The sequence below is a fragment of the Crinia signifera genome, chromosome 5 (genome assembly GCF_055691185.1).
Source record: "Crinia signifera chromosome 5, ASM5569118v1, whole genome shotgun sequence".
Classification (NCBI taxonomy): Eukaryota; Metazoa; Chordata; class Amphibia; order Anura; family Myobatrachidae; genus Crinia; species Crinia signifera.
Window position 1 is genome coordinate 307,721,415 of NC_139221.1, and position 72,089 is coordinate 307,793,503.

General features: G+C 47.3%; 1 protein-coding gene across 4 annotated transcripts; it reads left to right on the plus strand.

The window, feature by feature from the left end:
- Nucleotides 1-9,538: 9,538 nt before the first annotated feature.
- SDHAF3 (succinate dehydrogenase complex assembly factor 3) lies at nt 9,539-50,747 on the plus strand. 4 transcript variants are annotated; one of them, XM_083189474.1, is made up of 3 exons: nt 9,539-9,645; nt 21,762-21,945; nt 49,004-50,747. In XM_083189474.1, the coding sequence occupies exons 2-3, from the start codon at nt 21,766-21,768 to the stop codon at nt 49,202-49,204; spliced, it is 381 nt and encodes a 126-aa protein (XP_083045600.1). In that variant the 5' UTR covers nt 9,539-9,645; nt 21,762-21,765; the 3' UTR covers nt 49,205-50,747. The 4 variants fall into 4 exon arrangements, with proteins under 4 accessions (XP_083045600.1, XP_083045601.1, XP_083045599.1 ...); XM_083189475.1 differs by having other exon boundaries at nt 9,545-9,585; XM_083189473.1 differs by having other exon boundaries at nt 9,643-9,711.
- The last annotated feature ends 21,342 nt before the right edge of the window (nt 50,748-72,089 follow it).

Here is a 72,089-nt window from a genome sequence, read left to right on the forward strand (position 1 = left end):
CTGGTCAGCATGGGCAGGGGTCCTGGGGAAGTGGGGACTCCCCCAAAGAAGGGGTCCCCCCCCCCAGGACTTTCCAGCCCATGCTGAAAGTCCGGGGCTGTCCCCGATGCCCCTGGGCGGTGGGGATCGGGCTGATTAAAAGTGTAAAAAAAGAATAAAACTTGTTTTATACTGTAGAACTATGAGTCCCAGCAAGCCTACCCGCATGCTGGGACTTGGAGAACCACAAGTCCCAGCATGCGGGGCATTAAAGGGCCCGCTGGCACTTGTAGTTCCACAGTACAAGAAATAGTTAAATAAAACACACACTGACACCCAGAAAAAAAAAACGTTTAATACATCCACAGCCCACGCATACTGATACTTACCTACAGTGGCGTAGCTTTGTTTGGGGCGCCCCCCCCGCCATTAATGGGGGGGCGCCCCCCCTCTCCCCCTCCCCCCGGCTGCCCGTGCCCCCCATGCCCCCTCCCCCATTGCCGCAGGCTTTCCTGTCCGCCGCGCGTCCCGGCTCCCCTCCTGGCTTCAATTAATTCTATGCAGACGGACCACGATAAAATGGCCGCCCCCATACCGCAGACAGTTTCAGAGAACAGTCTGCTTTATGGGGCGGCCATTTTATCACGGTCCGTCTCTATAGCATTGATTGAAGCCAGGAGGGGAGCTGGGACGCGCGGACACTGGACAGGTAAGCCTGCGGGGGATGGGGGGCGGGGGGATTACTATAGCACCGCAGCCCCCCCGGCGCCACCATATGCACAGCGCCCCCCCCCCGCGACCGCGGGGGCTGCGGTGCTATAGCTACGCCACTGCTTACCTACCTTGAGCCCGTGGGTCGGTTCCTGGATCCGGGGTCCTGGCTCCAGGGCTGGAGAGTCCGGTTCCGCGCACAGCGTCTATTCGTGGCCGAAAACGAAGGCGCGGCCTAATTTGCATAAGTCACACCTCATTTGCATATGCCACGCCCCTTTCCGGTCGCTCGTGCGGCTACGCCACGGAAGTGTCCCTATTCTAAGCGTCAGAAAGTTGGGAGGTATGGATAAGGCACTACTACTACGTGCATTCTACACCCTTTTTTCAGAGTGTGTTTTTGGCAAGCGCTGTCTCTTAGTAAAGTATGGGAGGGCGCAAATTTTTAGTTTGCAGGGGGCGCCAAACACCCTAGCACCGGCCCTGATTAGAACTCCCGTCTTAGTAACTTTCCATCTAAGGGGTCTATATAATAAAGTAGTGATCTGTACCCCAAAACTTAGCGAGATAGGAAGAGGACTATGGGCCTGATTCAGGTTAAATGGGACGAGGCCTAATTAGTCCCTGTTTCTGACTGTACGGGTCTGCACATGCCCTTGGGAATGTGTGTGTGCAGACCCACTGTGGGAACAGAGTATTACACTAGCCGAGGCGTTCGCAGGGGCAGTGCTTTATGGTCGTCATAAAAAATGCTGGGTGTTCCCCTGGCAACGCAGGTGGGTCGACATCAAGAAGGGGTGTCATGGTTACTGCATACCCTCCAACATGGGCCATTCCATTAGGTACAAAATGCTCTGTTCCTAGACTTCCTTGCCAGTGGCAGTTACAGATGTGAGCCTGCAGCACAGTCCAATATTAAAAAAGGGGAGCCACATATACTGCCACTCCAAACATCACTATCCTGGACTCACTGGCAGTTGATGTGACCCCTCTTTGAATTTTGGAATGTGCTGGAGTTCAACCTCTGTAACTGCCACTGGCAGGGAAGTCCAGGAACAGAGCATTTTGTACCTAATGGAATGGGTAATGTTGGAGGGTATGCTACTGTCCTCACAGCATCCTTTCCCAGCATGCACCCCACTACATAGGAAGGCGCATGGCTTGTCCTGCACCCATCTTACTGATTGTTCTGTGGCATGATAATGTTGGGTGCCCTGGGTTCTCGGCCCGGGGAGTATACATGGCCTTCTTCTCCAGACATTTTTATGGTATGCTGAGTGGCGGGGTGTAGTACAGTGGTCCGACAGTTGGGATCCCGACAGTCATTAGCCCGGCGTCGGGATCCCGACTGGCCGGACCCAGACAGCATGGTGAACGCAACTAAGTACCTTATCCCGACGTCGGGAAATGCCTGTTGGGATCCCAACTGTCAGGACCCCGTCCGGCACCCGAGTGGCGGCTCCAGAGGGGAGAGGCTGCAGCACAGATCAAAGGAGATCCACGCCAACTGCCACCAACTGCCGTTCCTAACTGACTCAATGGCAGTGGGTGTGGCTCCTCTATTTGAATAATGGACTATTCTGCATCCCCACCTCTGGAGCCACCACTGGTAGTAAGGGTTATTGGGATCCCAATGGCTCTCAGATAATGTCAGGGTAAATAGTCAATAGGTTGACAGCAAAAGGTCAGCACTAGGTCAAAAGCAAAGGTCAACATTGACAAAAGGTGGATACATGAAAAAAATAACTACATGGCAATGGCCGACATATGAAAAGGTCCTAGTTTCTCATAGGATTTTGGGGGCTTCGCTATCACTGGCACCTGGCCTGAAGCATGGCCAGAGAATTGAGCCCAGGCGACACTATTTGGGGTTCACGTGCTCAGGTGTCAACTTTGACACAAATAAACCATTAAAAATTCACGTCGACTTTTTTTGGTTGTCTCAACCTTTTGTCACTGTCAACCTAGTGCCAGCCCAAAGCTTAAGCTTTGCGGTCGCTGGTCTAGGTTGACAGTCACTAGGTCGATCACCAATAGTCTACAGTGAGCTTGGTCGACACCTAAGAATGGTCAACTTAACCTAGGTCGACATTGACAGAAAAGGTCGACACGAGCTTAATAAGGTGGTTTTTCATACTTTTCTATGCCAGTGGGCAGGAAAACGCCACCCGCCGCTCCACCAAAGATCCACCCCCCCCCCCCACCCGCCACAGTCATTCACTATGGAATTATTTTTTTGTCCTTTGCTAATAAAAGCCAGTCTAGACTAAGATGGCGGCATTCAGGGCGGGCGCTGACGCAGGGGTACGCACAGTGTTTCTATGGGTGCGCACACCATTTTTGAGGGGACGCCCATGAAACGCTGGGCTGTCCCCTGAGCCCGCCCATCCTGGAGCGCATTCGTTCTGCCTACTTTTTATCACTCCTCTCCGGGAGAAGCCCGAAGTGAAAGGGGGGCAGGATGAGACTATGTGTCGGGGGCGGGATGAGGCTGATGTCACCAAGCCCCACCCCCATGGCAGTCATCAGCGTTAATTCACAGGTCTGATTGGGGAGGGGCTAAACTTACGCGGAATTATGTGACTCGCATCATTTAAGCACCGCCCCCTCCCCGCGGACCCGCAAAATTAGGGATTTTATACAGCGGGGAAAGGGGAGCGGGGGCTTTGGTGGTGATGCGGGAGACTTGCTCTTCATCTCGGGTGGCGGGGAGGGGGACCCGATTTGCAAGGTAGGCAAGTATGCCACAAACATCCTATGGGGGAGATAATTCGGCCAGAATCTCCTCCCAGACAGGATCCCATGATCCCCACATAGTTAATAAAAAAACCAAACATATGATGAAGGTTTACACTTTTTCTTGGCGAACAAGCAAAACGGAGCATGTAAATATACACAATGGAGCATGTATATATACACAATGTCATGTTTGTGTAAGCGGCATGTTCCCGGGACGCCACGAGGGAGACTATGGCAGTCGTACAACAGTGTAAATATAGCACCCGCTCTCCTATTTCCCGTTGCCAGCTTTAGATCACATTTCAATATCGTTTTTTTAGAAAGGTTTGTGTTTGTTTTGTGACGGTGAGATCCGGCAGGCCCAGGTACTTAGCTGTAATTATACCTTAGGCCAGATCAGACAGGTTTAATAAAAACTATAATTAGCATGGACAAACATTAAAGGTGTTGTTGCCTGATTATGTTGACTTACTTTCAGTATGTTAATATAAAATAGTTATCATTATTATGTAAACCATGTTCAGGGAGGCCGGATACCTCTGGTGTACAGACAGGGGAGGAGGACCTGCCTTGGGGGGGTAGTCCAAAACTTCCTTGGGCACAGATTTTATTATGCAAGTGGGTAAGCACACAGCACTGACCCATGAGCCCATTATACAATCCTTTACAGGTGGTATATAAACCCAGAACACAGGGGCTGCTTCATCACAGGGCAAAAGGGGCGTGGCCTCTTAGTAAGGAGGTCGGCTTTGTGACATGCCATGGTTATCATCACCCTCGGGGCCAGCTAGGGTTGCCACCTCAGGCATTTTCGATTCCTGGAGATTCCCCTCACACACACCTTCATGTGCGCGTGTGCTCCTGGAAAAGTGGGCGTGGCTTTGTAAACGGGCATGACCTCTTCAAAAAAGTGGGCGTGGCCTCTAATACAGACATGTATTGAAGTCCCTATTGTTACATTTAATAACACATTTCCCCTACTGACAACTCCTACACAGAGATACCTCATACATCCTCCCCTCACCCTGACACCAGGGACAACAACTTCACAGCAACCTCCCTCACTTCTCTAACATGCATATCTGCCCCAAACACTGACCGTCCACACACACAGAAATCCCCCCTCCACACTGGCCTCACCATTTCCTCAGCTGACAGCACAGAAAGCAGAGGTCCCCTGGGACTGATACACAGTAGCAGCCGGCTTATCTCTCCTTTGCGGATCAGTTTGGGAGGAAGCGCTGCTGCAGCATCCTAAGCTGTTATCTGCACAGTGTTCCTCCGTCCTCTCCTCTCCCATGGCCCAGTTTAAATATTTCTGGAGGTAGAGGGAGCTGTGGGGCGGGCAGCAACTCGCAAGTGCTGGAGACGGACGCACTGTGCATGCCATGTGGCCTTTCTGGCACCCGGAGCTCGCTATCTGCCAGGAACCACCCTCTCTACGCCCCTGACAGTGTGCACACTCAGTTGGGAGGCTGTGGAGGCTTTCAAAGTCACCCAGATTCCGGGAGACTGCAAAAATGTCCTGGAGGGTTGCCACCAATTCAGGGAGAATCCAGGAATCTCAGAGATGCCCATCCATGATTAATTAATTGAAAATTGCATAATTTACCGCCTGTGCCACCCACCTTACTCTTTTGGGCGGCAGGGAGCTCAAACCAATTTATGGGAGCCTCTTGGCAGTGCCGGGACAGAAGGCAAATATGGGTAAAGCTGAACATAATTTACATAATGTGTTCATGAGTGTCAGCAAGTATTAATCTACCCAACATTTCTTTAAACCTTACACAGCCAAGAACATCCACACTTCATTCAATTTAAACTTCTCTAAAATAAGGACTCAGAAATTGGTGTGAAAGGGGGTCAGCATGTTAGGAGGGAGGACTATTTAAAACTAAACTGGATCAAAATGTCCCTCCTCTAACTATGGTGGCAGGGAGACAGGTGGCTTAATAAAAAAAACACATGATGTTACTTTATTAAATAAAATAAGAAAGTACCGAAAAGGGGGCCTTCTACCCTGATGGTCAAAGATGGACCTGCTGCCTCTGTCCTTGACCAATTCACAAGGGTGGAATTCATAACCCCACCCTTACGGGAAAGTGTAAAACGGAGGGCCACCTTCCTGACTCAGGTCAACCTGGACCAGTGATGACCCCAAAGGAAAAAATCATACCATGCCAAGCCACTCTCTCCAAAGGAACTGCACCCCAGGGAAAAATACTACTATCATACAATCAACCACCAAGATGTTCTAAAATCAGCCACCGTAAAGCCGACACAACATGACCAGGAAAAATTCTGAGGGTTGGGTATAACGGTCCGATAGGATTCCGACAGTCAGTATACTGACATTGGAATCCTGACCGACGGTACTCCGACAGCTACGTGGACCCCCATGAGGGAGAATAGCCCCTGTAAGTCGGGATCCCATCTGTTGGGCTGTCATCCGGCACCTCTTCTGGAAAACAGACATGACCCACATGCCTTTTCTCAAGCACTAACACCCCCTAGTGGTCACTTGCTGTCAGTCACTCTTTCCTGAAAGCCACATAATGAGCGAGATTGCAACATCCTCTTTATGCCGCAGATGCGCAGTCTTCCATTAATCACTCTGTTACATGATCATCTGCCATAGCGTACAGTCATGAATTAGGCCCTTTATTATTAGTATTAGTTGCAGAGATAGCTCCAGAGGCGGGGCTGCAGCATAGTTTAAAATTCAAATAGGGGAGCCACACTCCAGTGTGTCAGTTTGGAATGGCAGTTGGTGGTAGTGGGTGTGTCTCCTCATATGAATTTTGACATGTGCTGCAGCCCTACCCCTGGAGCCGCCACTGCAAAGTGGTCTTCTCCTGGCTGAATTTAATGACCAATAAGTCATTTGAGGCAAAAAAAAAAAATTGTACGCATGCGATTTGGAAGCGACCAACCCGATTTTTTGATTGAATCAAATGTGAATAGGGTCCCTGGGACCCGATTTTACATTGGACTCAATGTAAAATATTCCCTAGACCCCCAAATTTAACACTGTAAACCCCAACCCATGATTGACGCCAACCCGAAGCGTGGCGAACGCAGCGAGCCCGCGAGGGGCGGCGGTGCGCGTCCTCCGACCTTTTCATTCCCCTACTATCCACGTCGGCGTGGAGTTGAGAACATAAAGTGTGGTGAGCGTAGCGAGCCCGAAGCGTGGCGAGCATACGCGTATAACTTCACAGGTATACGCGTCCGCTCGCCACGCTTCGGGCTCGGTGGCTCGCTGCGCTCGCCACACTTTATATTCTCAACTCCACGCCGACGTGGATAGTAGGGGAATGAAAAGATCGGAGGACGCGCACCGCCGCCCTCGCGGGCTCGCTGCGCTCGCCACGCTTCGGGTTCACGTCAATTGTGGGGTGACGACGGGGCCATATATAATGTGAAATGGGTCATATTGGCCCATTTCACATTTTTTACTATGTGAGATGGACTTAATCATGTCCATCTCATCTTGTGCCATTATAATGGCACAAGACCGACGCGATGCTCCCGATTTCAATGTAAAAAATTATTTTAACATTGAAGCCTATGGCAAAATCGGGGGCATCGCGTCGGTCGCGTCGGGGCCAATGTTAATGGTCCCGACCGACGCGATGCCCACGATTTTTCCTTTGCCGGCAAAATGGACCTGATTTCAAAGGAAATCGGGTCCATCTCGGGCATCGTGTACCTTAACTTAAAGGTACACGATGCCCAAGATTGTGGCCGTGCTAGGAAACAAGTACCAAAAATTTGTGGAAGGGTGTCCAACGTTGCTTCATTTCCTGCTTTACCTTTTTTTGTGTTAAATTCATGCAATTTATTGACAGTTGTGTTTAAACTCTGTTCTCTGTCCAGGTTGTGTTGAAATGCAGGGAAATATGCAAATTAACCAACTTCCACAGACTGCAAGTAGCTAGTAAGGTCTGGCACTGGTAAATTCTATGTATCTGCAGGGGTGCTAACAGCTGTGCCCTGGTAAAATGATGGGGTGCTACCAATGGGAGGGGGTGTGACCACAACCCTGTAAATAAAAAATAAAAACATAGCTAGGGTGGATGGCGTGCAGGGTGAGGGTGGCACCGTGCAACCACTCAGCGAGAGAGAAGACAGGCTGATGCTGGAGCTGACTCAGACTCTCCCCCCAGCTCAGCACACAGCACTGAGCTGGGCTGGGAAGAGATGGGAGCCCCAAGCCCCTCCATCAGACTCAGGTAAAAATGACCCCCCTACCTCTCTCGGTGCCACTGTGTATCAGCATACCTCCCAACCATCCCTTATTCAGCAGCGAAGTCCCTATTGGAAATCTTTGTCCCTTTGTCTCGATGGGGACTAAACTAACTTAATGATGGGCACATAACAGTTAATTCTGTTCACTGCTGCCCTGCATACCAGAGCAGTGGTGTATGGGTGTCACACATTCGGAATGGTGGAAGGAGGCCACTGGAGAGTGATAAGGGTTGGCCTCAGTCCTCTGCATACCCTCCAACATGACCCATTTCATTAGGTACAAAATGCTCTTTTCCTGGACTTCCCTGCCAGTGGCAGTTACAGAGGTTGGACTCCAGCACAGTCAAAAAAATCAAAGAGGGGTTCACATCAACTGCCAGTGAGTCCAGGACAGTGATGTTTGAGGTGGCAGTAGGTGTGGCTCCCCTTTTTGAATATTGGACAGTGGCGCAGCCCCACCTTTGTAACTGTCACTGGTAAGGAAGTCCAGGAACAGAGCAGGGCCACAGCTGCTGCACACAGAATTTGTGTATCATCACTTGGTGCTGCCTTCACTGTAGGAGCCGCTGCTAGAGCTGGTCAACTGTGACCACACCCCCTTTACCCATGAGCACGCCCCTCTACTAGGGATGGCCATCGACCATCGATGATTCAAAAGGCATTGATGGTTTATGGCCGATGTCGAATACCTTTGCCATTGATGTGGGAGATCCAGATGGTTTCCCTCCATCGATGGCACAGAAAAACAATGTTTTGCTTTTTTTTTTTCAAAGTGACGGGACACGGAGCATAGGTCTGCCACCCGACACCCATGAAGTCACGCCCCGTGTTCTGATTGGCCCACATGCCAATCAGTCAAGCACAATGGATGACCATCGATTTGCATAGTTTAGCACTATCGATGGTCAGTTGTATTATTGCCATTGATGGTAACCATTGATGGCAATGGCAACAATGGCCATCCCTACCCTCTACATGTTGCCATGCCCATTTGTACCATTTTTTATGCATGAGATGTTGGAGGGTAGGAAAAGTAAGATATGCTTTGCATTATGACAGCCCTGCGCCTGCCCTGCAATTGGGAACCCTGTGCATTGAGCTGTACTTTCATAGGACTGACAGTTATAAAGTGTCTAAGTTGACCCCAAACGATCAACATACACAAGGTTGACATAAAAATTGTTGACATATGAAAGATGCACACAAGTTTTTTTTTTATGTTTTTGGGGTGTCAATTTCATCTTATAACACATGGACCCCAATTAATGTCACCATGGCATACCTCCCAACTGTCACGATTTTAGAGGGACAGTCCCGATTTTCGGGTCCTGTCCCTCTGTCCCACCCGCGGCAGGCATTGTCCCGCTGCGGGGGGGTGGCAGTTGGGAGACCCCCCAATCTAGTAGAATAGACGCTGTGCGCATGCGCACAGCGTCTATTCTCGTAAGAAAATGAGGTCGCGGCTAATTAGCATAAGCCGCGCCCTCATTTGCATACACCCCGCCCCCTTTTCGCGAGTGTCCCTATTTCTTCAAGCCAAATGTTGGGAGGTATGCCATGGCACATGTCCCACAAAACAGGGAATGATGGGACATGTAGTTCACAAAATGTTGAACCAAAAATGACCTAAACATCTGTACAGTAAAACCAGCGCTTATGCCCAGTTATGGTGCAAATGGATTGAAAGTAACCGTACAAACTACAACTTTAAAGACCATACATTGCTGACCCTGTCAACACTGAAGCACACTAAAAACGAGAGCGCCACCTGCAGCTGGCCGGCGGAATTACACATCTTAATGCTACCCGATATACCCTCAACAAATATGGAGGCGGCTGCACTTCCGGCGCGCATGGACCTATTCCGTACAGTGGTCAGGTGATTCGGGGCGCTAAGGATCCTGGGTACGGTCACGGTGTGCATAAAGGTCCAAACCTAAAATTAGAAAATCGCTTGTTTGGGGGGTAAGAGGCTGCTGCCAGCATTCGGTTATCATGTGATGATGTACACAATGTAATGTTCGGTGATAGGTGTGTGATGTGCCCCTTGCTGTGTATGCTGCTATTGTGCTGGATGTTATCATGTGTGGTTGTTTAGTTGGTGTGGGTTCTGTAAGTTGACCCTGACTGTGACATTTAGAGTTGCTCTGTTAGTCCTTCCTTATTATGCTGATCACAATGGGCTGCTAACACTGCTGCACTAGACGTTATTCATTGCATATAATTAATAAAGTGAATATAATACATAGCCATACTTGCCTAACCCTCTCATTCAGGGAGAAAGTGCTCAGTTCCTGGTCTTCCCTGGTAATGTATGATTGCCAGCACCTGTGATAAAATGCCTTTCTTATCAATTACCTAGCTCCCCACAGGTGATGGCAATCATACATTACCAGGGAAGTCCAGGAACAGAGCGTGTTCTCCCTGAAGGAGAGGGTCAGGTAGGCAAAACCTATAGATCAGGGGTTCTCTATTTGCTCTGGGGCAGACAATAAAAATTATTACAGGACCCCAGCAAGTTAGCACAGAATGGCCCCCACATGTTTGGTCAGTGAAGTGAAGTACCCGCTATTGTGACAGGGAGGCAGTGGGTAATGAGGGGATGGAAAGAGGGAAGCAGAGGATATTTACTTAATGAGTTATCCCCTGTCCCCCCCCCTTCACAGACACATTAATCTGATGGTCTGCAACATGGAGTCCTGACCCCATTCTGAGGTGGTCGGGACCTACTTTGGGGTCCAGTGGCGTAACTTGTAGTCCGGCAACCCCCACGGTGGCAGGGAGGCGCTGAGAGGGTGTGGGCGCCGGGGGGGCGGCTGGCTGTGGGACTATAGTTACGCCCCTGCCGCCGGCGCTCCTGTCTGCGTGGGTTCTGGCTCCTGCTGCTTATGAGAAGTGACACTCTGAAAATGGCTGCCCCCATAAAGCAGACCATTTTTAAGGTTGCTAGAGAAGGCTGCAGCCTCCTCTAGCAACCTTAAAAACGGTCTGCTGTATGGGTGCAGCCATTTTCCGAGCATCGCTTCTCAATAACAGCTATAGCCGGGAACCGCCCAACATGAGCCATTCTGGGAGGGACACAATGCTCTGTTTCTGGACTTCTCTCTCAATTAATGATTGCCATCACCTGTTTTCAACAGGCTAATTGATAAGAAAGGTGGTTCACCACAGGTGGTGGTAATTATAAATGTAGAGGTAAGTCCGGGAGCAGAGCATTTTGTCCCTCCTGGAGAGGGTCATGTTGGGAGGTATGTTTATATATATATAGATCAGTGCTTGAAGTGGTGGTGTGCCATATATATATATATATATATATATATATATATATATATATATATATATATATATGGAAACAGGCGTGAGCCCCTGCGCCAAGTGTGTATCAAACAAATCACCAGTAGCTAGAGATTGCCCAATCAATCAACTGGGGGAAAATTAGCACCAAAGTCAGTTTTTCAACCTGCAGCTGCTTCTCTCTATGAGGTGTAGTCTCTGGAATCCACAGAGAAGGTAGAGATCTAGGAAGAGGCAGAGAGAAGGCGCTTCATGGTGCAGTATTAAAAGTATTTAATAGGATAATGAAAGATCCTGGTACAGGCAAATATAAACTCGTACCATAGGTAAAATCGCTGTGGACTGGGTACCACAAGGTTTTTAAAAGTAGCCAAAGGCTAAGCTGCTCACGCTTTGATGCTGGAACCAGGAACCGCCCTCTGACGAAGTCTATACGACGAAACGCGTCAGGGCGTGGCCTACGACGCTCCTACCCTTCTTACAGCTGATGTCTGGATTCCTGTGACTCCTGTACGCCTCCCTGCAAGCCAGCATAGCGGTGTTTCCAGCGGTTCCTGGTTCCAGCATCAAAGCGTGAGCAGCTTAGCCTTTGGCTACTTTTAAAAACCTTGTGGTACCCAGTCCACAGCGATTTTACCTATGGTACGAGTTTATATTTGCCTGTACCAGGATCTTTCATTATCCTATTAAATACTTTTAATACTGCACCATGAAGCGCCTTCTCTCTGCCTCTTCCTAGATATATATATATATATATATATATATATATATATATCTCTATATCCATTAACCGGCACTCCTTGCAGACTAGTCGCAGCTTTCACCCGGTGCATGCCTTCCTAGCAACCGCTGGATACATAATCAACCCCTCCGGCTGCACACTTGGGTATTGCGCAATACCCAAGTGTGCAGCCAGAGGGGTTGATATATATATAATCGCAAGATTCCCAGACATCCAGCATACATTGCCTCTTGATAAAGGGGTATATTCCCCGAAACGAGCTGTTGAGGCTATGCATTAAAAAAAATTCTTCAAGTTAGAGATGCTGCAGTGACGTGTTATTCCTGGGGAACCTTCTGGATGTCTGGGAATCTTGCTGTATATGTATACTACAAAGGCACGCAGCGCTACATGTGATTTTTATGGAAAGTGCCGGTCCATTGCCTGGATATATATATCTATATATCTATATCTATCTATCTATCTATCTATCTATCTATCTATCTATCTATCTATCTATCTATCTATCTATATATATATATATATATATATATATATATATAATCTCCACTGCTGCGACCAGCGATCACTACAGGGGTAAAAACAGGAGCGCGCACCCGGCGATATATCGCCGGTGCACACTCCCATCGCGGGCAATGGACCATATTTCCCGCTATATTACACAAAATCGCCCACGTGTGTATGCACCTTAAATGCTCAACTGCCAAGTACCTAATGGCTTTTAAAGGTGAGACCATCCCAAACACAGCACCTGAATTAGTATTAAAGGGGCAGCTGTCACAGGTTTCAGGTAAATATCCCCTTCACGACATTTGACGTATATATACGTCATGGCCGGGAAGTACTTCCCGACACATGACGTATATATACGTCATGACTTTAAACTGTCACTGCGTCTCGAGACGCAGTGACAGAGGGACGATGTCTGCTGTCCCTGACAGCAGACATGTCCCTGCATGCCCAGGGGGGGCTGCGATGTCGCCCCCCCGTCGGCGATCGCTGTGATTGGCTGTTCAGTGTGAACAGCCATTCACAGCGTTTTCCTGTGTTACCAGCGAATCAGACGCTTGGTAACACAGGTGTCAATCACCGCCGGGCGTCAGGGGGCATGAGGGGGTCATCGGTGACGATGACACCTCACCCCACCCTCACCCCACCTGCCCCCAAGGCTGTGATTGGTCCGTGGGACCCACGGACCAATCACAGCCAAGGCGCGACATTTAAACTAACGGTGACTGCGCTGCAGACGCCATTCCGGTCTGGAGTAGCGTGCAGAGCGGTCACCGTGCCTATCTGCCGTGATACTGACCTGATCCTTGCTAATACTTACCTGATCCTTGCAAATACCTTACCTGATCACTTGATCACTGCTTGTAGCGTGCTGGACGCTTCCTGGATCTGACTTCCTGAGACTTCCTGCTGCTGCTGCAGTGTGATAGAGAGATAGAGAGAGAGAGAGATAGAGAGAGATAGTGACAGAGAGAGCTATATTTTGTGTCTGCTACCCCCCCTTTTTGGGGGTGCAGGGTTTTTTTATATATAAATAACTGTCGCTGCTGCTGCAGTGTCATAGTGATAGATAGTGATAGATAGTGAGAGATAGTGATAGATAGTAATAGATAGTGAGAGATAGAGAGATTTGTGTCTGCTACCCCCCCTTTTTTGGGGGTGCAGGTTTTTTTTTTATATATATAACTGTCAGTGCTGCTGCTGCAGTGTCATAGAGTGATAGATAGTGATAGATAGTGAGAGATAGTGATAGATAGTAATAGATAGTGAGAGATAGAGAGATTTGTGTCTGCTACCCCCCCTTTTTTGGGGGTGCAGGTTTTTTTTTTATATATATAACTGTCAGTGCTGCTGCTGCAGTGTCATAGTGATAGATAGTGATAGATAGTGAGAGATAGAGAGATAGTGACAGAGAGTGATAGAGAGTGTATATTTTGTGTCTGCTACCCCCCCTTTTTGGGGGTGCAGGTTTTTTTTTATACATATAACTGTCAGTGCTGCTGCTGCAGTGTGATAGATAGTGATAGATAGTGATAGATAGTGATAGATAGAGACAGAGAGTGACAGAGAGTGATAGAGAGTGTATATTTTGTGTCTGCTACCCCCGCCTTTTGTGCTGATCACTATATCTGAGGTGATCAGCAACTTTTTGGGGGTGCAGAGGTTTTTTTTTTTTATATATACCTGTCAGTTGCTGCCAGTTGCACCAAAGGTTGTGCACCTGCTGCCCCTCACTGGTAATCAGTGTCGCATCACTGATCACCTTTTTTTTTTTTTTTGTGGGTGCTGTGTGGTCTTTTTTTAATTTTTTTTTTACACACACTGTGATTTTGTGGGTGTCCTGTGGCCACTGTGCGCTGATCAGTGACGTACATCACTGATCAGCTTTTTCGGCACAGGGTTGATCTATTTTTTTTTTTTTGATCAAATTCCTGTTGCCTTTGAGCGCTGTTCAGTGACAGACGTTACTGACCAACATCTGTGCTCAATTTTTGGCGCAGGACCTTTTTTTTTGTTTTTTTAACCCCTTCAATTTTTTTTTTTTTTAACCCCTTCAATTTTTTTTTTTTTTAACCCCTTCATTTTTTTTTTTTTGTATAAAGTATTTTTTTTGTTCTGCACTACATACACACAACACACTACATGCCCCCCGGGTTGAAATAAAGTTTGTACCCCCCCCTACACTATACACGTGTTGAAACATTTCACTACCAGTAACACAAAAATAAAAATGTCATCCCAAATGTCATCCCAAATGTCATCCCAGTCATCCAGAAGAATGTATTCAGTGGAGGAGGCATATGCCATGCTTGCCTCTGATTCTGACACAGCCAGTGAGGCAAGCGGGGAATTTGAAGGATTCGTCTTAAGCTCCTCTTCCTCCTCTGGTGATGAGGGACCCCCTCAAAGACGCCCCCGTAGAGCAGCTGAGACCCCCCCCCCAATAATTGATCTCGTATGGACCCCACCACCAGACAATTTTGAGCCCCAGGTTCCTGAGTTTTTGGCCATGCCAGGAATCCAATTTGATTCCACAGGTCTCAGAGAAATTGACTTTTTCAAATTATTTTTCTCTGATGATTTTATAAATTTAATGGTGGACCAAACTAATTTATATGCCCAGCAGTTTATTGCTCAAAACCCCACGTCATCATTTGCTAGGTGGACCCCTGTAGATGCAGTAGAGATGATGACGTTTTGGGGTCTGGTGTTTCATATGGGCATAGTAAAAAAGCCACAAATTAGGCAATATTGGAGTACAGATGTTCTGTACAGCACCCCATTTTACCGTATGGCCATGACTCGGACTCGTTTTGAGGCAATCCATAAATTTATACATTACACCGATAATGCACAGTGCCCACCCAGAGATGATCCCACCTTTGACCGGCTATTCAAAGTCAGGCCGGTCATTGATCATTTCAGTGCCAAATTTGCAGAGCTATACATCCCTGAAAAATTTATTTGTATTGACGAGTCCCTTATACATTTTAAAGGAAGGGTTAAATTCCGCCAGTACCTTCCCAGTAAGAGGGCAAGGTATGGCATAAAAATGTATAAGCTGTGTGAAAGCACCACAGGGTACACCCACAAGTTTAGGGTATATGAAGGGAAGGATTCAAGAATTGAACCGCCAGAATGCCCCCCCTCCCTCGTAGGTGTTAGTGGCAAAATTGTCTGGGATTTAATGCACCCCTTCCTGGATAAGGGTTATCACCTCTATGTGGATAACTTTTACACCAGCATCCCCCTGTTTAAGGCCCTTGGTTCAAGAGGTACAGCAGCTTGCGGTACTGTGCGCAAGAACCAAAGAGGCCTCCCCAAAACGCACATTGCCCAAGTAATGAGAAGGGGTGAAAGCAGGGGAATATGCACCGAAAATATGTTGTTGGTCAAATATAAGGACAAGAGGGATGTCCTTATACTGACAACAATTCATGGAGACAGTACCACCTCCATCCCTGTACGAGGTACCAGTACCCACACCTCAAAACCAAATTGTATCCTAGATTACAATAAGTACATGGGCGGAGTGGATCTTTCAGATCAGGTACTGAAGCCGTACAGTGCCCTGCGGAAAACAAATATCTGGTACAAGAAGCTGGCCGTGTATATCATCCAGATGGCACTGTATAACGCTTACGTGCTATTCCGTTCTACCGGCCAGAGGGGGACATTTATGCACTTTCAAGAGGAAGTCATAAAGGGCCTAATATTTGGGAACCAGCAGGCAGAGGGCCCCAGTACTTCTAGTACTGGCCCCCGTATTGTACCAGGGCAGCATTTTCCCAACGAAATCCCCTCCACTGCAAGAAAGGGCAGGACACAAAAAAGGTGCAAAGTTTGCTATAAAAAGGGAATAAGAAAGGAAACTATTTTCCACTGTGAAACTTGCCCCGACAAACCCGGCCTATGTATAAAGGAGTGTTTCAAAATATACCACACATCGATGGATTATTAGGTTCATCATTTCACCGTGCATCGGGGGTCTTGCTAATGCCACATAGCACCCACCATTCATTCCACCAGAATCTGAGCTGCAAAATCCAAAAATCACTCCTTCCCTTCTGAGTCCTGCCATGCACCCAACTGGTATTTTTTGGTCACATGTGAGGCATTGCCGTACTCTGGAGAAATGAGGGCACAGATTTTGGGGTGCTTTGTCTCCTTCATTCCTTGTGAAAATGAAAAATTTTGAGCCAGAAGTACATTTTTGTGTAAAAAAATGTAATTTTTCATTTTCACAGCCCAGTTGTACCAAAATTGGTGAAACCCCTGGGGGTTTGAAATGTACACTATACCCCTAGATGAATTCCCTGAGGGGTGTAGTTTGCAAAATGGGGTCACTTGTGGGGGGGTTCCACTGTATTGGTAATGCAACATAGCACCCACCATTCATTCCACCAAAATCTGTGCTGCCAAATCCAAAAATCACTCCTTCCCTTCTGAGTCCTGCCATGCGCCCAACTGGTATTTTTTGGTCACATGTGAGGCATTGGCGTACTCGGGAGAAATTGGGGCACAGATTTTGGGGTGCTTTGTCTCCTTCATTCCTTGTGAAAATGAAAATTTTTGAGCCAGAACTGCATTTTTGTGTAAAAAAATGTAATTTTTCATTTTCACAGCCCAGTTGTACCAAAATTGGTGAAACCCCTGGGGGTTTGAAATGTACACTATACCCCTAGATGAATTCCCTGAGGGGTGTAGTTTGCAAAATGGGGTCACTTGTGGGGGGGTTCCACTGTATTGGTAATGCAACATAGCACCCACCATTCATTCCACCAAAATCTGTGCTGCCAAATCCAAAAATCACTCCTTCCCTTCTGAGTCCTGCCATGCGCCCAACTGGTATTTTTTGGTCACATGTGAGGCATTGCCGTACTCGGGAGAAATTGGGGCACAGATTTTGGGGTGCTTTGTCTCCTTCATTCCTTGTGAAAATGAAAAATTTTGAGCCAGAACTGCATTTTTGTGTAAAAAAATGTAATTTTTCATTTTCACTGCCCAGTTGTATCAAAATTGGTGAAACCCCTGGGGGTTTGAAATGTACACTATACCCCTAGATGAATTCCCTGAGGGGTGTACTTTGCAAAATGGGGTGACTTGTGGGGGGGTTCCACTGTATTGGTGCTTTGGGAGTCTTGCTAATGCAACATGGCACCCACCATTCATTCCACCAAAATCTGTGCTGCCAAATCCAAATATCACTCCTTCCCTTCTGAGTCCTGCCATGCGCCCCACTGGTATTTTTTGGTCACATGTGAGGCATTGCCGTACTCGGGAGAAATTGGGGCACAGATTTTGGGGTGCTTTGTCTCCTTCATTCCTTGTGAAAATGAAAAATTTTGAGCCAGAACTGCATGTTTGTGTAAAAAAATGTAATTTTCCATTTTCACATCCCAGTTGTACCAAAATTGGTGAAACCCCTGGGGGTTTGAAATGTACACTATACCCCTAGATGAATTCCCTGAGGGGTGTACTTTGCAAAATGGGGTGACTTGTGGGGGGGTTCCACTGTATTGGTGCAACATAGCACCCACCATTCATTCCACCAAAATCTGTGCTGCAAAATCCAAAAATCACTCCTTCCCTTCTGAGTCCTGCCATGCACCCAACTGGTATTTTTTGGTCACATGTGAGGCATTGCCGTACTCGGGAGAAATTGGGGCACAGATTTTGGGGTGCTTTGTCTCCTTCATTCCTTGTGAAAATGAAAAATTTTGAGCCATAACTGCATGTTTGTGTAAAAAAATGTAATTTTCCATTTTCACATCCCAGTTGTATCAAAATTGGTGAAACCCCTGGGGGTTTGAAATGTACACTATACCCCTAGATGAATTCCCTGAGGGGTGTACTTTGCAAAATGGGGTGACTTGTGGGGGGGTTCCACTGTATTGGTGCTTTGGGAGTCTTGCTAATGCAACATGGCACCCACCATTCATTCCACCAAAATCTGTGCTGCCAAATCCAAAAATCACTCCTTCCCTTCTGAGTCCTGCTATGCGCCCCACTGGTATTTTTTGGTCACATGTGAGGCATTGCCGTACTCGGGAGAAATTGGGGCACAGATTTTGGGGTGCTTTGTCTCCTTCATTCCTTGTGAAAATGAAAAATTTTGAGCCAGAACTGCATGTTTGTGTAAAAAAATGTAATTTTCCATTTTCACATCCCAGTTGTACCAAAATTGGTGAAACCCCTGGGGGTTTGAAATGTACACTATACCCCTAGATGAATTCCCTGAGGGGTGTAGATTGCAAAATGGGGTGACTTGTGGGGAAGGTTCCTAACTTTTAGCACTTATGGTGCCTAGAAACCTACATGGTGCCTAAAAAAAAAATCTCATAAAAAGGAGGCTCCAAAATCAAGTAGGTGCTCCTTCTATTATGAAGCCTGTGGTTTGGTCAACGTGCACACTAGGGCCACATATAGGATATTTTTGAAAACAGAAGAATTGGGGGAATCAATTTTTAGTCACATTTCTCTAGTAAAATCTACTGTATTTGTTAGAAAAATGTATTAAAATTGAAACTCTGCAAAAAAAAAGAAATTTTGAAATTTCACCTACACTTTGTTTTAATTCCTGTGAAACACCTAAAGGGTTAACAAACTTCCAAAATGCTGTTTTGAATACTGTGAGGGGTGCAGTTTTTGAAATGGCATCATTTATGGGGGTGTCTCACATACAAGTCCCTCAAAGTCACATCAGAACTGAACTGGTCCCTAAAAAAAATCAGTGTTTGAAATTTTCTTGAAAATTTGAGAATTTGCTAGTCATATTTGAAGCCTCCTAGTGTCCAAAAAAATGAAAAGGGGGTTGAAATAATGATGGCAACATAAAGTAGACATATGGTCTATGTTAGTTATTAACTATTTTGAGTGGTATGATTATTTGTCTCACAAGCAGAAAATTTAACATTTTGCATATTGCTAAATTTTCCATTTTTTCACGATATTTTGGTATTTTTCACAAAAAAACACAGACTGTATCGACCAAAATTTACCACTAACTTGAAGTACAATGTGTCACGAGAAAACAATCTCAAAATCACTGGGATAAGTAAAAGCAAAAAAAAGTTATCCCCACTTAAGTGAGACATGTCAGATTTGAAAAAAAGGGCTCTGTCATGAAGACACAAACTGGCTCTGTCATGAAGGGGATATATATATACACAACTGATTCAAACTCACAGGGGAGGAGAGGTGCCCCCTTGGGAGCAGGAGCCTGGCAGCAGAAGACTCCATTGCCTTTCAGAGTTATGCTTCTGCTGAGCCAGCTGAATTAGGTTACCCAAGGGGCCCTCTACGGGGTACAATGGTGACAATATTGGTTTCTAGCTTGCGATGTTGATGGCAGTGCTGGGATTGCAGCTACATGTAGGGGACTTCTCGTTCTGAGACATCTCCTGCGTGCCCCTCATAGAGATCAAGGGCGGGATGTACTAAGGTAAAACCTTATCGTTGCCCTCCGCCACAGATGCCGACCTCCTACCCTCCCCCTTGCGTACCATCCTCCAGGAAGCCTGGACCCAGAAGATAAACTCCTTCCCATAGCAACGCAGCCAGATGTCCTTCCGGCTGCAGGTGGGAGGAGGAGGCCCTGGGGACAGCCTGCTTAGGCTTTCAGCCATGGGGGGAAGAGGAGACACCCAGGGAGGAGACAAAGACACACCACATCACAGGTATCGCGGGGGCCTTCGCCACACACAGGGGTACAGAGAGGGGTAGCGTTGTATTTTAATACAACCCACCCCAAATGAAAATTCAGTGCTGCTTGCATTGAGCATTGAGCTGCTGCCCATCTCAGGCTCTATGTCTGCAGCCCTTGTACATTAGTATCAGGATGTTCATTCAGCAATCCTCAAAAACTGGTACCAGGAGCCCGGATCGTTCCGTTAGTAAGGAAACCTGGTTGGTGAGGAGGGATCCATGGGGATCCTTCTGCCTCCTCCAGCAGTGTACATGCAGTGGCGTAACTATAGCACCGCAGCCCCCGCGACCGCGCGCGGGGGGGGGGGGGGGGGGCGCTATGCATGTGCGGGCGCCGGGGGCTGCAGTGCTATAGTTAAACCCTGCCGCACCAACCCCCGCAAACCCCCCCATCCCCAGTCTTTACCTGTGTTCAGTACGCGCTGGTCCCGGCTCCCTTCTTCTGCTGAGGACCACAACAAAATGGCCGCCCCCATATAGCACACAGTTCTCTGAAACTGTCTGCTGTATGGGGCGGACATTTTGTGGTGGTCCTCATAGCATAAGAAGGGAGCCGGGACCAGCGCGTACTGAACCTAGATAAGACGGCGGGCGGAGGGGCGGGTGAGTGGCTGGGCGCCCTCCCTTTAACGGCGGGGGGCGCCCAAAATGTAGTTACGCCGCTGTGTACATGCATTAACTCAGTACATATATGTGCATTAACACTGCCAGTTTGGATCTGGCACTGTTAGGTGCTGCCACTAGTATTAGTGGTGGAATCAGCAATGAGAAAGATGTCCGCTGTCTCCGCACCAGTTATATTAAGATACTTCGCTCGTAAGTATCTAACACCATCTTGGGCATGGGCGTGGATACTTTTTTTTTTTATAGAAATTAGGTCGTGTTAATAGGTTGGCCATTATTGGTCGAAAAAAGTTTAGGTCAACATGTTCAAAAGATCGCTATGGAAAAGGTCGCCATGTTTGGTTTGGGAAATATTAGGTAGCGTTGGGACATCCTGGTAGAGATGGTGGAAAGACAGTATGACGTGTGGGACCGAGGGTGGGAGAGGAAGGGTAGATTGTGGTGTGATCAGCGTACACAATGGAATGCTCAACTTCACCAAAAGAATGAGTGGGGAGCGAGAGAAGTACAGGGCCCGAGAGCATAACCTTGCTGGGCCTGGCGGACAGTGAAAGAAATGAAATATACATGTGTACAGTTAGATGTATCCACACATGATATGTAAAACTCCTGTTAGCAAGGGTTCAGTATGATTTCCCAACAGTCAAAATACCGACCTGTTCAAAATGGCCACATTCATTATGCCAACATGGTCGAAATGCTGACATTTAAAATGTTGCCGTGTCAAAAAGTCAACCTGTATTTTTGTGTGTCTACATGGAGACCGTATAAGTGTTTATCCTTATAATATATCTCTGATATATATGAAGAAAAATATCATGACAACTTTTTTATATGTCGAATGTCAGCATTTTGAACGTGTTGGTATTTTGATGTTTGCCAGTATCTTGACCCCCAGTAAGTTGACTGCATCCCGTTAGTAGTATGAATATAAATGGCATAGAGCAGTGGTTTCAACCTTGGTCCTCAGGACCCCCCAACAGTGCACGTTTTCCAGGTCACCCGGCAGGTGCACTTATGCTCACAGGTGGAGTTAATTATTTCACATGTGCTTCTGTGAGGAGACCTGGAAAACATGCGCTATGTGGGTTCCTGAGGAATGAAGTTGAGAACCACTGGCGTAGAGTGATGCTAACAGGATATGATTGACCCCCCCAATGCCCTACACTGCTTTATATACAGCTCTGTTCTCCTCCCTCTGCAGGTCCATGCTGGAAATGTCCTCTCACGTTTCCCAGGTACGATCCCTCTACAAGAAGATCCTCTTCCTGCACCGGACGTTACCACTTCACCTCAAGGCCCTCGGAGACCAGTACGTGAAAGACGAGTTCAGGAGACACAAAACTGTTGCCCCTGCTGAGGCCAAACTCTTCATGAAGGAATGGGAGGTACTGATTCGCTTCCCAGTGTCTCCTGTATCTGTGATAGACACCAACCCTCTCTCAGCGATCATTCTGTTACCAGTATTACCATCCTTGTGAAAAACGAAATAGATGTGCAGTCGGTGGGAAAGTTGCTGACCCACAGTGCTAGGATCATCGGTTATAGGCTAACCTAGAACCTGTCTGTGTTGTGTTTCGCTATGCCTCCCATGTATGCTTGGAATTATTCCAGGAACTCCAGGCTCCACCACAATCCAGAGACATACTTGTTGGCTTCTGACTAGAAAACACTTAACCCTGGAGTGCGCCACTGGTGGCGAGGGCTGAGTAGGGGCCTGAGATAATTGCAGTGAGTTCTGTGTAAGTATCGGAAGGAATTCATAATATCTCCTGTGCCTGTGGTGCTTGCCACACTGGGCATAATTCAGGTGTGCACGGAGGTGTTATCGCTGCTACTTACATGGAAGCAGCGGTGATAGCACCAATATGGTGATGCAGTTGGCTTCTGCTGCATTACTGATCCAGAGTGCATTCTGCGATGCAACATTGGACCATCTCTGTCGTTCAACGGAGGTCCTGGCCTCGTTCCTCTCCTGCAACGGTGGCAGCATAACTCTGTCCCACCTCTGTCCCCAAATGGCATCAAACTGTCAATCACTGACAGATTGATGCCGTCGTCCGCCCATCATGGCAGACCTGTACTGCACATGTGTAGTGTTCACTCTAGCTTTGCGGGTGGGCAGGGCGCCGGGGGGGCGGACCGGGCCCACCGACGTCACACTTGTGGGTGGTCCCGGGCCGCCGACATCACAAAAGGAGCGTGCCCGGGCCGCGGCATCATTAAAAGGGGTGGGCCCGGCCACCACCATCACTAAAGGGGTGGACCCACCGAAGTTGCCGTGCTGCTGGGGAAGCGGCAGGGAATCGCTGTCTAAGGCGGCGCTGCGCTTCCCTGTGCACACAGCCGGGGCAGGCACTAGGCTGTTTTAGCGGGGCGTTGCTAGCAGGGCAGGGCGCAGTGCCCCGCTAAAACAGCCTAGCGGGAACACTACATGTGCAGTGTGGGTCTGGCACATGTGCAAAGTACAGAACATCGGTACTTTGCGGTGCGTGCTGCATTTCCATCGGGTCCTGAATAAGGCAGCCCCTAGCAGGCATAAACACAGCTGCGCTTTCCCTAACACTTCCAGCTTTTCGTTAGGCGCGCCCACCGTTTTTGCAGGCACGCCCACGAAACGCCTGGGATCCACCCCCACATGCCCACTCCCTGCCAATCAGGCTGCGAGCGGCTTGTGAACAGAAAAAATTTTGCTGAAGCCTCTCACAGCCGGGCCTCGCACATGCGCATTGCGGCAAATGCATAGCACAGTGGTGAAAAACATCGTCCAGTGTCCGAATTCCGGCCCTAAATTTCTACAAAATTAGAAATTTATTAGCCAATAAAGAGTTGTGAATCGATTGCTAAATGTTTTCTGTAAAAAGTGCCCAATATAAATAACTGTAATAAATAAGTGCAGTAGTCATGTTCTGCCACAAGGTGGTAGTAAAGGCATATGGAAAATTCAGCTGATGCGCAAAACGCTTTGGCAGATAACTACAGTAGCTGGGTTACTAAACAGTCTTGTATCGTGTCAGCTCCTGTGATTTCCCCCACACATGGCTACTTTATGGGGGTCTGTCCCAATAAGGTGACGGTATAGATGATGGACAACGTCTATGGTCGACATTAACTAGGTTGGACGCCGAAAAAGGGTCGGCATACCTTAGGTCGACACCAGCTTATGGTTGACATAGGCAAGGTCGACAGTCATGATTTTTTTGGGTGTCTATGTAATTGTACATCGACATGGACACCGTATATGTATACCGCGTCCCCTCGCATTGCTTGCTGTGCTTCAAGCACTATTATATTCCCACTCTATGACCACTTGGATAGTAAAGTATGAAAAAACACTTTTTAAAAAAAAATGTCAAGCATTTGACTGTCACCCTGGCCTGTATTGACCTTTTGGCAGTGATGACCTATTTTGTAGCATGGTCTTTATTAAATATCGCAGACTTTACAGAAAATGTTACGTGTTATGGGCGTTCCGCTGGAAACACAGATGGTTTTCACTGACTTTTATTTCCGAAGGGGAGAGAAATTATTCGACGGTTGGCAACCAACAAATGATTTCTCCCCCCTTCAGCCGCAGGCCAGAGGACGTGTTCTTGTACACATCCCCTCGCATGTTATCGAGCTGGCAGCAAGGGGTAGGGGCATGCATTTAACGGGTGTCGCTTACCCGCTCACTAGGCAGCAAGTGGGTCTGAATTAGGCCCATTGTTATACCGGCAGGGTGTATATAACGATGATCAATATCCCAACAGGTTCATACTAATGACAATTGAAATGCCGACATGCAATGTAACGACAGGACCATAATGCCGCTTGGCATACTATCTCCCTCTCTATGAGATCAGCGTATGATATTATGCTACACATCAAGGCTCCATCCCCCAATCGCAACACTGCTCCCTTCCCTCCCACCGCGGAACCAATCACTTCCTCCCCCTTGTTGAATTTGCCCACTCACATACTCGCGGCCGCGCTCCTCTTCCAGTTCTGGCCGGCACTGACCTGTTCTTCAGGCTACGAGTATACGCCTAGCGAAAAGGTCTGAAGCATAGAAAGGGGTTCATTGAAAGTGGATAGAGAGCAAAAATTCATGCTGCCGCAGTGGGAATACTCGTGGGGTAATCGCAGGCTTCTCACCAGTCACGTATTGCAGATGGAGGCTGCCATCTTGGATTAAGGACAGTATCCACCTGTTGTGACAAAGGCATGCTGGTACTTTTCCCTCTGCATCAGTTTGTCTGGGATTTACATTAAAATATCGCATTCTTCCACAAGGTGGCGCCAGAACCTTATGTTCAGTCTCTCGCTCTCTCTCTTTCTGCTGTGTGTGGTCTTCAGTGTCACTCTTCCACCTTACATATATTATAATACATGGTGCAGTTGATATTGGAGACACTACTTAGTTATTGGATGGATGAAAGATCTGTGCTATACAATTTTATTTTTTGCTAGGTTTAGGAAACTTACCATACAAAATGGATACACTACGTCACTGCATTTTTTTTTTTTTAAACAAAGTGTTTCGTTTGTTCATTTGAATCTATAATATTGAATTATAAACTTATTTGAAAGGACCACACCTATCCTGTACTTTATATCTCTGGGGCAGATTTATCAAAGCTTGGGGAGAGAGATAAATTACTAACCAATCCGCTTCTGTCATTTTTCAAGCACACCGTGTAAAATGACAGCGTTGATAAAACCTTCTGCCTGATTGCAATGCCATCTATAGCTGAGGTTACCTATAGAAGCCTCACAATAGAACACTAGGGAGTGAGCTGGCTGATGATCACGTATACACATAGGCACTACTGGGTCATACACACAGAAGTCACTTGTTGGCTGGGATTGCCGACTGTCCAATTAGCTGTCCCCAGAGCCACGGACAGGTAGACCGGGCCCTGGTAAAATGGAGGGGATGTGGCCACCGGGTGGAGACAGGGCCTCCAGAGGGGGGTGTGGCCACACCCCTGTGAAACAAGAAATAAACGAGGAGAGAGAGGACAGGTTTCCGTTGTAGCTTTCTCTCTCCCCAACTCAGCACACAGCACTGATCAGCATGTGCTGAGCTGGGGAGAGAGGCTGTGCTGCTGCGGCAGTAGCCTGTCATCTCTCTTCCCACTGCCCAGCTCCCTGCAATGCAAGAGAGGGAGCCAGGGCCCAGGCCCCTCCAGCAGGCCTGGGATGTCAGGTCCTCTTTAATATTAACCAGCAGTCATTGATCATTAGAATGCTGCCAACATTGTTGTTCTCACCTTTGGGAGATCCCAAAGAGACGGTGAGGGCTGATGGGAGCTTTTGGGAGGGCAATGATGTAACTAGAAATTTTGCGCCCCATGGCAAAAATAAATTCTGACACCCCCCCCCCATACATTTATTATAATTGTATTACCTAAATGCCAGGGGTTTGATGCTCATTGACAGGAATTAGATGCTCGTTGCCAGGGGTTACATGCTTGTTGCTAGTTGTTTTTCTTTCTTGTTACCATTGGGTTACATGCTTGTTGTCAGGAGTTACACTTGTTGCTAGGGGTTTTTATGTTCGTAGCCAGGGGTTTCATTCTGATTTCCAGGGGTTTCTTATTCATTGCCAGTGTTTTTTTTTTTGTTGCTTGCTACCATTGGGTTGCATGCTCGTTGCCAGGGGTTGCATGCTCGTTTCCAATTTTATATAATAATATATTGCGGAATCCGTAACTTCCAGTAGCAACATACACTGCCCACTAGATCCTCTAGCAGATATCCAGCTTTCCAGTAGGTCCTCTAGCATCTGTCTTTTCCAAGGAGGCGGCCATTTTTGGAGGGACAATTTCTGCAGATTTTATACAGATTGGTAGTACTATTGGAATCTGCATAGTCTGGCTGGCTGCAGTCCAATTGTTAGGCCACTAGGGGAGGGGTAGCAAGGTTCATGGTACCCAACTAATGATGGTATCATATAACTGTAAGGTAACAGTGTAGAGCAGGGGTGGCCAACCGGTCAGAGGTAAAGAGCCGAAAAATATCGGTAGTCAAGCTAAAGAGCCGACATCATGCGCGCGCCGAAGGCGCATGCGCCAAAAAAAGAGGCGTAGTCTATTTTGACCCCTTGGGTGGGTGTGATACAAATACAGTCGGGCAAAAAAGTATTTAGTCAGCCACCAATTGTGCAAGTTCTCCCACTTAAAAAGATGAGAGAGGCCTGTAATTTTCATCATAGGTATACCTCAACTATGAGAGACAAAATGAGGAAAAAAAATCCAGAAAATGACATTGTCTGATTTTTAAAGAATTTATTTGCAAATTATGGTGGAAAATAAGTATTTGGTCAAAAACAAACAAGCAAGATTTCTTGCTCTCACAGACCTGTAACTTCTTCTGTAAGAGGCTCCTCTGTCCTCCACTCGTTACCTGTATTAATGACACCTGTTTGAACTCTTTATCTATATAAAAGACACCTGTCCAACACTTCAAACAGTCACACTCCAAACTCCACTATGGCCAAGAGCAAAGAGCTGTCAAAGGACACCAGAAACAAAATTGTAGACCTGCACCAGGCTGGGAAGACTGAATCTGCAATAGGTAAGCAGCTTGGTGTGAAGAAATCAACTGTGGGAGCAATTATTAGGAAATGGAAGGCATACAAGACCACTGATAGTCTCCCTCGATCTGGGGCTCCCCGCAAGATCTCACCCCGTGGGGTCAAAATGATCACAAGAACGGTGATCAAAAATCCCAAAACCACACGGGGGGACCTAGTGAATGACCTGCTGAGAGCTGGGACCAAAGTAACAAAGGCTACCATCAGTAACACACTACGCCGCCAGGGACTCAAATCCTGCAGTGCCAGACGTGTCCCCCTGCTAAAGGCAGTACATGTGCAGGCCCGTCTGAAGTTTGCTAGAGAGCATTTGGATGATCCAGAAGAGGATTGGGAGAATGTCATATGGTCAGATGAAACCAAAATAGAACTTTTTGGTAACAACTCTACTCGTCGTGTTTGGAGGAGAAAGAATGCTGAGTTGCATCCAAAGAACACCATACCTACTGTAAAGCATGGGGGTGGAAACATCATGCTTTGGGGCTGTTTTTCTGCAAAGGGAACAGGACGACTGCTCCGTGTAAAGGAAAGAATGAATGGGGCCATGTATCGTCAGATTTTGAGTGAAAACCTCCTTCCATCAGCAAGGGCATTGAAGATGAAACGTGGCTGGGTCTTTCAGCATGACAACGATCCCAAACACACTGCCCGGGTAACAAAGGAGTGGCTTCGTAAGAAGCATTTCAAGGTCCTGGAGTGGCCGAGCCAGTCTCCAGATCTCAACCCCATAGAAAATCTTTGGAGGGAGTTGAAAGTCCGTGTTGCCCAGCGACAGCCCCAAAACATCACTGCTCTAGAGGAGATCTGCATGGAGGAATGGGCCAAAATACCAGCAACAGTTTGTGAAAACCTTGTGAAGACTTACAGAAAACGTTTGACCTCTGTCATTGCCAACAAAGGGTATATAACAAAGTACTGAGATGAACTTTTGTTATTGACCAAATACTTATTTTCCACCATAATTTGCAAATAAATTCTTTAAAAATCAGACAATGTCATTTTCTGGATTTTTTTTCCTCATTTTGTCTCTCATAGTTGAGGTATACCTATGATGAAAATTACAGGCCTCTCTCATCTTTTTAAGTGGGAGAACTTGCACAATTGGTGGCTGACTAAATACTTTTTTGCCCGACTGTATGCCTCCAATAGTGCAGTGCCTTATATACATATGCCCCCAATAGTGCCAGATACACATATGCCCCCCCACACGGTGCCAGGTATGCCCCTACGGTGCCAGAAAGCTGGTATGCCCCCACAGTGCCAAAAAGCTGGTATGCCCCCACAGTGCCAAAAAGCTGGTATGCCCCCACAGTGCCACAAACTGCTATGCCCCCACAGTGCCACAAACTGCTATGCCCCCACAGTGCAAATTTCCCAGCAGCAGCACTCACCGTTGCTGCTGCTGCTGCAGAGCGGGAAGAGGACAGTCTGGGGTCCCCCTGCAGTCCTGTGATGTCACCGAGGGGAGGAGAGCACAGCACACTGCGCGTCTCCTTCCCCCTCACTTCCCTGTGACTGGGCCGTCCACCAATCAAAGCTCGCTGGCCGGCTCCTGATTGGCTGCTGGCCCGCGAGCTCTAATTGGCAGACGGCCCAGTCACAAGGATGCACAGTAAGGGGTAGGAGAGATGCGCGATGCGCACTCTCCTCCCCTCAGAAGGAGAAGGGATTCAGGGAACCGGCAGCAGGGGGGACTGGGACGGACGGAGGGCGGCGGGCAGCAGTGGGAGCAGGAGCCACACTTTACAAGGGGGAGAGCCGCATGAGGCTCAAGAGCCACGGGTTGGCCACCACTGGTGTAGAGTCTCACTGATACACAGCACAACAGCAAGAAGTGTGCATGCGTGTGTGTGTGTGTGTAGTGGGGTCATATGAAATAAACATTCATTAAGACAGATTTTTATTTTCTACTAGCAAGTGAGAACGTCGTATAATTAAGGGACCCGTCTAGGCTTATTTAGTAACGTTGAAAGCAAGCAGAGAGCTCCGGGCTTGTATTATAACGAGGATGTTTCATATGCCGTACACACAGCGGCTAATATTGCATCAGCCGCGTAATGAAATAGAGAATGTTATTAGTATGCGCATCGGGGCTACAGCGATTCCCAGCCCATAAACGCAGATCGCTCCAGGCAAATCCTCTCTGCCTGGTAATGTCGCCTTTATTAGGCTTTTTTGTTAAATATTAATATCTAAACACTTCTTTAACATAATTTGGATGACGGATGAGGAATCCGCTTTACATCCCGTGCTATCATCTGAAGCCATTGCGCTCAGTTTATTTAGAGTTCAGTATTGATTGTATAGGAAAGGAACATTGGACCTTATTCTAATTCAATCGTCCCCGCGCGTTCGATGTATTGCGTCTGTGCCGGTCGCATTTCTGCGCAGGGTGCGAGCGGGCAGAGCGGACTACGTCGCTGTGCGACCTAGCAGTGTGGGCGGGGGGGGGTCATAGCCCATGAGATCGGCCTGTGTGTGTGTGTGTGGGGGGGGATGACGAGCAGGCGGAGTTTGGTCCTCATTTGCAGTGTTGCGTGTGGAACAGAATAAGGTCCCATTTCCCCTGGCTCGCCCCCTCTGGTGTCAGAGGCAGAATGTGAACAGAGTGGGGTGGGGGGTGGGACTTGATGATGTCATCCGTGATCTTATGAAGTTTTGTTAATGAGCAGTGGGCGCTTATTTTGGCATCGCGCCACTAATTACTCTGGGGCTTGTTTAGTATTAAGGAAAAAAGGTGGCAGAGCGCGAATCTATATAATTGAATCTACTGCTGTCTCTGATAAGGGGACACCCCAGCCCCTTAGACACAGAAACAAGAAGGAAAAAGTTTCAGAGGCAGCGCTGATTCAAACAACCAATTAAAAATTTATTAATGACACAATTAATACAATTAGTAATTATATACCGGCCGGTACTTCAATGTATAAAATACACATACAAATAAAAAAACAATATAAAAATATAAAGCAATAATACACAATGAAATTGGTTAGTGGCTTGCTGCAATAAATTATTCCACTCTCTTTCACTCCAGTTTTAGTAAGCAGATGTAGTTTAGTAGGTAAATGGACGGTTAGCTCTTTCACAGCTCAGTCCAGGTTAGTGAATTATGGCATGCATGCTTTTGTGGTTAGAATGGGTTAATGAAGAAAACATGGAGGGAATGAATGGTGCTCAATTGAGCTATAACCTGCTCGCCTCCGGTTCAGTCACTCACTCGACCTGTGAAGGATTTTTCTCCCCGGCTGTTGATTCCTTGCTACATATGCAAAACAGCTCCCAATGTAAGGTCCACAGGAAGAGGTGCGATCACGGAGGGGGGTATGCAGGAAGGCACAATGAAGTAGCGGTCAGCGTCTGGTCTCCTTAACGCGTTTCTCGGCCTTTCACACTCGGCCGCTTTATCAGAAGGATGTAGATGTAGTGCGCCCCCGTCGCCTGTGTTTTATGGCGTTCAGGGTTTAGTGTGCGCTTGCGCTGTTCAGACTATCCAAGCCTCGTTTTCGTTCAGACGCGCCAAGCGTCAGTATTGCGTTCCACTTACGCTCACACCTCGTTTTCACAGATGCGGAAGTGTTCATTTGATGAATGCCTAAGAGCCGAGGATCTTGCAGTTTCTGGTGCCTCCGGACCGCACTAGCAAGACGCTCCTAAGCCCCATTGCCCCATACAGGATAGGGCAATGGTTATTATATGTAAACCTTCCGAGAGAACCGCGCTACATAATAGTGAAAACCGCACAAAAATTCATCCAGCAGTTTTTGAGATTATGGTGTTCAGACAGACAGACAGACAGACAGACATACGTGCTTCAGGGACTTTATACTATGTAAAGAGGTCATGTCATATACACCATAATGCACAACGTTCGAGGTAGGACATTTGAAGGGTCTAAGGAGCTGTTTGATGATACTTTGTAAAGAGGCTGTGTTAGCCCCTGGGCAAAGGCAGGATTTTTCTGGGGGGTCGTATCTTTTTCTAACAATATTATGGAGCCCTGCACCCTTCACGGTTCAGGAGTGGGCACCACTAAAATGACCAGGTTCAAATGGAATCCTGTCTTATTGGCTCCGCCCCCTCCCCATTGGTGGTAAATTGCTGCAAGAGGGCGGGACGTTGTAATATCATGCCTGCTCTCTCGAGAAAAGGGGGGGGGGGGTTTCTAGGTATTCCTGAACCCCCTCGTGTACGCTACTGTAGGCCATCATAGTGTTCTAGATCTTGGCTGTCATTTATCTAGTAGCCAGGCCAGGTTTTCAGGAAATCCATCTTGAGCGCCAATAGTAAATCAGAATGACTGGTAATGCTGCCACAGCAGGTCTCTCAATGGCGGCTGCGGTAATACAGTATGCGCGTGCTAGTCTCCGCCTCCCCTGTGTGAGCTGGGCCTATGCTCCTCCCTCGCCTTTTCCACTGCACTAGAAATGCCTAGCGTTCATTATAGCACCAGTCACAGCCTGCGCAGTCCCTCTCTTGCCTGGGTTGTCACTCTGCTCCTGCACTCATTGCACACTCCGGTCTGTATCTCTGTGCTGAGGTACAGACCAGTGTGTGCTACGAGCACCAAAGCGACACCCCAGGCAGGAAAGAGATACTGCGCAGGTTTTGACAGGCGCTAGAATGAACATGAATACCTATGAAACGGGTTGGACATAATCGTTGTGAATTGCAGCTCACAGCCAATAATATCCCGCGGCTCCGGTGCTGACCGACGCCTGCCCGTTTATAGAAGGGAGGGCATTTAACCGATCTAAGGTCTTCGACAATTTTCTTATTTATAGATTTCTTCTGTATCTGGTTGTTTAGCCTCCGTAGTCTTCACCTGGGAGCCTAGGTCCTGGGAGAGGGAATGAATATAAGCAGGATTATGGCAGTTGCTTGTTATCACAATTACATGTTCCGGAATAGAATCTCTGCAGGTCCCTAACACTGTGCCAGCGTAAGCTTCGCTCGTCACTCATAGAACTGGATGAGCGCTCCGTCCCGGGAGACGAGATGTCACCGAGTGTCATTATCCTTTCTGGAGGCTGCGTCTCCTTATCATTGTTGTGTTGTTAGAGCACAAGCACATAGTGTATCGGGCAGGAGATCTTATATAGAAATGGTTAAAGCCAGGTATTGGGAAAGAGCAGAGCCAGCAATACAACACAGCTGCTTTTGTTATTATAGGCAGAAATGACGAGACTGCCGGACTCGTCATCATCCCATTAACCTATTATACAGGACCGTCCAAACTACATCCCTTCAGACACTGTGGAACTATGGCCCTTATTCTGGTTCACTCGCAAAGGCAAATACCTTCTCAAATGGACAATGCACACGCTGCCACCTGATTCCCCGCGCTACGCTGCGAGCAGATGCGTACACTTACACGTCCCCTCGCATGCTGCCGCAGAGAGGAAAAATGACTCGCCATTGAATGATTTTTCATATCTTCGCGCATAAAAGTAAGCCCGGATTTACTTTGTATGAATTCAGGGTGACGCTGAGATCATGTGATGTCCTCTGCCCGCCCCAAACAGGCAGGACCACAGGCGGGTGTCCGCCCCCAACGTTTTTTTCATCGTTCTGCGCATGTCCAGCTCTGCTATCAGTATAGCAATCCCTGAGGAGTGTGCACGTTCTCTGCACATCTTCCGTTGGTTCCTGATCTCTCGCCACCCTCTTAATACGTCCAGGCGCTTTACTCTGGTTGAAATGTACCCTAGTTTGTGTTTGCATGGTAGAGAATTTAGATTGTAAGCTCCATTGCGGCACGGACTAATCTGCAAATGGCTGCGTAATATGTCGGTTCTGTACAAACAAATAATATTAATAAAAAAAAGATCGATGCTGGATTTCTTGTTGCACTGCAGTTGACTGCCAGTAGATGGCGCTCACTGATACTGTGAGATTATGCGTCGGGAAAACAGTGCTTCTTGATGACAATTTAAATGCTATGGAAAAAAAATTCAAGAAATATTCAAGAAATAACAGATTTGTCCATCAAGAGAACAGTAAATGTCCCGTCGCTGATTGTCCCTGTTACAAGTGGATACGTTCTTAGTGCACTTGGCAACATTTAGACTGTTACGCTGCCAAATGGCCGCGCAAGACAAATCATCAGTGTTTTTGTCTTCCGTTCGCAATTCCATAACAGGCATTGCCTTGTTTCCGATCTGTGGCTTCTAAGGGATTGCTGCCTATCTATGTTACGTAAGTAGTAGCTGTTCTTAAAGTCATTTAAATCCCTTTGTACCCCCTACGCATGAGCTACTTATTCAGTGACCTGTAGTTGTTACATGTCGCTGAGTTTTCAAACAGGACTCCCTGTAATTCGTTACCTCTTGTTGTTTTGTTTCCGATTACAAATGGTCTGATTTTATTAGGTTATCCGGATAGCTCGGAGACAATGGGGGTATTCAGTCTCGCCTGATATTTCTGCTAGTCCGTCAGTATTTAATCCCGAAGTAAGCCGGGACTCGCAATGCAGATTCGACTTTGTTGAAAGGATTGTCAAATACGCGGGCATTTGGACTATTGACGTCCGTTTTGCCACTACATGGACGTGCCGATGGAGCTGACAGTGAATAGGCGGAAGGTAAATTCAACCTATTCTTGTCGAAAACAGACGGTATTTCCGCCTGGTGGAAATATCATCGGAGATTGAATACCCCCCAATGGCTAGGTAGACAGTCAGTACGTCAACATTGTCGAAAGGTCAACATGAAAAAGGTCAACATTGACAAACGGTTGACACGCACTAGGTCAACAAAAGGTCGAAAGGGCGATTGTTGACATAAATACGTTTTTCAAAAGTTTTACAAATTTTTGGGGACTTTTTTTTATTCTTTACCTTCCACGTGGACTCTGATGGAACGGTAATATGCGCGTAGTGTAGCGTTAGAGAGGTGAGGCACCTCACCCGAAGCATGGCCAGTCCGGTGAGAATACGCACTACACTAATTGGGGGTTAATGTGCTCAGGTGTCGACATAGACACCAAAAAACACCTGAAAAGCCCATGTCAACCTATTTACGAATCATCCTTTTGCTTATGTCCACCTAGTGCCTTGAAGGCTAACCTTGACACTCCAGCTGTTGTTGAACTACACATCCCAGCATGCCCTGCAACAGATTTAGCATGGCCAAAATAGCAAAACTGAAGCAGAGCATGCTGGGATGTGTAGTTTAAAAGCATCTGGGGTGTCAAGGTTAGCCATCGAGGACCTAATGCAAGGAGAGGGAACCTTTAGCCCTCCAGCTGTTGTTGAACTACACATCCCAGCATGCCCTGCAACAGATTTAGCATGGCCAAATAGCAAAACTGTAGCAGGGCATGCTGGGATGTGTAGTTCAACAACATCTGTAGTGTGGCTACATGCAATTTTGCGATAACATATACGCTATATGGCAGTTGCTCATTCCGGGCGTGCACGGCTCCTGGCGCCGTCATTAATATAAACTAGTAGTAATAATAAAAGTTATACTCGGGGACAATTGCATTAATCTGAAAATTGCCGTGGTCATATAGACAAGTGGTTCCCAACCCGAGGTACCTGTACCTCTGGGGGTACACTGCAGGCCAGTTGTGGGTTCTTGAAAATAATTTTGGTAATGTCCGAAAAATAAGCCTGATGGCGGAAGAAGTCTCCCATTGCCGTGGATCACTTCCGGATCAGTCTACACATTTAATGCCGTATACGTGTCCTTCTAGTGCAGCGTTTCCTTATCTGCACTGTATTTACCTGGTGCTGTGCACATTATATGCCGTATCTGTGTCCTCCTAGTGCAGCGTTTCCTTATCTGCACTGTATATACCTGGTGCTGTGCACATTATATGCCGTATCTGTGTCCTCCTAGTGCAGCGTTTCCTTATCTGCGCTGTATATACCTGGTGCTGTGCACATTATATGCCATATCTGTGTCCTCCTAGTGCAGCGTTTCCTTATCTGCGCTGTATATACCTGGTGCTGTGCACATTATATGGTGTATACGTGTCCTCCTAGTGCAGCGTCTCCTTATCTGCGCTGTATATACCTGGTGCAGTGCACATTATATGCCGTATCTGTGTCCTTCTAGTGCAGCGTTTTCTTATCTGCACTGTATATACCTGGTGCTGTGCACATTTAATGCCGTATCTGTGTCCTTCTAGTGCAGCGTTTCCTTATCTGCACTGTATATACCTGGTGCTGTGCACATTATATGCCGTATCTGTGTCCTTCTAGTGCAGCGTTTTCTTATCTGCACTGTATATACCTGGTGCTGTGCACATTATATGCCATATCTGTGTCCTCCTAGTGCAGCGTTTCCTTATCTGCGCTGTATATACCTGGTGCTGTGCACATTATATGCCGTATCTGTGTCCTCTTAGTGCAGCGTTTCCTTATCTGCGCTGTATATACCTGGTGCTGTGCACATTATATGCCGTATCTGTGTCCTCCTAGAGCAGGGTTTTCTTATCTGCACTGTATATACCTGGTGCTGTACACAGTATATGCCATATACGTGTCCTCCTACTGCAGCGTCTCCTTATCTGCGCTGTATATACCTGGTGCTGTGCACATTATATGCCGTATCTGTGTCCTCTTAGTGCAGCGTTTCCTTATCTGCGCTGTATATACCTGGTGCTGTGCACATTATATGCCGTATCTGTGTCCTACTAGTGCAGCGTTTCCTTATCTGCGCTGTATATACCTGGTGCTGTGCACATTATATGCTGTATCTGTGTCCTCCTAGTGCAGGGTTTTCTTATCTGCACTGTATATACCTGGTGCTGTACACAGTATATGCCATATACGTGTCCTCCTAGTGCAGCGTTTCCTTATCTGCACTGTATATACCTGGTGCTGTACACAGTATATGCCATATACGTGTCCTCCTAGTGCAGCGTTTCCTTATCTGCGCTGTATATACCTGGTGCTGTGCACATTATATGGTGTATACGTGTCCTCCTACTGCAGCGTCTCCTTATCTGCGCTGTATATACCTGGTGCTGTGCACATTAGATGCTGTATCCGTGTCCTCCTAGTGCATGGTCTCCTTATCTGTGCTGTATATACCTGGTGCTGTGCACATTATATGCCGTATACGTGTCTTCCTAGTGCAGCGTTTCCTTATCTGCGCTGTATATACCTGGTGCTGTGCACAGTATATGCCATATACGTGTCCTCCAAGTGCAGCGTTTCCTTATCTGTGCTGTTCTGTGCTGTATATACCTGGTGCTGTGCACAGTATATGCCGTATACGTGTCCTCCAAGTGCAGCGTTTCCTTATCTGTGCTGTATATACCTGGTGCTGTGCACAGTATATGCCGTATACGTGTCCTCCAAGTGCAGAGTTTCCTTATCTGTGCTGTATGTACCTGGTGCTGTGCACAGTATATGCCGAATACGTGTCCTCCTAGTGCAGCATTTCCTTATCTGCGCTGTATATACCTGGTGCTGTGCACAGTATATGCCGTATACGTGTCCTCCTAGTGCAGCGCCTCCTAAGAAGCTCTGATCTGGGAGAGTAAGACCCCTCATCTGTCTACTGTATATCAGTAAATTGCAGCTTCGTACATCAAGCAGGATGTGCAGCGTTCCCTTATCTGCGCTGTGTATACCTGGTGCTGGGCACAGCATATGCCGTACACGTGTCCTCCTAGTGCAGTGTTTCCTTTTCTGTGCTGTATATACCTGGTGCTGTGCACAGTATATGCCGTACACGTGTCCTCCTAGTGCAGCGTCTCCTTATCTGTGCTGTATATACCTGGTGCTGTGCACATTATATGTTGTATCCGTGTCCTCCTAGTGCAGCGTTTCCTTTTCTGCGCTGTATGTACCTGGTGCTGTGCACAGTATATGCCGTACACGTATCCTCCTAGTGCAGCGTCTCCTTATCTGTGCTGCATATACCTGGTGCTGTGCACAGTATATGCCGTACACGTGTCCTCCTAGTGCAGCGTTTCCTTATCTGCACTGTATATACCTGGTGCTGTGCACAGTATATGTCGTATACGTGTCCTCCTAGTGCAGCGTTTCCTTATCTGTGCTGTATATACCTGGTGCTGTGCACAGTATATGTCGTATATGTGTCCTCCTAGTGCAGCGTTTCCTTATCTGTGCTGTATATACCTGGTGCTGTGCACAGTATATGCCGTATCCGTGTCCTCCTAGTGCAGCATTTCCTTCTCTGCGCTGTATATACCTGGTGCTGTGCACAGTATATGCCATATATGTGTCCTCCTAGTGCAGCATTTCCTTATCTGCGCTGTATATACCTGGTGCTGTGCACAGTATATGTCGTATACGTGTCCTCCTAGTGCAGCGTTTCCTTATCTGTGCTGTATATACCTGGTGCTGTGCACAGTATATGCCGTATCCGTGTCCTCCTAGTGCAGAATTTCCTTATCTGCGCTGTATATACCTGGTGCTGTGCACAGTATATGCCATATATGTGTCCTCCTAGTGCAGCGTCTCCTTATCTGCACTGTATATACCTGGTGCTGTGCACAGTATATGCCGTATACGTGTCCTCCTAGTGCAGCGTTTCCTTATCTGCGCTGTATGTACCTGGTGCTGTGCACAGTATATGCCGTATACGTGTCCTCCTAGTGCAGTGTTTCCTTTTCTGCGCTGTATACACCTGGTGCTGTGCACAGTATATGCCGTATACGTGTCCTCCTAGTGCAGCGTCTCCTTATCTGCGCTGTATATACCTGGTGCTGTGCACAGTATATGCCGTATACGTGTCCTCCTAGTGCAGCGCCTCCTTAGAAGCTCTGATCTGGGAGCGTAAGACCCCTCATCTGTCTACTGTATATCAGTAAATTGCAGCTTCGTACATCAAGCAGGATGATCATAGAGAAATATGAAGAGGGCTCATTTAGCAATTTTCCCTGTACAAGAGCTGGGATAAGTGTATTACATAATGAGTGTGCTGTCATGTAATGATTGTGCTCCATCAGGTTCTCTATAATAATGTTGGGATCACATAGTGCGAAGCCGAATGTTTGGAGACCCCTACGGCAAGGGCCGACAGGATGCATAATTACACCTTCCAATACTCAGGTGTTCGTTCTAAGAATGGACATACAGTATTTTTTCATTTCTGATCAAATACAGGGGCAGGAAGAGGTTGTCATGGGAAACGTTCGGAATTAAAGCTTCACGTGACAAAGGGGTATGAAGAGGTGATAAGTGAGCCAGAGGAGAAGTGGCCCATGGCAACCAATCAGCATTGACTTAACATCTATCATTTGCATAATATAATAATATACAGAGCAGCTGATTGGTTGCCATGGGCCACTTCTACTCTGGCTCACTTCTCCTCCCTTATAACTGCTTCATACATCTACCCCAAAGTTTTGGTTTGTGAATGGTACAAATACAGGAGACCCCGATAAGCACAATAGGCTAATACTATTCTACACCTTGGCCCTTATTCAGATCCGATCGCAGTACAAATTTGTTCTCAAAATGGGCAAAACCATGTGCACTGCAGGTGGGGCAGATGTAACATGTGCAGAGAGAGTTCAATTTGGGTGGGGTGTGTTGAAACTGAAATCTAAATGGCAGTGTAAAAATAATGCAGCCAGTATTTACCCTGCACAGAAACAAAATAACTCACATAAGTCTAACTCTCTCTATACATGTTACATCTGCCCCACCTGCAGTGCACATGCTTTTGGCCATTTTGAGAACTAATTTGTACTGCGATCAGGTCTGTATAAGGGCCCTAATCATCTTGTACTACACGGGTGTGGTCTTATATGACGACATGGTCTTACTATCGACATTGACCATGTCATCATTCGTCATGTAGACATGCCGAGTGGTAACTTACCTGCCCCTACTGCTGCACCAGCTCCAGCTGCGTCTCCTGGGTCATGGCAGTCATGTGACCTTACTGCCGCTCTCTGCCTCTCGGCACATTACCACCTATTGCAATTTGCATATTTAGCCCCTCCCCATTTCCTCCTTATGAATGCCAGCATCATTATTCTGACCGTACGTCATCCATATGTACTTGCAGTGAAGCCTTTTCTGAGCGATATCCTAACCAATATCTCCTCGTGTGTACGGGGGCTTTATAATGCAAAACAAGAGTTTCTGTTGCTGCGGGGTAGACTCCAATAGATTATGACCCTTTTCCTCCTGAAACTTGCCGTAAGTACTGTAATACCCCTTTCAGACAGAAAAAAAGACCCGGGAATTTCCCTGCTCTTGTCGTGTCGACCTGGGTTTTTCTTCTGTCTGAAAGGGTCAACACGGGTCTAAAGTTCCGGGACTTTGACCCAGGTATTTACCTGGGTTTTTCCTGTGTCAAACACGTGTTTGCGGCTGTGTGAAAGGGTCCGACCTGTGTTTTTCTCCCGACTATTGAAAAATCATGCTGATTGGCTGTGCAACATGGCACTGCGTGATTGGCTGATCTTTACAGCTTCCCTGATTGGCTGAGCGGGCGTGGCAGTGGCGTGCAGCGCAGCACTAAATGGCCATGGCGCATTGGAAAGATGAGGAGATCCGTTTAATGCAATGTTTAATGCAATGCAGTGATCAGACACCTCCCACTTTTCATGACCTCATCTCTGTGTGCCTTTAAAACTGTCCTTTTCTTATGACACACAGAGTTTTGCAGGAAAAAATCCGGCTTCTGTGTGAAAGGGGTCGACACGGGAAATACCCGTGTTTTTGCTCCTGTGTGAAAGGGGGTCAGCCCCTTGCTGCCTAGTTCTACCCGGGTTTTTGTATCCAGGAAATACCTGGGTTTTTGGGATTCTTCTGTCTGAAAGGGGTATAACTCATAAAGGCTATATAGGTGGCAACATGGATTGTGTGTCCCAGGTATGATTCCAGCATGGATAATATTCCCTACTGTGTTATTATAATGTGACCTTTGCAGCAGCAGAACATAAAGCTGGTGGATCTCCTTTGTACAGCCGCTGCCTTTGTTTATCTCGAACGAAACTGGAAATACGCCTCTGATGTGTATATTCTTCCATGTAATGCCTGGAGCCTGCAATTCAGTACGATTGTCTCTTGTAAGCGACTGTCCAGAGCGGGGGTGTTATTAAACACTAATCCATACATTCCTTTTCTTCCCTTTTTTTTTACTGTATTGATTTCTTTTAAAAGACGTTCTACAAAGCATAAAGCTTAAAGGCGACGCTATATGGGCAGCAATGTGGAGAGGAAGTGTGATGGGGGGGGGGATTAGGTTTAGGCCACAAACGATCATTCTCCGTGGTAGCAGACATCTAGATAAAGAAGCCCGTACGAGCGTTTAGAGATATAGGTTGCCCAAAATCTGCTCCATTTCAACGGTTCTCTAGCTTTGGAAATAAACCCGATTCAGTGCGTTAGGGTCTGATTTCGGCCCCATCCTGCCTGTTTGGGGTGAGCAGCGGACGTCACATGACAGCAGCACTCGTCCCGAATTCGGTGATCTGTGGGCATAATAAAAGTCAGTCTAGACTGACTTATTATCGGACAGCAGAAAAATCATTCGATGGTGAGTGACCATCGAATGTTTTTTTTCCCGCTGCGTGGCCGTATGCGATAGTATGTGTTAGGGTACAAATCCCCTCACATGATACCGAGGGGATTTACAGGTTGGGAGCAAAGCAAAATGAAAGAATGGAATGAAAAGATGAACTATTGGTCAATGCAATGGGGAATTTTTTTTCTTCTCATATGCAGGGTAAATACTGGCTGCTTTTGCATGAAACCAGTGGTGCAAGTAAAAAAAACGACTTAGTGGTACTGTGCCATGGAAAAATGGGGGTGGTCAGGGGTGTGGTCATATGACACTAGGGGGAGTGGCTGGAATATTGCACACCAAAAAGTCACACGGCCAAAATTTACACAGTAATGCCTGTTACGCGTCACACACCCATGACCCATGCCATAGTGCCCGTTACACATTATGCCCCACACCATAATGCTCATTGCTCCGCACAACTGATGCACATTACTAATCTGCCCCCACAGTGCCACACATATGCCCCCAGTGCCATATATGCCCCCACAGTGCCACACACATGCCCCCACAGTGCCACTTATATGCCCCCAGTGCCATATATGCCCCCAGAGTGCCACACATATGCCCCCAGTGCCACATATGCCCCCACAGTGCCACACATAAATGCCCCCACAGTTCCAGAGGTAAGCAGCAGCACAACTCACTGTGGGGGAGATTCTCTAAGCTAAAAATGCGTTAAAAACCCCGTTATCTGGTTTTTACCGCATTTTGGGATGCTGTAAGCGGGTTAACGCGGCGGGGGGCATCGGCGGCGGGTTAACGCGGCGGGGGGCATCTACCGCATCCCACCGCCGCCCCACAGCTGACCTTTGCTATAATTATCGCATATGTTAGAACATATGCGATAATTATAATTCTTAGAGAATCTCCCCCCATGTCCGGTGTCGCTTAACTGTGTGCGACATCGATATTGCTTCCGAATCGGAAACAGGCCCTTAGTGTTGAATAATAATATATATGTTTATGTATCAGCAAAAACTGGCGTGCCCAGTAATAAGCCATTAACTAGAGTAATATCTAATAATGTCGGCTTATATAAGTACCCGGTAATCACTACTGCAGTAACGGTAGGTCCCAACTACCAATAATACTGTCAGTACGTAACCCACTGCTTTTTCCTCCTGGTCCGGCTGCATGTGGCAAACAGCGGTGATGCCTCAGCAGCCAATTAACAGCTTGTATTACAACACAGACCAATCATCATGCTGCGTGACGTGAGACTAGCTCCTGTTATCCTTGTGACTGTATAGACAACAAGACCCTCGTTTTGTTTGGAGGGAGGGGGGCATTTTTAAAAATATGTAGGGGTATATTTACCCTATATATTAGGTCGATGTTGATCGATTTAAAATCTTAATCGACAGTGGACTTCCAGGGCTAGAGCACATATTTCCTAACATATAAAATATAAAAATTCACCTGTCAGTAAATGTGCGTTTTATTTATTTATTACCAGTTTCTTATATAGCGCACACATACTATGCAGCGCTTTACAGAGTATATTTGAACATTCACATCAGTCCCTGCCCCAGTGGAGCTTACAATCTATATTCCCTACCACATGTACACGCACACACAGACATTCTAGGGTTAATTTAGTTAGGAGCCAAACAACCTACCAGTATATTTTTGGATTGTGGAAGGAAACCGGAGTACCCGGAGAAAACCCACACAAGCACAGGGAGAATATACAAACTCCACACAGGGCCATGGTGGGAATTGAACCCATGACCTCAGTGCTGTGAGGCAGTAATGCCCACTTTTAGGCCTAGAAGGCCAACGCCGATTAAGGTTTATTTATTTATCACGTTATATAGTGCACACATATTTCGCAGCTCTGTACAGAGAACACTCACATCAGTCCCTGCCCCAGTGGAGCTTACAATCTATATTCCCTACCTCACACACAGTCATTCTAGCGTTAATTTTATTGGGAGCCGGTACTCGGGAGACCCTGCAGAAATTAAGTAATAGAGGTAGAGGACAATACCTAGAATCGCAGCACCACATATATTAGCTAGGTAGAGCGCAGTACCACCCCCAATATAGCATCTTCACAGTTGTATGCATACGGTAGCAAAAGAACTGTAAACATACAATCGATTTTAATAAATCTAATTTTCCAATTAGACGCTAGCAGCCATTAGGGTTAAAAGCCTTTTCGGAGGACACACGACTGCTCCTCCGCTCCCTGTCCTGTGCTCCCCTCACACACTGAGATACCTCGCAGCTATGATGAAGTGATTTAATTACATTGAGAGTTATTACTGAGGGGATTTGCGCTGATTGTGCCGGGGAGGCGTCGTGGAGTCGCACTTTCCCCGGCTGGGTTTCTCAGCAGACCATCACAATATACAGCACTATCTACCGTTCCGTTATCCCGGCCTGATAAATATGCCTGCTCGGTGAAATACAGTGTTGCGGAATGTGGAACGTATAACAGAGTAAATCGCCCCTTTGGTGCGTTTGTTCCGAGGTTACAGATGGCATAAAACGATAGCTGAATTCATAGCACAGTCTAAATGAACTCCTATTGTACTGAGGCTGGTACATCAGAGTGTAATCATAGGGCTTATATCTAATTCTGAGGAGCCTTTTGCTATATAAAAGTGCGCAATTTCGAAATTGCCTCCTGCGTTCAGTTCTATTATATGAGTGTTTTTAGTATCGGTTCTCCATGCGCAGAATCCTAATTGTTCTCGCAGCTTCTATAATTAATCTAGAAGAAAAAAGAAACAACTTTCTCTACACACTTAGGCCTTATTTGGGTCCATGTGCAGCATTGTGAATTCGCAGCGGTGTGCAATGTTTTCTTACTGTGCGTGTGTATTTCTGCACATGTGCATGCACTCATCAGTGAGGGCGCGGTGCGGCGGTGGGTAGTCGCGCCCATGGGAACGCCCCAGTGTTTCATGGGTGACCCAGTGACGTGGGTGTTAGGGGCTGGCAGCTGAGAGTATCTTAGATTTGCGTGTTTGCACCACGTAATTCGATGGTCGGCGGCCAGCGTATGATGTGGGTGTCGCCCATAGGCTGCGAATGGATGTTTATGCAAAACATTCATGAGGGCGGCATCTGCGAGGCGGGCGGGCTAAAAATGGCACGCATCGCTGGGTGTCAACCAGAATCACTTAATACAGTTATTTCCAGAGGTCTTTTAACCCACCGCAGCCTATCAGAGGACAGTCGATAAATGGATTAATAAATGGATGGGTTAATATATATGATTCTAAGGGGTCTATTTACTAAAGGTGCGTACACACTGGCCGATATATTGGACGTTCGATTGAACGGCCGATCTGTCGATGCACCATCGGCCAGTGTGTACCATCGATATATCTGTGATTGGCAACGTTCAAAGATATATCGTGTTGGCTGTGCTCCATAGCCAACGCCCGATATATCTAAAGATATCGGGGTACCGTGCTTTGCGTAAGAGCGATCCACCGACCGCCCCTACAGCCGTGCTGGTGATTTCGCCCACCAATTTGTGATGTCATACCCAGCGGATTGGGCAGTGTGTATGGGCCACTGGTCGCAGTTTTTTCATGATGCCCCAGATAAGGGTCTAAAGTCATGTTTTGCGCAAAATACCAAATTGTTGCTTTTTTGACTCCTAATACCCCTTTCATACCGCAAATGCCGGGATTAAGACACGGGTCCATTCCAGGAGCGTCCCAGCATTTGCAGTCTGCAAGCTCTGGTGCCAACCCAGCTTATTGCCAGGTCGATGACGTCACACGGGGAGCGGGGCAGATTGGCTGAGCATCGTTGAAGGGTGACGGAGGAGGCAGCACTTGACAGCGCTGCCTCCTCCATACTTTGAATGAGACCCGGGTTGCTCAACCTGGGTTACCTGTTCACACCGAACCATGCCCTGGGAAGATCCCAGGAGCAACCCTGGTAGCTAGCAGGGTTGAAATGCGGCCATGGCTCCCAGGATTTTGTCCCTTTCATACCAGCACTACACCCGGGTTGTTCCCGGGGCCAACCTGGGAAAAAAGGCTGGTGTGAATGGGGTATCACAACTCATCTCGTTATTCTTATTCAGGATGAAGCGCTTGTGTCTATGTTAATAAGCAATGGTAATGAGCAAGGATGGGGCATGTAGGATCCACTCCGAGCCCCTTACTCGTCATGATTAATGTTTTGCTGTGAGTTCCGTCTCATTCCTGCCTCACCCATACGACAGAACGGAAAAGTGAATAAAGTTCACCAGCGTGCACCTATCATAAATAAAAGCGAATCAGCTGTATCACAGATTAACAATGGGCAGCTTTTCTGCTTACGTTGAACTACAAGCACCAGCATTCCATTCATGATATTTGTAAAGTCACTGTACAGTATAATAATCACAGCATGCCATTGGCCTTGATTACAAACACTCTCTCATTCATCAATTAAACCAATAATTACTTCCATAACTGGCTAGGAGGTTAAGTTCTCAGTAATAGGAACCGGTGGGTGACGTTTTATTGATAAATGCATTTTATTAAACCCATTAGAGACGGCGGCATTACATCTGTAACGGTACACACTTAGCAGTCTACTCTCTTCTTGTTCCCAACTAATTGCTTTAATTGTCGTCTGAACGATCGTTTTATGTCTATTGATTTTCTTCGTTTGCATTTTTGACCTTCACCGATGAAAGGGGCATCGCTTCACAGACAAGCTTTCATTCATTATGACACCTCTCTTATACTATATTACCGGTCCTCTGTAACCTGTTTGTGTCTTTGTGTTGTAAGAGGCCAGGAAAATCAATTCAAACTTTATTTTACAAAATGACAAAAGTATCCGGACGCAGCTGTTCGGATGTCACTGTTCTGTGATAGCGACACGCGTCGAACGCTCAATCAAACAAAAGAGGCGTGCACTTCGAGGCGAACTTGGTGGATAAGATGGAGAAGCATTGCTGGCCTATAGCTTTCTCAAGTGGCCGGTAGAGAAAGGAAGAAAGACAGCATTGCTTGGAGCATCTAGGTCAGGGGTGGCTAAACCTGTCCTCAAGATCTACCAACGGTGCATGTTTTCCAGGCAACCTGTGGATCTATAGTAGGAATGAATGCAGTAGGTTTGAAAATGTGACCGTTGACTACAGCTGTGCAGCAGCTAGGTAACCTGGAAAACATGGACCATTGATAGATCTAGAGGACCGGTTTGGCCACCCCTGATCTAGGTTATACCATCAATACGATATAATGAGAATTGTCAAATTACTGTTCAATCAACCATAGCAACCAATGAACTATTTTTTTTTCCTTTTGACTTTTGCAAGTTCTCATTGGTTGCTGTGGTTTAGTGCACATTTTGCACCTAAATTATAAATATTTTGGAAGGTATACAATTTGGTGCGAGATTTTCGCAGAAATAAAACCTTTGCGGACCTCATGCCTAATTTTGGATTACTGCGGGTATGCGCATGTCCCGATTCCCGCGGTATCCAATTAAAAAAAAAAAAATACAGGCAGGGTTTTCTGCTTTGAATAAAAAAGTCCGGTGGTCCTGATCTACATCAGGGGTGGCAAAACCGGTTCCTTGAGATCCACCAACAGCCCACGTTTTCCAAACCACATAGCTGGCGCACCGCTGTAGTCATTGGCATTATACCCTTTTCAGACCGCCAAATCAACTGTTCTGTTCACCTGGGTTGATCTGAAGTCTGAAAGCACCACATCCATGTTTCCTGGGTCTAGCAACTTGGCATTCCAACCCTGGTCAAGACCAGGTTGAACACAGCTGTGACCTGGGTTGCTGTGCAGTTTAAACGGGTAACCTGGGTCGATCGACCTGGGTCCCATTTATACTATGGAGAAGGCAGTGCTTGGAGACAACGGGGGTTATTCTGGTTGATAATCTCGGATGCGAATTCGCACCCTTGCAAATTAACCAAACCCCGCCTTGCCAATGGTTGGCTGCCGCCACCCATTCACAAGGGCGGCTCGCTCGCAGGGGCCTGCGAATGGATGTTACACGGTAACATCCATTCGCAGGCCAGGGGGAACCACCCACATTTTCCGTTTGTCGCCGACCATTGAAAGATGTGGAAGGTGCACGCATATGTAAGGTTGCTCTGAGCCACCTTACATATGCGTGCACACTGGGGAGGAAATGCACGCAGAAATGCGCAGAAATGCGCACGGCGCAACCATCGGACCCCGTGCAAACTCAGGCAATCTTCGAACAGACCTGAATGAGGCCCAACATCCGCTCCAAGAACAGCCTCCTCCCCCGACGAGGCCCACCACTCCGCCCCGGAATTTACCTGGTACTGAAGCAAAATAACTCCCCCAAATCTAACTCTCTCTGCACATCAGACCCTTGTTGCCTTGATGAAGATGGCAATTTTGTAAAAGTTTAAATTGTTCTAAGCAACGGCCTGGACTCATGTACCAGCTCATGTACTAAGACTGGACTCCAGCTCATGTACTAAGAATAAATCCAGTAAAATGTCAATTTATTCAGATGTCTTCTCAGTGACGGACTCCTCCATTGTTGCACTTCTGTTCTCTCCATTCTCACCGCAATGATCCACAGCTGTCGGGTTTGCGTGGCATCCTACGTACATTTTATGCCAATCTTAACTGCCTTGAAGCTTCTCAGACTTTATAACCCATTCCATCATCATAGCTGTTTGTGGCCAAAGCTGGTGTCCGGAGTAAAGCTTCCTTCCAGCTGGTGCCCTTTATCTGACATTATAATGCTGGCATCGGCACGGTACAGACACTGGATGATTATATGTACACCACGGTAGCTTATCATAAGATTGTGCATTGGATGCATCAGTAGGGGTCTAAACGACATGAAATAGATTTGTCTTCCACGGAATAAAATGTCAGTGTTTCTGAGAAAATCAAAATGCAAGATTACACACATCAGTCATTGGCAGAAATTGTCATCTTGGTACAGTAGAACCTCGCTGTGCTGAAACTATGGTAACAAATCACGTTCACGACTAAAGTTTGCAATTTAGCGAGAATTGGCTGAAATTAGACGTGTGGCAACTTTTTGTCTCCGTGCAAAAACATCCCCTTGGAAAGGTGATGTTTTACTTGGTGGAAATAACATGCAATGATTACACGGCGAGGATCTCGGGGTGTACTTGTAGCATGGTTACGGATTTCAAATACACCACTATTAAACCTAAAATACAAGTTGCACTGGATAAAAGAGCTATTGATAGCGGTCAAAAATATATACGGAACAATTAAACTAACTGGGACTTGATTCGCAACATTAAGTTTACATTTTCTGTGTAGCGGTCAGGATTAATAACCAATTACAATGACAGCTTCTGCGGTGTACTTTAAGTTTGGGCTGACCACAGACTCTCCACCCCACCCAAAGTCCCTACAGGTGGAGCCGCGTCCATCTATGCCGCTTTTTGATGCCCACCAAATGGACACGCGGGCATGCAAGCCGAGACGCCTGGGTGCGCCAGTGACCTAGATGGACATGGTTCCATCTGTATCTGTTCATACCTCCGATCTCTGTCTTCACAGCTACCCCTCTCTATATCCAGCAAGTTTGAAACAGATCAGTGTCCCTGCAAAAATTGCTTTCACATTCTGTTATGACCTCTTATTTGGTCCATCGAGTGGCCTCTAGTGGTCAGTGGTGGTACTTCACCTCATAGAGGTGCGGAGTCCTTAGCCTTCACTTTTATGGAGGCTAATGCTGGCCAGGGTGTGGATGACCTCATAGACAATGCCTAGGTCAACAGGACATGGTTGATTATTTAAAAATCAACAGGCACAAGGTCAACATTGAGACAAATGGTTTACATGAAAAAATGGCTTTGGGCCTCTTTAGCGTTCTCAATCGAAGTCCATGTGTATGGTAAAGTGCGGGAAAGATACAAATGGTTTGGCCAGGATAGAGGAGATCCACCCATTGGGGATCAGGCAGAGCTTCCAGATCACTTCCTGTCCCCATGGGGTTTTAAAGCAGTAAGAAGATGACATCACTGACATGATAGGCGCCATCTTTTTAACCACATTTTGCCAACATGTCTGGTTATTATCTATTCTAAAGTATTGAAATGAGTTTATCAGACACCATTTCATTCAGGCGTCACATCCAAACTTTATATGAGATCTAAATATATAGGGGCCTATATCATAGGCGGGCGGAGTTGCGGCAGGGGATACTAGATCACCAAAACAATTCAGCTGGTCCAAAATATATCTATATACATTATATCTATGTCCATCATATTCAACTACCAACAAATTGTTATTTATTGTTTAATTATACCAGTCTTTGTGAATAGCTCACCGTGGCATAGTTTATTAGACATTTGTATTGTTTCAGTTGTCATTCAGGCTATTAGTGATTGATGTGTGGTTTATTTTCCAGAGCTATGCCGGAATGCTATTAGAACAAGCCAAAGAAGGACTGCAGTCAGATAAAAGGGACCAGTACGGGGCTCCTCTGTCTAAGCAGAAGCTGGATGCACTCAGCGAGGAGCAGGTCGGGCAGTTACACGAACTCATGCAGGAAGCTACAAAACCTAAAACACAGTTTGATGTTATTGAAGATGCAGGAAAAGAAAGATAAAGGATTAAGCAGAGTGATGTCACAGAAGACTTGTTATGGTTTTTTACCGAACTCGTGTAAGCTGACAACAGACTGTAATAAATAAATCATTTATAAACAGAAAATGTCAAATTTCCGACTTGCAGTAAAATATGAGGCTATCCTCCAAGATGGAAGAATACTGGCACAAAATGGAAGATACACTGTAACTCCTGGCAGAGCCGGCCCTAGCCTAAATTATGCCCTAGGCAAGATTTTGACTGTTGCCCCCTAGCACCGCCACTAGTTCCGTCTCTGACCTTGCTCCCCTTTCCCAGCACCATCAATCCTCATCATAGCAGTCATCATTTTGGTGCCCCTACCCGCAATATTTTAAATAGAAACAGCGCACCCATTCGGTGCGCAGCCCAAACAGGGGTGTGTTCTTGCTGGAAAGGGGCATGGCCACACAATAGTACCCCCAATTCAAATTATGCCACACAGTAGTGCAACTTTATTCACATTATATCATGCGATGGTGCCCCTTATTCACGTTACATCACACAGTAGTACCACTTTACCTTATATACATTATATACACTTTACCTTATATACATCATATTATTCACATTATACCCTTAGAAAAAAATCCTGAAAAAATATTGTATTTTAAGCACCTCCATGGCCACACTGCAACCCAGCAAAAAGCAGTGTGTGCTGGGCAGAGGAGAAGAGCTGCAGCTGCTGCTGTCACTTAAGGGGACGGGCCCGAGGCCCCCACTGGGCCCTTCCATCAGACTTTGGCCTGGGTAATTTGTACCCCCTACCCCTTTCTCTCTGCACCCCTGATAATACCACACTGTAATGCCCCTTACACCTGACACACATTATTAATGTCCTTATAACCATAATGCTCCTTACACATTATGCCAACCTTTATTAATGCCTTTCATACACATATTGACACACATAATGCCCCTTACACGTCACACATTTTTAATGCATTTATACATGACACACATAATGCCCCTTACACGTATGCCAAACACTATTGCACAACCACCCCACCCGCAGACAGGACTCGCACAGCCACTAACACTGTGACCTCTGCCTCTGCTTGGATACAGATGTTTCCTCATACATCTTGCCTCAATAGGCCATGCAGCTCCTGGCCAGTTCTGCTAATGTTGTGTGCCTTTTTTGCTGAAAATTTGTCTTATTTACATTGTTATGACCAGGACACACAAGGAGCTTCTGATGTTTAAAATGATATGTGGCATGCCTATATTCTGTGTGCGACTGTGGCTGTACCTGCATATACGGAATGCTATGTTACAGTGATTTCCATGAATAGACTATTTCATATGCAGATACAGCCTCACTCACGCACAGAATATAGGCATGCTGCATATCGTTTTAATCAGCAGAAGCTGCTGATGCCCCTAGGCATTCCAAATGCCCTAGGCAATTTCCTAGTTGGCCTATGCCTAAGGCCGGCTCTGACTCCTGGCAACTAAACCAGTTCTATCATGTTGTTAAAAAATGTTTGATTAACTCTTTCTTGCATAAAGACTACTACATTGGACAGCTGTTTTGAAGTCATTTTTTTCCCTTCTAGAAGCAATATTTTAACATCACTAGTGTATTGAGTCCTCAAAGGAGCGCTACCGAATCTAGTAGGTATGCCACCTAGTGACAGTTTCTAATTTCCACAAAAACTAAACTGAAATTAATTGGTTGAGAAAAGTTAACCGACACTGAGTGCTTTAGGCATTTCTGTCAAATATTTTTACTCAAAGTTAGCAGAGCAGGTACAAATAAACACAAATAAAGAAAATTAATGTTTATGACATAGGGCCAGATTCTCTAAGCTTCAAAAGTGATAAAATGGAGAGTGATAAACAGCCAGCCAATCAGCTCCTACCTGCCATGTCACTGACTGTGTTTGAAAAATGTCAGACAGGAGCTGATTGGCTGGCTGTTTATCACTCTCAATTTTATCAATTTTATTATAGAATCTGGCCCACAATATGGTAAAGGTTTTGGTCAAACACTCAACATATTTTTTCACAGCAGATGTAAAATCACATGTCCACTTCAGTGGACGTCATGCCGTATAAAGATCCACGCTGCATCTAATATTTTCATGACATATATTTAGTATTTTTTTTGTCTTCAGACGTCAAAAGCCTTTAGCAAGAGGGTTAGGCACATAGTAGTATAACACGCTCATGGTGGAAGTGTATACCATGGATCAGTGTGTGGCGATGTACCCACACAAATGCAAAAAAAAACAGGAGATGGTGCGGGTGTTTGAGACTTTTGTAAATGACTGTTTGTATTGAATGTCTGAATTCAATGACAAGGTTCAGTCGGATTTCAGAGCATCCGTTGCTCGAGCATTGATCAACGCTGGGTCTTTGGAACAATGTCAAAGAGGAGGATCAAGTGAGACAGTGGGTGAGATTTAATAGGATGAGAGATTCAGAAAGTGAGAGATTTGGTAAGAAATCTCCAGTTTTTTTAAAGCGGCAATCATTTACACTGCTAAACCAGTTTGATTTTAAAGTGTAAATGATTGCCACTTTAAAAAAAAACTGGAGATTTCTTACCAAATCTCTCACTTTCTGAATTTCTCATCCCATTAAATCTCACCCAAAACCTCTGTTGAAACGCAGGGCTGTGTCAGAGGCACCCCGTAAGCAACAGAATATGTATATTTTTTCAACAGTTAAAGTAATGTACCAAGATAACAGGGCATAGGTTTTATGTTGCAGATGCTCGCCGTCCACTCAAGTGGACACATATACAATGTTTTTCTTTTTATAGTTAAAAAATAAACTTGTTGGTGTTTTTATAAGCCCTGAAGAAGACTAAAAAAGCGTTTTAAACGTCTTGCATTAGGTTATAATAATTCATGCATTAAAAGGGTGAAACTGGAGCCATTTTTGTGGTTGTTTTTACACTGAATTTTAGAATTAAACTAGAGCATGTCCCTTCCCAACTGTACATTTTTGGTTGCATTTAATTAGCTGACTTTGGCCAACATTTGTGTGTCATTTTTATCATCATTATCATCTTAATCATCATTATTATTATTATTATTCTTTTTTGGAGGGATATTATGCAAGATCTATGGTCAGTGGTTTAAATACCAACTGTTAGAATGCCAACAGCACCATCCTGATGGTAAGTACTAGGGTTAGGCAGTAGGGAGAGGGTTAAGCTGGGGGGTAGGAGAGGCGGTTAGGTTTGTGGGACAGTACAATTAGGGTTAGGCTGCTGGAGCTGTGGGTTAGGCCTTTCAACATGGGGGTCCAGTATTTTGTCAGGATTTCAAATGTAGGACTATTGATACCTTTGAATATGGGTTAAAGCATATGGGACAGGCAGGGGTGCCAACAGCGCTACCAGGCCCCAGCAAACATGGGGCATGGCCAACAGGAGGGGGCATGGCCACACCCCTGTCCGCATAGCAGGAGGTGCGGGCGGACGACCGGCAGGTAGGACACCCGCTCAAGGAGAAAGGACATGCTGCCGATACAGCTGCCTCCCTCCTCCGCTCAGCACACGGCACTGAGCAGCATGTGCTGGGCTGGGGAGAGAGGTTGTGCTGCAGGAGCATCCTGTACTTTCTACTCCCACTGCTCGGCTCTTAGCAGCGAATAAGGGGTAGAGGGACCCGGGGCTCTCCATCATGCCCGGCAAAAAGTACACATTCCCCCCCGCCTCTCTGTGCCACTGGGGACAGGCACTGTATATAGGGGTGCTGTATGGATGGAACAGGAGTTTTTATGCTTGCATGTGGGAATTAGTTTTCTTTTAGCTAATTTTAAAAAGTTGTTTCAAAATTACACAATTATCTCATTTATCACATGTAACACAAAAATCAAAAATATTCAGAAACATTTTAAGAGCCTCAAATAGTTAACCCCCTACTAGACATCTATACTATTAGCCAATATTTATTTATTTGCACTTTTGTTTAGGGTGCAGGCTAATTTTCCCACACACTCGCTGCTGCTATTAACAGCCCCAATTATAGCACAAGTGGTTTTTCCAATTGAATTGTGGGGGAGTTGAGAGCGCACATAGACATGGTAAGTGTGCACTTGCCAGATATTATTTTTCTGTAGAGAATATTCCCTCCTATGTCTGTAACTATATCGTTGTGACTTTCAGCACCTAATAGATGGTCAGCAACTAATACAACATTTAATGAAAACTTGTTTTGTCAAAAGTGCTGATTTTCTGCCATGTTGCAGCGGGATTTAAAGCAGCAATTTTTTTTTTAAAGACCAACGCTGCTTAAATCCTGCTGCAAAATCACAGAAAAAAATTGCATTTTTTGGCAATCCAGAACCTGTTTCATTTATCCCATTGCCCTGACCAAACATGAATTGTAAGTTGATACTGCTAGATAGAGGTGGAACTATAAGGACATATTATTGTGTTATACTTAATACTTGAAAAGTCATATGAACTTTTGTACAGACTTTTGTTTGGTATGTATTTAGAAATTGTACTTTTTGAGCAAAATGTACTTAAAATACAGCTACTGTATGTCTCAGTTGTGTTTGTATTTTGTATACAACTGAATACGACTGTTATCGGTGGAGAATTTCATTTACACATTCTTATTGCGGAGCATAATTTACAGAGATTTTGTATTTTTGAGATTCGTATTTTTCTAAGTCGTATTTTTTTTGGAGTATTTTTTTACAACTTGTACTAGAATACTCCTAGTATACACATGGTAAAAGTCTGGTTTTGTTAAATACACCTGCCAAGTAAGGTGTATTTTTTTGGAGTATTTTTTTTTACAACTTGTACTAGAATACGCCTTGTATACACATGGTAAAAGTCTGATTTTGTTAAATACACCTGCCAAGTAAGGTGTATTTCTCTTTCCTCCACTAGGTGACACAGGGAGCTTGGGCACTTTAGAATACATTAACAGGGACTAACTCCTCTCCTTCTACTTCCTCTCCTAGGCAGTCTTAGTATGTGCCCTGCGGGAGCTGGGTGCATTCATTGCTCACTCCTGGGCTTTTTTTATTTTGAAATTATTTTAATGATCTGCAATCAGCAGGAGGACAGGCAGGTAGCCCCCTGTCCCTACCTGCCTGCGACGAGGGCGCTGTCGGCGGGTCTGGTCGCAGCTGCAAGCAGCTAGCCTATGCAGGATCCACAGATCCTGAGGTCCCGTCGCCGCTGCACGCAGCGCGCCTCGAGGACCAGTCAGCATGCCGCACCGGACAGCCAAGGCAGGGGTAAGTATAACGCTGATCCCCTGTTAGCGGGGGACTCAGTGAGAAAGGATCGCGGCAGCGCACTTTCAAATACAGCGCCATTAGTGAGTAGCGGAGCATAGAGCGCGGCATGCTGGGTACTTCCGCTTCCTCCTCCTTCATAGGTGCGGCAGCCATTGATCAGCGTGATCCGAGGCTCCCTCGAGGCATCTGAAAAGTGCAGGTGACCCTGGTTCAGTGAGTCACAGCGGGACATAGGAGGTCAGGGCGGCTTGGACTGTGTCCAAAAAGGTCCCTTAGCCGGCGCAAGTTATATTTATATACAGTGCGCGTCTCTGGCTTGTGGCAGACTCTGCTTTTCCTATACCTCCTCTCCTGTCCAGTGCTTAACCTCTCTCTCTCCTCTCTGTGGAAGGTGGATGAGTGTATGATGGCTGGTGGGGCTCCTAAAAAGATTGCTTGCAAGAAATGCAGCACTAAGTTTACCCCACACGCTGAGGGCGCCATTTTATGTCCCTAATGTGCTGCAGCCCCAGTCCCCCCTCCTTCAGCTGCGGGGCAGGATATTCCTGTATGGGCTTCTCAATAGTCCACAGTGATTTCTCAGCTGGCATCTGAGTTATCTTCAGCCAGACAGGACAGGGATGCAGCCAGGGATCAACAGGCAAAGTTAACCTCTGCTGTTGAGGGTCTGTCTAGAGCAGTGGTCTCCAACCTCTTTCGGGGTGCGAGCTACTCGCGGCAAACTGAACCACCCGAAGAGCTACTAAAATAAAAAAAATCTGTCTAATAACCAAATAATGCCCTTTACACATTATGCCACACACTGTAATGGCCCTGACACACTATGCCGCATACATAACTGTGCACGCCAAAAATTGGTGTAGCCACATAGGGTGCATCCAATGAAAATGGGGTGATACACATATGCCCCTAATAGTGCAATGCCATATACACATATGCCCAAATAGTGCCAGATACACATTTGCCCCCAATAGTGCCAGATACACATATGCTCCCGCGGTGCCAGGTATGCCCCCACAGTGCCAGAAAAAGGAATACCCCCATGGTGCCATCTGTGCCCCTATGGTGCCGGATATGCTCCCACAGTGCCAGCAAGTAGTACATTATGCCCCTACATTGCCAACAAGTAGTATGCCCCCACAGTGCCAACAAGTAATATGCCCCCACAGTGCCAGCAAGTAGTACAGTATGCCCCCACAGTGCCAGCAAGTAGTATGCCCCCACAGTGCCAGCAAGTAGTATGCCCCCACAGTGCCAACAAGTAGTATGCCCCCACATTGCCAGCAAGTAGTATGCCCCCACAGTGCCAGCAAGTAGTACATTATGCCCCCACATTGCCAACAAGTAGTATGCCCCCACAGTGCCAACAAGTAATATGCCCCCACAGTGCCAGCAAGTAGTACAGTATGCCCCCATAGTGCCAACAAGTAGTATGCCCCCACAGTGCCAGCAAGTAGTATGCCCCCACAGTGCCAACAAGTAGTATGCCCCCACATTGCCAGCAAGTAGTATGCCCCCACAGTGCCAGCAAGTAGTACATTATGCCCCCACATTGCCAACAAGTAGTATGCCCCTACAGTGCCAACAAGTAATATGCCCCCACAGTGCCAGCAAGTAGTACAGTATGCCCCCACAGTGCCAACAAGTAGTATGCCCCCACAGTGCCAGCAAGTAGTATGCCCCCACAGTGCCAACAAGTAGTATGTCCCCACATTGCCAGCAAGTAGTATGCCCCCACAGTGCCAGCAAGTAGTACATTATGCCCCCACAGTGCCAACAAGTAGTATGCCCCCACAGTGCCAACAAGTAATATGCCCCCACAGTGCCAGCAAGTAGTACAGTATGCCCCCAGTGCCAACAAGTAGTATGCCCCCAGTGCAAACAAGTAGTATGCCCCCAGTGCCAACAAGTAGTATGCCCCCAGTGCCAACAAGTAGTATGCCCCCACAGTTCCAGCAAGTGGTATGCACACACACTCACACACAGCACACTCACACACAGCACACTTACACACAGCACACTCACCATTGTGTCCGGTGTCGTCCTGCAGTGTCAGTGTCTCCGCTGCCGCAGCTTTTCCTCTTCTCGGGGAAGGAGAGCACAGCACAATGTACGTCTCTCCTTCCCTTCACTTCCTTGTGACTGGGCCGTCCGTCGGCATCAATCAAAGCTTGCGGGCCGGCTCCTGATTGGCTGCCGGCCCGCAAGCTCTGATTGGTGGATAGGCGGCCAAGTGACAGGGATGCTCAGTGAGGGGTAGGAGAGACGCGCAATGCGCTCTCCTCCCCTCCCCTCCGGCTCATAGCGTTAGCGTAGAAAGCAGGCGGGCGGGCAGCAGAGTGGTCGAGCCACCCGATTCGCTACCGGTAGCTCGCGAGCGACGGGTTGGTGACCACTGCTCTAGAGCATTACATGCAGACTCCCCAGCACCCCCCCCCCCCCCCCTAGACTGGCTTCTGCTAATAGGATTTTTCCTCAGGTCCCTCTGTTAGATGATACAGATGATGACATGCCAGATCTAGAGGAGGGTGAATTTAATGAGCCTGAGGCTCCAGTGCTACAGGACACTGATGTCCCCTCTCAGGGTTAAGAGGACTTAATACAAGCAGTCCGTTTAACCCTCAATGTCTCTGAAGAGGAGAGGCCTGCTGCTCGCCCCTCAGTGTTTGCTAAAAAGCAGAAACAGTCTGCATACTTCCCAGCCTCAGAGGAGCTGGATGACCACTTGCAAAAAGCTTGGTTACACCCGGACAAAAAGTTTCAGGTGTCCCAGAGGTTTTTCACTTCCTATCCCTTTCCTAAGGATGCTAGGAAGTCATGTGAAACGCCCTCTGCTGTAGACTCTTCGGTATCACGCTTGTCTAAAAAGACAGTGTTGCCCATACTAGGAGCCTCTACCCTTAAGGATGTATCTGATAGAAGGTTAGAGAGCACCCTGAAGAATATTTATTCGGACGCAGGTCTCTTGCAAAGGCCAGCACAGGTGGGCTGTTGGGTCAATAGGGCCATGGAGGTCTGGGCATCCCAGGTGGCTTCCTCTCTAGACCAAGGGGCTGGTGATATGTTCCTCCTTGTGGATCACATACGTGAGGCTGCAGGTTACTTAGTTGAAGCCTCTTCAGATGTTTGTATGCTGGCGGCTCGTATTTCTGCCCTCTCAATTTCAGCTCGCCGTACCCTTTGGTTGAGACAGTGGAATGCGGACGCCGACTCCAAGAAGGCGGTGGAAGCATTACCTTTTGCTGGTGAGGCGCTCTTTGGTCCAGAGCTGGACAAGATGATCTCACAGGCTACGGGGGGTAAGTCACAGTTCCTGCCTACTGCAGCCCCTCCCCCACGCAGGTCCTTCCCAACTACTGGAGGGCAGTCCTTTCGTTCCTTCCGACCCACCCCCAGATTCAGGGGTAGGTCACGTGGAATGGCTACCAGTTCCAGAGGCTTCTGAGGAAGAGGCAGAGGTTCAGCCAGCGCAACCAATCTTGGATGCAAAGGTTACCTCAAAGCCCTCGGCATGACTCTCCCAGTCCCTGTCCGGAGCACAGGGTGGGGGGCCGGCTGCTGTTTTACCATCAGGCTTGGTCCAGGTCCTGCCAGGACGCATGGGTGAAGGACCTGGTGGCAGTAGGCTACAAGATAGACTTCTTGTTGCCTCCTCCTCTACGTTTTATTCCCACAGGTTTGCCAGCTTCTCAGGAGAAAGGCAGGGCGTTGCAGGCTGCCATTCAAAAGCTCAGAGACATGGGGGTGGTTATCCCAGAATCGGAAAAGGCAAAGGGATTCTATTCCAGCCTGTTTCTGGTTCCCAAGCCGGACGGCTCAGTAAGGCCCATCTTGAATCTTAAACAGCTCAATCTGTTTCTGCGGTTCACTCGCTTCAAGATGGAGTCCCTGCAGTCAGTCATTGCAGGCCTGGAACCTGGGGAGTTTCTCGTATCCATCGACATAAAAGATGCATACCTGCATATCCCCATATGGCCCCCTCACCAGGCATACCTGCGTTTTGCCGTTCGGAGCTGTCACCTACAGTTCAGAGCCCTTCCCTTCGGCCTCTCCTCTGTGCCACGGGTATTTACCAAAGTCATGGCTGTCATGATGGAAATACTCAGGGCTCAGGAAATTACCATTGTCCCTTACTTGGACGACCTCCTGTTGAAGGCTCCGTCCAAGGAGATCCTGCTGCACAACATCCACTTGACACGTCAGACTCTGGAGTTCCATGGCTGGATGCTCAACATCCAGAAGTCGCAACTGACCCCCTCGCAGAGGATTCTGTTCCTAGGGATGACCTTGGACACCGTCCAGAGAAGGGTTTTCCTCCCCATGGACAAGATATTGTCCTTGCAGGAATCGGTTCGCCTGGTGCTGCAGCATCGGAAGGTCTCAGTCCTCCTCTGCACAAGGCTGCTGGGAAGGATGGTGGCCACGTTCAAAACGGTGCAGTACGGGCGGTTTTGATCTCGCCCCTTCCATCTGTGTCTGCTCCGCCAGTGGACAGGTTCGCACCTTTTTCTGCATCAGCGAATCTCTCTTTCCCATCAGGCTCGAGCATCACTGGCGTGGTGGCTCGACTCCAGCAACCTGCAGGAGGGACGGAGGTTCGCCATACACAACTGGACTCTCCTCACCACAGATGCCAGCCTCAGGGGCTGGGGAGCGGTCACGCTAGGTCTCCACTTCCAGGGACTGTGGACCCCGGAGGAAGCACAGATGTCCATCAATGTGCTGGAACTCCGAGCGGTATACTATGCCCTCCTCCAAGCGGAAGTCGTTCTCCGGAACAAGGACATCAGAGTGCAGTCCGACAACGCCACGGCTGTGGCTTACATAAACAAACAGGGAGGCACTCGCAGCCGTGCAGCGATGAGAGAGGTGAAGAGGATTCTGTGCTGGGTGCAGGAGCACGCAGGGGCTGTGTCTGCAATTTTCATACCAGGCGTGGAAAATTGGGAGGCAGACTACCTCAGCCGCCGAGACGTCCATCACGGAGAGTGGTGCCTGAACCCCCAGGTCTTCCAGACCTTGACTCGTCGGTGGGGTTGTCCGCAGATAGACATGATGGCCTCCAGACACAACCATCAGTTGCCCCGGTACTGCGCTCGGACAAGAGATCCCCAAGCAGTGGCAGTAGACGCTCTCACTGCCCCTTGGACAGATCAGTTCCTCTACATCTTCCCTCCAGTGCCTCTCATCCCTCGGGTTCTTCAGAGAATCCCACGGGAGTCGGTGACAGTGCTGTTCATTGCTCCGGACTGGCCTCGCCGGTCGTGGTACACGGTTCTAACAGGCCTGTTAGTAGAGGAACCATGGCCCCTACCTCTCTGCGACGACCTGCTAACGCAGGGTCCATTCACCTGTCCCAACTTACAACATCTACATTTGACGGCATGGCTGTTGAGAGGTCCATTCTGAGAAAAGCAGGGATCCCGCAAGCAGTAATACCAACCATGATAGGGGCCAGAAAACAGGTTACCTCGGTGCATTACCATCGCATCTGGAGGGCCTATGTGGCCTGGTGCGAATCCAGGAGGGTCTCTCCTGTGAATTTCAAGTTGGCCAGGTTGCTGCTGTTCTTACAGAAAGGCCTGTCCTCAGGACTTCGGCTGGGGTCCTTGAAGGTTCAGGTATCCGCCCTCTCCATTTTTTTCCAGAGAAAGCTAGCACTTCTTCCTCAGGTACAGACTTTCTTCCAGGGGGTGTTGCGGCTGCAACCTCCCTTCAGGCCTCCTACTGCTCCATGGGACTTGGATTTGGTATTGACCTTCCTCCAGTCCTCTATGTTTGAACCCATGGAGGAGGTGGACCTAAAATATGTCACTTGGAAGACTGTCTTACTGCTGGCCTTGGCCTCGGCCAGAAGGGTGTCGGAACTGAGTGCTCTCTCTTGTAAAGCACCCTTCTTGCGTTTTCACGAGGATAGAGCGGAGCTGCACACCTCTAGTGTTTTTCTCCCAAAGGTGGTCTCGGCATTCCACATTAACCAACCCATTGTGGTGCCGGCCTTTAGGGAGGACTCAGATGAGTCTAGAGCGCTGGACGTGGTCCGGGCCTTGCGCATATACGTTGCCAGAACGGAGTCTGTGCGTAAGTCGGATGCTCTTTTTATCCTCTATGACTCCCTGCGTCCTGGATGGCCCGCCTCCAAGCAGGCCCTGGCCAGGTGGATCAGGTTGACAATTCGTCAAGCTTATGTGGCTTCTTCAAGAGTGCCACCTTCTTCGATATCCTGGGCGGCTGCCCGTGGAGTTTCTATTCAAGATCTATGTAGAGTGGCTACTTGGTCTGGACAGAAGACCTTTGTCCGCTTTTACAGATTTGACACATTTGCGGCAGCTGCTTCACGGTTCGGCCGTTCTGTGTTAAGGGGCTCTCAGCGTCATCCCACCTGTGTTGGGAGCTCTGGGACATCCCCACTGTAACTCTCCAGTGTCACCTAGTGGAGGAAAGAGAAAAGAGGATTTTGTACTTACTGTTAAAACCTTTTCTCAGACTCCATAGGTGACACTGGACGCCCACCCGACGCTGTCTCTCTTTTTACTGCTATTTCAGGTTTGTTCAGTTACCTGAGGCTAGGAGACTTTTGTATTTAGTCTTCATTCTAAGTTTTACCAGCTTTATGGATGTGTTCATTCTGTTATGAATGAGGTTCTTCAAACTATGTGTTCACTCTATGCGAGTGTGTGTGTGACTTGTTATGTTATGTTTGACCTCCTCTCGGAAGTGTGTTGTTTTTTCTTTCTTCCAGCTCCCTCCGGGCACATACCTAGACTGCCTAGGAGAGGAAGTAGAAGGGGAGGAGTTAGTCACTGTTAATTTATTCTAAAGTGCCCAAGCTCCCTGTGGTCGCCTTCTATTCCCCACTGTAACTCTCCAGTGTCACCTATGGAGTCTGAGAAAAGGATTTAACAGTAAGTACAAAATCCCCTTTTTTTGGAGTATTTTTTTACAACTTTTACTAGAATACGCCTAGTATACATTCGTATTTTGAAATACAGATGGAGCCCCTCTCATTCTTGCGGAGGCTGGCGCGCCCCATTCCGACGGAGCTCCCCGCCTTGCTGATGGTCGCCCCCCTTGTGGACTATGCATTACATTGATAAATGGGAATACAGTGACAATAGCAGCACAGGTATCCTACAACGTAGAAAGGAGATCTTGTAGCAAAAGGACTTTCTATGGTTGTAACATCATTACCTACTTTATAATTTTTTATTCTTACAGATTTGTTCTATTGCAGGCGGTTTGTGGAAAACTATTAAGGTAGAGGGGTGTAGGGTACAAAAGCAAGAGAGAAGATTTGTATTATTATTTGTGTCCATGGTGCTGGCACAGGTAAAAATAAAACCATTTCAAAATAAAGTAATATAACAATATATAAGTAAAATACACAACTGCATAAAATACAGTGTAATTAGCAATCACTAATATCACACCACAGGCTGAGTAGGACAAACATCATGGGCAAGTACAGGGCTACCTGCTGAAGATTGAAGGAGCCTGCAGTTGTAAGTTACGGGGAAAGTGAATTCTGTATTCAATGATCCTGTATTCAATGTATGGGCGTTCAAACAGTGCCAGAGAGAGGAAAGAAACAAGAGAGTGGAACACTTGCGACATAGAGAGTTTTTGGAGGCTAGGAGGCCCTGCCAATGAGAGTGTTTACATACTTCGAAAATGGTGAATCATTAGAGTGTGACTTGGGAAGGATAACTGGTGGAGGAGAAGAGTTAAGAGGGCCGGAAGGCTTTAACAAAAAGGTGTGTATACCGGCTTTTTAATGCTGTGGAGACTGGAAGAGACTCTTCTAGGGAAACTAATATAAAAAAGGTAATTAAATGACAGTTAAAATTGTACAGATGAGCAACTCAGCGTTTATTAATGAACAGCGTCACAGTCTGATGTATTCAAAGGTTCCTCAACACTCAGAACATGTGTGGATGACCAGGCGTTATGGATTTTGGGCATTTAGTGCCAAGGTTTAGTGATACAGATGGCATTTCTTAGTGTTGTGTTGTCCTGTGCACGCATGTTTACAGCTGTCTGACCTTGAGTCCATGCCCCCTATGACAGTGGATTTGGAACTCAATTGACACTCAGTGCTAGGTGATTCGCTTCCGTGTCTTGGAGATGTGTGAGACTCTTGTATGTCTGATACCTGATACCAACTCTTCTAGCAGCCTGGAATTGTTATTGATGCCACTGACACCTTACGAAGCTACGCAACCCAGCATTTGGAAAGTGCTGTTACTACGGGCCTTATCATACCTCCCAACAGTCCCGATTTTAGCGGGACAGTCCCGATTATCAGGGCCTGTCCCGCTGTCCCACCCGCGGCCGGCAGTGTCCCGCGGTGAGGGGGGGGCTGTTGGGAGTCCCCCCTGTCGGCTGCTAAGCGTCTATTCCCGCAGCCAGGGAGCTGGGGGCATGGCTAGAGGCTCACAGAGCCTCTGGGTCATGCCCCCATAGTGTCAAAATAGGGGCGTGGCCTTGCAGAAGAGCCGCGAGTATAGACCACACCCCGAAATTAGGCCACGCCCCCGAAATTCCCGGCGCGCATCAGCAGTGTCCTGGGTCCGGCTTCAAGAAAGTTGGGTGGTATGCCTGTACACAGCCCCTGTACACTGGACACAACCCCTGTACACTGGACACAGCCCCTGTACACTGGACACAGCCCCTGTACACTGGACACAACCCCTGTACACTGGACACAGCCCCTGTACACTGGACACAGCCCCTGTACACTGGACACAACCCCTGTACACTGGACACAGCCCCTGTACACTGGACACAGCCCCTGTACACTGGACACAACCCCTGTACACTGGACACAGCCCCTGTACACTGGACACAGCCCCTGTACACTGGACACAGCCCCGCCTCCTCCAGAGTTGGGAGGTATGCCTTATTCTAGTTCACTCTTTCTGACAAAATCCTTCTTAGATGGACAAAACCATGTGCACTGCAGGGGGGCAGATGTTACTTGTGCAGAGAGAGTTAGATTTGGGTGAGTTATTTTGTTTCTCTGCAGGGTAAATACTGGATGCTTTATTTTTACACTTTGAAGTAAAACCCACCCAAATCTAACTCTCTCTGCACAAGTTACATCTGCCCCCCTGCAGTGCACATGGTTTTGTCCATCTAAGAAGGACTTTGTCAGAAAGAGTGAACTAGAATAACCCCCTACATCTGGCTAAGGATGACATCTATTCTCCCCTTGTACTTGACTTTCTTTAGAACCCAAAGTGTATGCAACATGTTAATTTCCAGATGCTGTACTATTATTATTAGAAATATTATTGCATTGTTCGGTGCAGAACCATAGAGTAGGTGTAAGAGATGTTTCAGATTGTATTTGGTTGAGATTGTATAGAATGTAATGGGAATAATAACAGGGTTTTCTTGCATTCTGATATAAAGGGTTCTCACCGACTCACTTACGTAACTTACATAGTAACCAAGAGGATGTTCTAAAGTCATTGCCTGAAGGATCTTGTCACAATAGATAAAGTTCAATAGATGGAGTTTTGTATCCAAGGGAAAAAGATACAGACGTAGTAATGAATGAATGTGCAGAGCAGCTGAAGTAACAAGGACAGACAAAGGAATGGATCCTGTGATAACTGTCCCTGAAATGTTCTATAATAAAACTGGGATCAGATTCCGGGGAGAACTTTGGTTGCAGATGGAGAGCAGGCAATGCCAGAATAAGGTCCACATGGGCCTGGAGGGGAATTTTATGACGGGCCCCAGCAGAAGGTGTGACTTGTGCTGTGTTGTGACCTGTGTGGTGTGGGTGTGGTCTACATAAATGGGTGTGGCCTGTGCCATTAATGTGGCCATGAACTTTAACTAGTGCATATCTTCAACCACCTTATAGAGGAGCAATGACAATAAAAAGTTTGTGACCACCATATAATCATCAGCCATATAATACACCAAGCTTCCAAGCAGAGCCGGCCCTAGCCTAAATGACACCCTAGGCAAGATTTTGGCTGGTGCCCCTTAGCACCGCCACTAGTTCTGCCTCTGACCCTGCTCCCCTTTCCCAGCACCATCAACCCTCATCATAGCAGTCATCATTTTGGTGCTCCTACCCACAATATTTTAAATAGAAACAGTGCACACATTCTGTGCACAGCCCAAAAAGGGGTGTGTTCTTGCTGGGAAGGGGAATGGCCTCACTCACACACAGAATATAGGCATGCTGCATATAATTTTAATCAGCAGAAGCTGCTGATGCCCCTAGGCATTCCAAATGCCCTAGGCAATTGCCTAGTTTGCCTATGCCTAAGGCCGGCCCTGCTTCCAAGTGACCTCCATACACTACGAAGTACATTCTAATGAATGCCATATTATATAAAGAACTCCAAAAGCCCCAGGTCGATCTTTTGACTGTCGACCTTCCCCATTTAGACCTAATGCGTGTGTCGACCTTCAGTCATGTCGACCTTCCTGCATGTCGACCTAGTGGTGTCGACCTAATGCTTGTAGACCTAGTGACTGTATCCCCTGTACCTATTACAGACACAGACACCCCTTATTGACAGATTTCACTTACTGACACAACTGTACTGACATAGACACAGATACAGATTCAGACACAGATGCTGACACAAACACGTTAGGCCCCCGTACATCTCTGAGGGGAGAAGTCACAGCTGACACTCTTGAACCACCCAGGAGCTTCCCGGGCAGCGGGATTGCATGTTATATATTGCATGCAGTCCTTTTCCATGTAATATATTGCATGTGATCCCAGCCAAGGCTCCCGCCCAATAGATCCTTAGATGCAGCACTTGCGATCTGGGGGATCTGATGACTGCGCATCAGATCGTAGCTTAAATACATCCGATTTGCCAGTTAACATTAAATTTAAGGCCCATTGGGGCAGATGTCTCCAGCCTTAACAAGAGATAAATGCAAGGGTGATAACGTCCAGCCAATCAGCTCCTTACTGACTTTTTTTAAACACAGCCTGTAACATGGCAGTTAGCAGGTGATTGGCTGGACGTTTATCTCTCTTTATCGCCCTTGCATTTATCTCTGGTTAAGGCTTAATATATCTGCCCCACTGTGTCAAGAATCAGATAAACTGGGCAAAATCGGACGAGTGAATGGCCAGCTTAACAGACATACCACTTACTGGCATACACACCACTTACTGTCATGTGCCCCTTACTGATACACCCACAACGTTTGTTGGCACATACATGTATGTACTTAATGACAGACACCACTTACGGACGCATATACAACTTACTGACAGATTCCACTTACTGACACAAACACAGACACACATACTGAGTACTGTGGGAAACAGCAGTTATAGTAAGTAATATTTTCAGATGGGTCAGTGGGTGGGGTTTTGCTGGTATAGGGCGGAGCTAATGACAGGTCTTGGTCAGAGGTAATGACAGGTCCAGAGAAAAAGCTAAGGATAGGTCCGGGGCCAGGGCTAAGGAAAGGAACTGGCCAGTTCTGGTTCCTGTCAGCACTGGCTGCACTGCATACTGTGGGCTTATCCCCAATAGGGGGCCTGGAGCTACAACACCATCTGCCCCATTGTTAATCCGGCCCTGCCCACAATGGTGAAGACATTTGCAGTAATGGAGGCCGTCACAGAACTGCGCTGTTCATACTGTGCCTTTGCCCCCTCTCTAAGGCTGGTGGCTGCTATTCAGAATTATGAAGCATGGATAAAACGAGACAAGGAATCACATAGAATAAAGATAGCAGGAAATGACATTTTCCATTGTAATAAATGATATAAAGGATTATTTAGTATTTTCCAATTTCAAGATACAGAGGGTGACATTCTATGGGATGCGATTTTCGTTATTTTGCGGTAATTAGACCACAAAATGGCGATATCGCATTTTCCCATGAAATCGTTTATTTAATGGGATGCGCACAGGGGCTGAAATCGCATATTATGTGCGTTAAGGTCTGGTGAATAAAAATGCGAGATTAATTCGCATTTTTATCGCATCCAGATGTTTTCGCACAGAAAAGTATACAAGTCGCTTATTTAATGCTATGCGCATCCAGAGCAGAGATGTTACTTCGTCGGCGTCTGTATTCAGAATGATTTCTGGCCAATCAGGAGCCGACTTTCTCGGCTCCTGATTGGCCGAGAAATCATTCTGTTCAGAGACGGCGAGGAGGAAACATCTCAGCGCCGGACAAACTCCTGCAAGCCGGGTACCAGTCTGGAGCAGCGCTGTCACCGGAGGTCGCCGCCGGGGAGCAGGTGAGTTGGATTTTCCTCCTTAGGTACCCCTGGGGACTACCACGGATCCCGGACCCTGGATTCTTCACGCCAGGAGCCCCGGAACCCCAGGACCAGCCCCGGAACCAGGACCAAGGCCCCGGAACCGGACTCTTCTGCCCTGGAGCCCCGGAGGACGGACCCAGGATCCAGGGACCGACCTACGGGCTCAAGGTAGGTAAGTATCAGTGTGTGTGTTTTGTGTGTATTAAAGTTTTATTTTACAGGGTGTCAGTGTGATTTTGTGCACTATTTTTTACACTGCAGAACTACAAGTGCCAGCGGGCCCTTTAATGCTCCGCATGCTGGGACTTGTGGTTCCCCAAGTCCCAGCATGCGGGGTAGGCTTGCTGGGACTCATAGTTCGCCAGTGTAAAACAATAGTTTTCATTCTTTTTTTTACACAAATCATCAGCTCCATGCCCACAGCCCAGGGGCATGGAGGACAGCCCCGGACTATCAGCATGGGCTGGTAAGTCCTGGAGGGGGGGGACCCCTTCATTGGGGGGGTCCCCACTTCCCCAGTTCCCCTGCCCATGCTGACCAGCCAGGGGGTTAATGCTTTGGCCGGGGGGGACTTGTATAAAAAGTCTCCCCCCGGCTGTGGCATTACCCTGCTGGCTGGTTGTGTCCGGTGCTGGTTCTTAAAATACGGGGGACCCCTAGTCACTTTGTCCCCCGTATTTTGGGAACCAGCGCCGGACCTTGAGCCCGGTGCTGGTTTCATAAAATCAAGGGGACCCCTATTTGTCGGGGACCCTGATTTTATGTCACCAGCACCGGCTCAGTGAGCCCGGGGCTGGTTAGACTCGGGCGGGGGACCCCGCGCTCGGTTCTTTTTTTTACAACCTTGCGCTGTCCTGCAAATGTGCGATTTTCAGACATGAAAATCGCACATTTTCAGGACTAAAAACAGCGCACCACTTCGCTGCAAATCGCCCCTATTCGCACTTTTCAGCCTCCAATGCGCATCACATTAAATATGCGCATTTAGGCTGAAAAATGCGATTTTAAAATAGGCGATTTGCGGCGATGTGGTGCGCGAATAAAACATGCGCATTTAGCGCAAAGCATAGAATCTCACCCAGAGGGTTAAATTTACTAAGGAGTTGTAATGAAGATGGGATGTTGCCCATAGTAACCACTTAGAATCTAGTATTTATTTAGCACCTTCTAGAAGATAATAGATAGAATCTGATTGGTTGCCCATAGCAACATCTTCAATAGAACTTCCGTCTAGTAAATTTACCCCATGGGTTTACCCCAAATTTAAAGAGAGGCTTCGGCTTTGGGGTCAGAGGAGCAGAGACATATAGCACTGCCAGCGGTTGGGTCACAGCGCATGCGCCCAAAAATGGGGTGTGGTCTGTCATAGGAGGCATGGCCTCGTGTGGATGCCATGGCCACAGGCCACTCCCCTGTTTTCCGTCACTCCAGGGGCATGGCCAGCATTGTGTAAGCTGCTGTCCAGGAACAGAGCATCTTGTCTCTCCTGGAATGGGTCATGATGGAAGGTATGCTGCTTTTACTCAATGCCGTACCATAACATGGTATAGGTAAGAGATATAACATTGCTATGCCATTGCCGATTCTGCAACAGACGGGATCATTTGCTTCGTACATTGACACTTGGGAGCAGTGTGAACATCTCTCTAATCCGTCCTTGTTGCAGGGAGAATGAACCTTATAAAAAATGTAGATGAGAAAAAACGAAATACATTAAACGTGATCAATAAATACGGTTCTGTACAACATTACTTGTACGCATTCAAAGCACCTCTGTTAATGCGGGCTAATTAGCAAATCTCAATAGGGTAATGCAACCAGTTGGATGTCACATTAAAACAGTTTTATTATTCTGCTATAATCTCTCCAATTACCATTTAGCATTGTATAGCTGACAAATGGAGTAGCGTAGGATACGGATTCCAACCTACATCGGGTTCTACCTGCTCCTGTTATCATTCTCATCTTTTATTTGCATTGCAGTAATGTATTCTGCCGCCTATATAAAAGGAGAAATGTATTCCGGCACACCGGCCAATCAGCTTTTGTCATTCAAATACAGCATGTAACATAACAGAAGCTGATTGGTTGGTACCTTGGTCCTGATTCGCTATGCAGTGTATATTAGTTAGAAGGTAAAGGCCCCCCCCCCCCGCACACACACACACACTGAGTGAATCCCGCACAAGCATGCTCTATGTTTTCAGACAACTTGCTGCTAAATTTAAAGGGGCCCTTCAATTGTTTCTATAGGGCCCACAAACAGTGGCCTTGCAACGGCACTGCAGCCCAAGTGGTGTCTTATGGGAGCCGGCACTGTGGGATTCCAATGGGTCTGGCTGTCCGTATGGAATATGCTGAAAATGTCCCTTTAAAAATGGCCGCCGACTTGGAGGAGACAGATTCTAGAGGCCCTACTGGATAGATGGATGGATGCTAGAAGTCCTACTAGGTAATTTATATATTGCTACCCAGGTATATTTTGCCCCTGAAACATATTTATTGCCCCTGGCAATGAGTATGTAAGTCCTTGGCAATGAGTATGCAACCCCCTGACAATAAGCATGAAACCCCTGGCTATGACCATACTTGGCAGGTCGTGATATCTGAGAACAACGCGGGTAGCTCCCACTGGATTACTGGTCAGGCAAAAGCACAAGGAGACGCAAATGGCGCTGCAGACAGAACTGGAAGTGACGCAACGTGATCCATCTCCACGGCGATGAAAGACATCTCCCGCCATCGGGAGACTTCTCCCTCTTCTAGTGCCATTAACGATATTATTTTCAAGTACCCCCATGGGTACACAGACCCCATCTTGGGAGCCGCTGACCTAGAGTTGTAGTGCAGATCATTGCTATTGAACTGAAAGGTCGGATGAGGCGATGTTTACCATGTTCAATTAGGTAACCCGATGAGACACGCACTAATCGACGGTTCTCAAGTATTTTTCTTTTCTGCCTAGAACACGCGGCATTGCGATCTATCACACTGGATTGTGTTTCCTTTTGATGTTGGACAGATTTGTCTCTGGTTCCTGGAGTCAGATTTATAAATCCTTTGAAACCCAGTGAGTTTATAATCCCTTGTTTAACCCTACTGCTAACTATTCAGGACAAGTCTTCCAGACTTTGGAGATACACATCACTTATTTAATCCCAGGACTTTCCATTTACTTTGATATGAGCAAAATTATAAAAGTGGACCGTCTCTTTTTGAAAGCAGCGATATAGTATACATATATATATATATATATATATATATATATACTCCAAAGAAAGACCGCACTCACACTGGGGGTGATAGATCAGCTGTGGGGTGCATGCGAAGGAGTCCAGACAGGAATCCGTCCTCCAATACGTAGCTAGATTCTCACAAAGAGACGCAAGCACTCTCCAATTTATCAAAGAATGATACTTTTGATAAAAAATAAAGTCGTTTTAATTTTCAACAAAATATGTCAGGTAAATCCCGATTTCACCATAGCCCCGACGTTTCGGTCCTTAAGAACATGGTGTCACGATCCGAGCTCTCAGACAGACTTTCTTACCGGCTAAGTGCCTCCGCAGGTTCAGCTTGCGGTCCAGACGTCACCCCTGCCGGCGTCCTGTCTGCCGTGCGCCATCACCGCTGCCATCCTCCAGTCTGCTCAGCGCTGCTGAGTCCGCGGCTGCGTGGCGCACCGCTCTCCTTGTCCCCAGTGACAGTACTCAGTGCACGGCAATCCACCTGTCCGCCGCCATTGCTCCCAGTATCCAGCATGGTGTGCGCAAACATACTTTCCCGCCATAGCCTGACATGGGGGCTGCCATGTTTTCCCAGTCACATGTCATTCCCGTCCAATCCTGTGTGATCTGATCTCCCAGTCATACCTGCCCGGCCAATCCTGGCCACCCAGTGGGTATAAGTATGCTGGGAGCTCTCAGATCAATGCTAGTGCTTCAGTTGTCTCCTGTATATGGTCAGCTGTCCTTGTCTCCGTGCAAGTGTCTCTCTCTGCTGGTGTTGTCTTCCATGCTGCAGTGTATTCCAGGTTATTCCATCTCCTGTTGAAGTCCAGGTTATTCCATCACCTGTGAGCCTGCCTCGTCAGCCCAGCGATCCAGCCTAGCTCCAGGACTCTGGTCCTCCGATGCTCCAGCATCATCCGTCTCCGATGTTCCACCATCGATAGTCCGATACTCCGGACCCACAGTCAAGCTTCCGTCCGTCATTCCGGACCCACAGTCAAGCTCCTATCTTCCGTCCGTCATTCCGGACCCACAGTCTCCATATCCGATATCCATCCGATGTTCCACCATCGATACTTCATTCATCATACCTGTAAAGTATTGCAATCTGCATGAACTGTCATTACTCCTGCATACTTTACTGCCTGTATCATTACAACCTTCTGCATAATAAATCTGGTTGTACTTTTACCTCTGACTACTTATTGGCTCTGGGTGCACTGTCGCGCAGTTCATGCGCAGGGGTCCTCTCCAACCTCCCCGGTTCAGGTACCGGTCCAGGTCCCCACCAGAGGTCTCAGTCTTGTCGACTGAGTCCCCTGGTGTGACAGTAAGCACTAGCCAAATGGATCCAGCCGCAAACCAAGCTTCTCCACCCAGCCCTGTACAGCAACTGGCTGTTCGCTTGGATCAGCAAGAGGCTGCGCAGAGCCAAGTGATTCATTGCCTGCAAGATCTGTCTTCCCGGCTGGATAAGTTACAGACCACTCTCAGTGGCCCTGAGCCTGTCAGAGAACTTCCAAGTCCCGTTCATCCTCCTGTAATGGCTGCTGCACCTCGCCTTCATCTGTCTGTCCCCACCAAGTATGATGGGAACCCCAAGACCTGTCGAGGCTTTCTCAATCAGTGTGAGATTCACTTCGAGCTGCAACCCAGCAACTTCCCTACTGAAAGGGTCAAGATCGCCTACATCATCTCCCTCCTGTGTGGAGCGGCACTAGAGTGGGCGTCTCCCTTATGGGAAAGATCTGATGCCATCCTGTCCAATTACAAGGACTTCGTGTCAACATTCCGGCGTATCTTCGATGAGCCTGGGCGATCAGCATCTGCCTCCACTGAACTCCTCCGTCTCAGACAGGGATCCCGCTCCGTCGGGCAATATCTGGTCCAGTTCCAGATTCTGGCGTCTGAACTCTCCTGGTGTGATGGGGCCTTATACGCAGCTTTCTGGCATGGCCTATCCGATCGTATCAAGGATGAACTTGCTACAAGAGACTTACCCTCAGGTCTAAGTGACCTTATTTCATTGTGTGTTAAAGTAGACCTACGCTTCCGAGAAAGGGCTATAGAACGTCACAAGAGCGCTCCAGTTAAAGTGCCAACTCCTCCGCCTTCTTTACCCACTGCTCCTGCGGTCCACTCCAAAGAAG

Excerpts from the sequence above, each read along its gene's own strand:
- SDHAF3 (XM_083189472.1), top strand. The coding sequence starts at position 19,853 with ATGGGGGGAAGAGGAGACACCCAGGGAGGAGACAAAGACACACCACAT. Across the intron at positions 19,906-21,761 it reads AAAGACACACCACATCACAG|GTCCATGCTGGAAATGTCCT; the intron begins GTATCGCGGGGG and ends CTCCCTCTGCAG. Across the intron at positions 21,946-49,003 it reads TCTTCATGAAGGAATGGGAG|AGCTATGCCGGAATGCTATT; the intron begins GTACTGATTCGC and ends TTTATTTTCCAG.